The sequence below is a fragment of the Coregonus lavaretus genome (assembly GCF_964263955.1).
Source record: "Coregonus lavaretus genome assembly, chromosome: 18".
Classification (NCBI taxonomy): domain Eukaryota; kingdom Metazoa; phylum Chordata; class Actinopteri; order Salmoniformes; family Salmonidae; genus Coregonus; species Coregonus lavaretus.
Window position 1 is genome coordinate 39116888 of NC_140005.1, and position 72089 is coordinate 39188976.

A 72089-nucleotide genomic window follows, 5' to 3' on the forward strand; every position below is an offset into this window, starting at 1 on the left:
ATAGGGGCTGCAGGAACTTTTCCATCCATCATTCTTTAGTGGGTTGGATGTGGTGAATGAACGGTTGAATGCTTCCACATATGGGTGTTTTTCCATTCATCAGTGTGTGTGTGTGTGTGTGTGTGTGGTTGGGGTGTGCGTGCATGCGTACATCCATGTGTATATTGGATGGAGTCCATTCATATTATTGCTCCACAGTGATGAGCAAATTGGTAGACAGCAGATCAACTCATCTGTTTATCTCCTACACACACCCGTCAGTCCCACCCCGTGACAATTACATCAGGTGGACTGAATGCTCTGTGTTCCATAAGCATTGCACTTTATTCACACACCCACAGACAGACAGACAGACAGACAGACAGAAAACAGCTCTCTGTTGCCTTAGGAATGACCTGAGTAGTCATAGCTAGTGGTCAGAACAGAAGTGAAGGAATGTTGCTAGATTCCTCAGAATAGACCTTATTCATGTGTCGGCCATGATCGTTCTAGTGTAGGAATACCACTGCGTGAATAAGGTCTATTAAACCAACAGCTTTACCTATGTTACCCTCTGACACTAACTCAACCTAAGACACAGCAGCACCATTATTGTCTGGCTCAGGGTAGTGAAGAGGGACGTCCCTTCTCGGTTTCCTGATCCCCATGTCTTGTTATTGGAAGTAAAGTACAGTAATTAGTGTTGGCCCAGAGCGTTCCACCCATCCTCTACAGAGCCAGCTGGAATGCTGTAAGATTCACTGACTGACTGCACTGACTGACTGACTGAGACCCTGACTGACTGACTGACTGATTGACTGCACTGAGACCCTGACTGACTGTTGGACTGAGACTCTGACTGACTGGGTTAGGTTAGTGTCAGGTGTTGTGTAATCAGGTCTTATTATTCGTCCTCTCATGTTTTTTCTTCCATAATTGAAAAAAATGAGAAAGCAGTTGCCGGAATGGATCCATACGCACACTAAATCACTGACATGACAAATAATACCCAATGATATATAGGCCTACTGTGCATAAACTCAGTAATACACTGTAGTCAAATGCAATTCTACAAATATGTAGAGACCTTTAGAATAACTTACAGTAATTCCAAAAGTGAAGCAAGAGCTCCCATGATGGATCTGTCATTTATTGCTAAAACATTTGCTTTAAATCTTTTCTTGAGTAAGACTTTAGCAGGACCCTCATGTCCATTCATATCCACAGATGGTACTAATAAAGTTATGCTCCGGTGTGTTTTCTTTTTCTCTAGTTTATTTATGACTAAACTTTATGAGAACGGTTTTGTACGTTGTGCACTTCCTATCCTTATGCTTGGAGTTGGCCACTTGTTTGGCATGGAGTGTGTGTGTGTGCGTGCATGTGTGTACGCCAATGTGCGCTCGTGCACTTATGTGTGTGCATATGTGCGTTTAGTGTGCATGTGTTCAGTATCATGAACTGAGCAGCATTTGGCTCCCATCAGACACAGTAGATGCTTATTTGTACCTCTCTCCCATTACATCATGGGATAGGTCTCAGCAGACACTGCCCTCCAAGCTTGAACATCTCTTCTCATAAAAAACACATGACTATGGCTTCCCTCCCTGTTTAACGACCATCGCCATGATGGCTGTTTGTTGCAAATCGTTCCTCACAGTTCAGCCCGGATATAAAGACTCTCTTTATCAGGTTGTTATGATGTCAAAAGGAGGGGAAAGAGGGAGGGAATGGAGTGCAAATTCCACTGGGAGTCTCCTCTCTCTCTCCTCAGACGGTCAGCCAAGCACCACACCCTCCTAATGTTGTTGTGACTAACGTGTTATCTGTAGGTGTAAGGTAGCGAAATCCACACTGTGCCGGTCCTAGACTAGACCTGTAACGTTACACCGTGGAGCTCACAGTTCCTCAGGGGTACCATGTACTGTAATGCAGCCCCAGTATGACCCTGCAAGTCACATACAGTATCCATACCCTCTGCAGACTACAATGCCCCTCGCTGTGTGGAACTGTGGCACTCTGTGTGATGTGGGAGGATGCATGTCATTGTGAGTGGGCCGTGTCCATTAGCTAAACGTGTCTGTTTATCTCTTTGTCTCACAGCGGAGAGAGTGACATCACTGGGGAAGGACTGGCACAGGCCCTGTCTGAAGTGTGAGAAGTGCAACAAGACCCTGTCGGCCGGATCACACGCAGAGGTCAGCCGACACACACACACACACAAGCTCGTGCACACATCTCACACATTCCTCAAACGCCACTCACACTGAATTATTAGCTGACAAATATTTCAATGAAAATAATGATATTGGAATAAAATATATATATATATGTATTCGTTTATCACAGATCACATTTCTCATAAAGTACCGTTTAAAGAGATTCTCCGATACTTTTATATTTTTTAGCCAGTAGTTCTGAAAGAAGCGCTCACAAGCTCAGAAAATGGGTACTATGTCATATATGTGGCAATATCTGCACCATGTCATTGCCCTCTCTCATTCTGCTGTGTGTGTGTATCTTGCTAACTGTCACTCAAATTACGAGGGGCTGAAGGCTCATTGGCTAGAACTCAAATTGCTAGGGTGCTGGCCCACATGGGGGAAAATGGAGGAAAAAAACAGTTGCTTTCAAACTAGGGATTTGATTATGCATGTATGAACTACACATTGACACATCCAGCCAAAAGCGGGAGGTTTAAAAAGTATTAGTAGTCATTCCGGAGCATGTCTTTAAGCCCACATTCTGGTCCATAATCTTTCATAATAATTTTTGGCCTATCCTCTTTGACAGATTGTGTAGAAAGTCTGGATACAATCAAATGCTGGTATTTGTAATCAGCCTGGTACTAATACAGCTTGTACCCTCTCTCTCTCTCTCTCTCTCTCTCTCTCTCTCTCTCTCTCCCTCTCTCTCTCTCTCTCTCTCTCTCTCTCTCTCTCTCTCTCTCTCTCTCTCTCTCTCTCTCTCTCTCTCTCTCTCTCTCTCTCTCTCTCTCTCTCTCTCTCTCTCTCTCTCTCTCTCTCTCTCTCTCTCTCGCTGTAGCATGATGGCAAGCTTATTGTAACAACCCCCTGCTACTCTGCACTATTCGGGCCTAAAGGTGAGTTCTTCTTCACTACTATTGTAACGACCATTGGTGAAAGGTGCCTTAACAATCTATCTCAGTAAGGATATCACAATTGAGAGATATCATAATTATATTACCATAACCCATATTACCGAGGGGTTTTATATGTTTTGGGCTCAAAGAACATGTAACAAGATAACAGTTGATAGATACGTTGAGCTCAGTGACATTGGAGCCACGGGTAATGTACGTAGCCTGATAAAGCTCTTACATCCTGTATGGAAAGTCCTGGCCATTCCCCTCATTACATGAACCTGTGACTGAATGAGCTCATTCTAACCTTTACAATACCCACCTCAGTGGGTAAGGTTCAGGCTTCCACAAATAACATTGGGGTCATCATGCTAACATCTTGTCAATGTATCTTATTGGATACGGATAACCTACTAACTATCTGCTCAAACAGTCTTTCATTTTAAAAAGTAGGCTAGCTTCTCGTTACATAATGGTCCCCCTCAGTTTTTTCAGCTGTGCATTGACTGAGATATCCTGAATGAGAGAAATAGTTGGAATTGTCCGTCGGAACAGGAACAGCGGTAGTCATAGCGAAGGTCATATTACCTGGTCTTGTTGGTTCCATGTGGTGGTTCTAGAAGGGCTGCTGTGGAATGGGGTCAGAGACCACAGGAGTTTCCATTGTTGTGGTTTCGCTGTTCCGCTGCTCCCATTTCCTCCTGAAACCTAATCCCAAAATGTTTTGCTGACGTAAGGTATACAGTCTCCTGACCCAATACTCTCTGTCTCTCTCTCTCTTTTTCTCTCTCTCTCTCCCCCCAACAGGTTTTGGACGTGGAGGAGCTGAAAGCCACACATTCACCAAGTAGATCCATTCAGGTACAGGCCAGTGTACTCATTCCAATATAGACCAACCACATTGATATCACTCCCATTCAAATAGCTCTTAATATAGAAACAAAACACATACATGGAGACAATACATTCACCTTCACCACCAACCTTAGCCTTACAAATGCTACAAACATTAGAGATTGTTGTTTTATTTAACAAAATACAAATCTAAAAATTTTTCTCCTTTCTTTGCAGGTTCACCCACCACACCAAGAAGATGGCAACTCTGCATTCTACAACATCCTCCATACTATACTAAACCAAAACAAACAACCAAAGAAGTTCCTTTCTGGAACCACCATTTTGTGTTATTTTCTGTCTTTGTGTTGTCTAGAGGAATCAGCCTTAATACACAGCAGAGATGTTCTCTATTCCCACTAGTGGATCAGAGGGGTATATAATAACCTCTCTGCTCCTTTACTTGTTTTAACATTCTGATTAAACACTCTTTTTCAAAATGTATTACTCTCCTATTCATTCATTCCTCATGGCCTTGTACTTTACAAGGGTTGCGTTCCCCTGCTCCGACGTTGCATGCATCAACCAATGGTTGTGTGCCACGTCATAGACTGTGTCATCGACTGACAGATCGCTATAACATATGATGTGGTTAGCTGATACGTAAAATACCTATAAAGGCGTTGTATAATTTGGCAGGCGTCAGCAACACCTGGGCAGAGGAACACGCCCAGGGTTTCAGTGTACTTTAGTATATAACATTTCTCCAGTCTCATTTAGGCGTTTCCACATTATTACACTTGATAGTTACATACAGAGCAATAAGAATGTTTCTGTAACTACTTGCTACAAGCCAAGAAAAAAGAACACATCACATCGGCATCAGGCCAACTGTAGATAATACTCCATTATATTGTTAGTGTCCACATGCCTTGGCAGTTGGCACTATCACTAACTCAATCAGTAATCAAATTGGATTAGGATCTGGACACAGGATTATGGATGAGAGCAGGAATAGAAAGCTTTTAACATTGCAGTAAATATATGGGCAATCTACTTTGATTCACACCCTTATGGTCAGGATGGAATCTTGAAACTGCCATCCTCTCTGTAGTCGGCCGTGGCTTCGCCTCCTCACACATAAACTATCCTTAACATTTTGCTAATGACAGTAAAAGAGATAAACATGATTTGTTTATGACATTGTGTTACAAATAGATAAAAGTCCTTATCTATGTACAGGCAATTATCGTTAACCGTGATTAAGAACACCCCTATCCACTTCCGTGATACAAACATTATGACATCGTCCTTCTGAATAAGTCCCTATCCACTCCCATGACACAAACAATATGACATTATCCTTCTGAATAAGTCCCTATCACTTCCATGATACAAACAATATGACATTATCCTTCTGAATAAGTCCCTATCCACTTCCATTGGCCAGGCCCATCCACTCATAGAGACATGATTCATGGGACACAGCCCTCTGCTCCTTCTCACACCAACCCTGTCCACTAAACAGCTGGACCAAAGTCCTGAAGGGAGGGAGGATAGGGGAGAGAGAGAGAGGGAGGGAGAGAGGGAGAAAGAGAGGCCTGGCTGGACCAGAGTCCTAAAGGGAGGGGAAGGGTGGGTCTGGGATTTATCCCAATCTATCCCATGGCCAGAAGGGAAGGCCAGATCCTTTCTCGTGGCCTTTGTGGCTTCCGCTGCCACACCCTGTTCCGAGGGCACGCCCTCATCTCCACAGTTACTGCCAGCCGCCCGTCCGCCCTCCATCACCCAACTGGCCGGGTGCCACCTCACTAACCTCCCTCCCTCCCCTCCGCTGTGGACCGACTGACCCACTGCTGTTACCACAGTAACAGACACAAACAAGACCCAACAGACAACCGGCCGGCACTGAACTCTCTCTCTCTCTCTCTCTCTCTCTCTCTCTCTCTCTCTCTCTCTCTCTCTCTCTCTCTCTCTCTCTCTCTCTCTCTCTCTCTCTCTCGCTCCTCTCTCTCTCCCTCTCTCCCTAGCTCTCACCCTCTCCTCTTTGAACAAAGACCTTCATTGTCACACAGACCTCCACTAAGCCATACCACAGACAGCTAGGCATGCCCAACTGGTCACAGAGAGGAGGGGGGAAGGAGGGGGGAGGAGGGAGAAGGAGGGGTGATCAGTAACAACATCTGTGAAATGGTGCATTTCTCTCCCAGCCCTTCTCTTATCCCTAATCTTCCCCTAACTGGCAACCACAATGCAAAGAGAAGCAGAATATACAAATTCCATGCACACGCACACTCAGATAAAATAAACAAATTTACTTCAGTTGTGGTTGGAATATTTCTAACACACTTCTCTTAGTGCCAGCCACGTCAAAACAACTCGTAAAGTTCCACAGAATGACAAAATACTTTTGGAAGGATGGGGAGAACATCTGTCTGTGAGGGGGCTGGAAATATATAAACATAAAAAATAAACGGGAATGCGGGTCAGTATGCTGTTTGTTTTTTTACAGGGTCTGTACATTTCAAAGCAGAAGTTTGTGTTCTCTCTCTGTCTCTCTCAATAAGATTTTAATGCAGGAAGGACAGACTCTAACTGCCACCATGGTAGTCATGGGGACACTTCTCATTTTTTATACTTTGGAAGCGAAACCTGTAGTGTGCTTGTAGTCTAAAGTCAGAGACTGTGTCTCAAATGGCACCCTATACCCTACTTACATTTTAGTCATTTAGCAGACACTCTCATCCAGAGCGACTTACAGTTAGTGAATACATATTTTTTTATACTGGCCCCCCGTGGGAATCGAACCCACAACCTTGGCGTTGCAAACGCCATGCTCTATCAACTGAGCTACATCCCTGCCGGCCATTCCCTCCCCTACCCTGGGCCAATTGTGCGCCGCCCATGAGTCTCCCAGTCACGGCCGGCTGTGACAGAGCCTGGATTCGAACCAGGATCTCTAGTGGCACAGTTAGCACTGCGATGCAGTGCCTTAGACCACTGCGCCACTCAGGAGTACTTTTGGGCACTACTTTTGACGAGAGCCTTATGGGCCCAGGTCAGAAAAATAGGGTGCCATTTAGTTTTTGTAGTCTGGAGATTAGATCATGTGATAAGTCTGGCCTGTGCACAACAACTCAGGAGGCAAGTCAGAGTAATAACCCAACGAGAAACTGCTGTCTCAGCATGAATCAGTAGTTGTCTAATAGCAAAGGTGTGATACATGATGGAAAGAAAGTAATAAAACCTTTAATGGGGAAAGACAATGATGTGGTGTCTTGACACTTACCCTACTCACATTCAAATCTTACACAAGAGGTCCGGACTACTGATGGTTTTCTGTTCTACCTGATAATTAATTGTACCCACCTGGTGTCCCAGGTCTAAATCAGTCCCTAATTAGAGGGGAAGAATGGAAAAATCAGTGAACTAGCTTCGTGATCCAGATTTGAATTTGAGTGCTGTAGCACTTATACTGGATAATATGAAGAAATGCATAGTGCAGAGTGGAGATCTCATATGAGGCGTTTCTATTGTCTGTAGAATGAGGTATGGGACAACATATATCTGTTTGGGTCACTTGATAAGAAGCCTACTGCTTTAGGACTCTCATGCTATGGCATTGTACTAGTGAGAGGGCATCAGGCCCAGAACTGTTGAATAAGAAAGAGCTTGAGGCCCCTCAACTCCACAACTCAGCAAGATTACAACAGCAGGCAGACTGAGGCTCAGAGGCTTCAACTTTACTGTTTTATGGCAGGATATTTCTCAAGTTCCCCTCAGTAAAACACAATACTATTGGAGAGAAAGGACATTTATTTCCTTTCCTCCAGTGTCACACAGAATTAAGACGGTATCAGACGCACTCAGAGTCACTGAGTCATGGAATTCATATAAAGGAAGTGGACCCAGCCAATTCTAAAAGCTCTGTAACACACACATGCATGCACACCTGACGCACGTACACACGCACAAACACACCTTTACCAGCACGTTTCAACTCAACATCGGTTTGTAAGCGTCTCTCTATAAGATTTTTTATTTAAAAGTACCCCTTAAAATTTTTATTTGAGTTGTTAATGTGGTTCATATGTTGCTCAGAGTTTCCAGGCATCTGGTAACTGAAGTGCTACTGTGATTTCACGGTATGAAGTAGATACAAAGCAACCATACGCTTTTCACTTTCTTAAGCCAACTCCCGAAGTAGAGAAATAAAGACTCATTACAGTACTGACTTTTTCCACTTCACAGACAGATATATTTGCGCTTTGGGTACCATAATTGAGTCATTATATATAATTTTGTCCGTTGTGCAAGGATTTGCTGGGAGAACAGAAATATATACTGTATGATCATTTTCCCTATGTACAGTATGAAATTGCAGTGACAGCTTATGGAACAGATGCATTGAATGACTGCAATACCAGGTGCTAGCAGCCACCATGTCACTTGGACATTCGACTTAAAATTGCAATAATGGTCCATTTCTAAAACTCTACTGTAGGAGGAATAGTAATTCTCTCTCCATCTGGACTAAACTTTGTGTATGCTCTTGCGTGAGAGTGTTAAATCCCATGTTTCTCACTGAAGAACAGAACACTGACTACACCACCTCCACAACCCGTTCGAAGCACATGTTACACAATAAAGAATTGAGTGTGAAATTCCAGAACGTGCCAAATATGGACACTTGTCTTAAGGAATGGCAACTCAGGGAGTGTTTCTTAAAAAACCATGAAGCATGAACCAGTCCCCTCTTTAATGTATCAATTGTGTCTAGAGGCTGACTGTCTTCAACGGATATCCATAATAATTCACTGTGGATTCTCCAGGCCCGGGTTGGATGGATGAGTGTGTGTGTGTGTGTGTGTGTGTGTGTGTGTGTGTGTGTGTGTGTGTGTGTGTATGCTCCAGGCTAGCATTGCAGGGATGGATGAGAGCAACGACGGTTACAGTCAAATCTGGACCTGGTTTCCGTAATTGAATATGCATGGCAGTTTCAGATATTTCCACCCCTCTCATCCCTCCTTTCCTGCCTTCCTCCCTTCCCTCTCTTGCTTCCTTCCTATCCCTCCCTCCAGTGACAGGCCTGGGGTCTGTTGGATGCATCTGGAAGGAGTACAACACACTTCAGCAGATGTGTATAAATAGGGCCTGTTGCAATTGCTCATAAGGATGAAGTATAAAGGGGAGGTCTCAGCTGCCATAAGCACTCTGTCAGGCAGCCAGCAGCACCCCTTAACTTCTCCACACTGAGGGATTCATCAGATGGTCCAAGGAGGAAGGCTCTGGCCCCAGCATGCAGCAGTATGATGATGAGCCTGTTTGGCTGTAAGACTTCCTGTCCTCACCAGACTAAAGCCTGGCTATACAAGCTACACTCCAGACCTGGGGTCAAATAGGATTGCTTTCTTTCGAATGCTTTAGCTGCAGTTGATTTAGATTTTGCCTGACACAAGAGATCCAACAGATGAATCCCAAGGTGCAACCCCTGTCCATTTACCACTCAGGCAGGCTCAATCAAACACTCAAAGTATTTGAAAGAGAACAAATACCATTTGAACCCAGGCCTGCTACATTCTTGTTCCTATCCTCCAGTCAGGCTCCTGTGGGTTTTAATGAGGACCACCGTATTAGTGAGCAATTAAACCCTGGACTAGCAAATTAACATCATAATATTTAAACACATTCACATCCGTCTCTACTGTGTAATGAATGGCATTATGCTGTAAAGTAGGAATGTAACTACTTGTTCTGAACCAGATGCCCAAACCTCACATACTGTACAGCTTAGTGCATATGAACAGACACCTGGACCTCCCCTGCCCTGAGGGGAGCTGGGGGGAGTGCCCTGCCCTCACACAAGGAGCTAGGTCCGGGCCTGGGAACATCTTGAGGGACTGGTAGCTGAGGTACTGTGTGTGTGTTTAAATAAAAGCCATTATGACTGTAAATCATCAGAACCAGCCCACACATACTAAAGAAGTCAGTAAACCTTACACACAATAGTAGGCCACACACAGCAAACAGAATAATTATACACACCATTACACAGGAGGTTGGTGGCACCTTAGTTGAGGAGGACGGGCTTGTGGTAAGGGCTGGAGCGGAAGCACTGGAATGGTATCAAATACAGTACCAGTCAAAAGTTTGGACACACCTACTCATTGAAGGGTTTTTCTTTATTTTTACTATTTTTTACATTGTAGAATAATAGTGAAGACATCAAAACTATGAAATAACACATATGGAATCATGAAACCAAAACAAAAAAACAAAAAAGTGTTAAACAAATCAAAATATATTTTATATTTGAGATTCTTCAAATAGCCACCCTTTGCCTTAATGACAGCTTTGCACATGAAGGTTTGATCTCAGCACAGACTACAGGGTGGGGTTGGGCGAAGGTTATCATAAGCTACATGGTTTGTTCTGTTGTTTTGATTGTGTGTGTGTGTGTGTACCTTGTCTCCATACACAGTGTGGGCAGGGCATAAGCTACTATTAATAAGTAATCATACTAATCCCTGGTTGTTTCCATTCATACCCAGTTGTGTGTTTATGTGTGAAGGTGTGCACACGCACGCATGTCTCTGATTGTGTGTTCCTTTAAGTATTTGACTCTGCCCAGCCCAGCATGTAGTAGTTTACTTTAAAACGAATGACAGATGATGTCATGACACAGCGTAGCAAACCGCCGTAGCATTTGTTTATTGTAAAGAGAGACCACCTTGGTAATATATGAAGACATAACGCCTGCAGTTTGCAAAAAGGCACGTGAAAGATTGTGGTCTGACGATACAAAAATTGAACTCTTTGGCCTGAATGTCTGGAGAAAACCAGGCACAGCTCATAACCCATCTAACACCATCCCTACTGTGAAGCATGGTGGTGGCAGCATCATGCTATGGGGATGCTTTTTACCGGCAGGGACTGGGAGACTGGTAAGGATAGAGGGAGCAATGAATGGAGCCAAATACATGCAAATTCCTGAAGAGAACCTGCTTCAGAGCGCAAACAACCTTAGACTGGGGTGAAAATGTACATTTCAACAGGACAATGACCCCAATCATACAGCCAAAACAATGCTGGAATTGCTACAGAACAAGAATGTGAAATTCCTTGAGTGGCCTTTACAAAGTATTGACTCAGCAGTGTGAATACTTACGTAAATGACCTATTTGTGAATTTCATTTTCAAAACATTTCTAAAAACCTGTTTTCACTTTGTCATTATGAGGTATTGTGTGTAGATGGGTGAAAAAAATACATATTTAATTCATTTTGAATTGAGGCTGTAACAACAAAATGTGGCATAAATCAATGGGTATGAATACATTCTGAAGGCACTGTAAATGTAAAGATGTACAGTACATTTATATGCTCTGGGATAAACCACACACACACACACAAACCACAGGAGATCAGATTAAAAAGACGGAAGCAGCAGGACTGAAGTGCAGCAATTTTATTTATCTACAAACAGTGACTCCTGAAGTGTTTTAAAGCCCTACTAAACAAAACAGTTCATAACAGTTCATAACAGATTATAATCAAATCATCACAATAACAGTTATATTATATATATAATACTAAAGCACATTCTAACAGAATTCTTTGTCTGCAGTGTTTCAGTTACTCTGTGTGCATCTGAAATGGCATCCTATTCCCTATATAGTGCACTACTTTTCACCTGAGCCCTGTTCAAAAGTAGGGCACTATACAGGGAACAGGGTGCCATTTCAGATGCACCTGCATTTCTATAGGCTACCTCCTACTAAGGTATAATACTTCAGTTAGCTCATAGTAATCTCAGGGTTTTCAACTACAGTAACATTCTGACCATATTGAATTGTACAGTTTACGGATGGTCACTCTATATCCTATAAGTTTAGCCTCACTTTTGTCATCACTTACAGTTGAAGTCGGAAGTTTACATACACCTTAGCCAAATACATTTAAACTCAGTTTTTCACAATTCCTGACATTTAATCGTAGTGAAAATTCCTTGTCTTAGGTCAGTTAGAATCACCACTTTATTTTAAGAATGTGAAATGTCAGAATAATAGTAGAGAGAATGATTTATTTCAGCTTTTATTTCTTTCATCACATTCCCAGTGGGTCAGAAGTTTACATACACTCAATTAGTATTTGGTAGCATTGCCTTTAAATTGTTTAACTTGGGTCAAACGTTTCGGGTAGCCTTCCACAAGGTTCCCACAATAAGTTAGGTGAATTTTGGCCCATTCCTCCTGACAGAGCTGGTGTAACTGAATCAGGTTTGTAGGCCTCCTTGATTGAGGTCAGGGCTTTGTGATGGCCACTCCAATACCTTGACTTTGTTTTCCTTAAGCATTTTGACACAACTTTGGAAGTATACTTGGGGTCATTGTCCATTTGGAAGACCCATTTGCGACCAAGCTTTAACTTCCTGACTGATGTCTTGAGATGTTGCTTCAATATATCCACATAATTTTCCTTACTCATGATGCCATCTATTTTGTGAAGTGCACCAGTCCCTCCTGCAGCAAAGCACCCCCACAGCATGATGCTGCCACCCTCGTGCTTCACGGTTGGGATGGTGTTCTTTGGCTTGCAAGCCCCCCCTTTTTCCTCCAAACATAACGATGGTCATTATGGCCAAACAGTTATATTTTTGTTTTCGTCAGACCAGAGGACATTTCTCCAAAAAGTCCAATCTTTGTCCCCATGTGCAGTTGCAAACCATAGGCTGGCTTTTTTATGGCGGTTTTGGAGCAGTGGCTTCTTCCTTGCTGAGCGGCCTTTCAGGTTATGTCGATATAGGACTCGTTTTACTGTGGATATAGATACTTTTGTACCTGTTTCCTCCAGCATCTTCACAAGGTCCTTTGCTGCTGTTCTGGGATTGATTTGCACTTTTCGCACCAACACGTTCATCTCTAGGAGACAGAACGCGTCTCCTTCCTGAGCGGTATGATGGCTGCGTGGTCCCATGGTGTTTATACTTGCGTACTATTGTTTGTACAGATGAACATGGTACCTTCAGGCGTTTGGAAATTGCTCCCAAGGATGAACCAGACTTGTGGAGGTCTACCATTTTTCGTCTTGGCTGATTTCTTTTGATTTTCCCATGATGTCAAGCAAATAGGCACTGAGTTTGAAGGTAGGCCTTGAAATACATCCACAGGTACACCTCCAATTGACTCAAATTATGTCAATTAGCCTATCAGAAGCTTCTAAAGCCATGACATAATTTTCTGGAATTTTCCAAGCTAAAGGCACAGTCAACTTAGTGTATGTAAACTTCTGACCCACTGGAATTGTGATACAGTAAATTATAAGTGAAATAATCTGTCTGTAAACAATTGTTGGAAAAATTACTTGTGTCATGTGTAACAGTGTTGCTTCCGTCCCTCTCCTCGCCCCTACCTGGGCTTGAACCAGGGACCCTCTGCACACATCGACAACAGTCACCCTCGAAGCACCGTTACCCGTCGCTCCACAAAAGCCGCTGCCCTTGCAGAGCAAGGGAAACAACTACTTCAAGGTCTCAGAGCGAGTGACGTCACCGTTTGAAATGCCACTAGCACACACCGCTAACTAGCTAGCCATTTCACACCGGTTACACATGCACAAAGCAGATGTCCTAACCAACTTGCCAAAACTATAGTTTGTTAACAAGATATTTGTGGAGTGGTTGAAAAACGAGTTTGAATGACTCCAACCTAAGTGTATGTAAACTTCCGACTTCAACTGTATGTTGCCCCGTCTTCTTTTCCTTCCTTCATTCATTTGTCCCATAGCCGTAGTACAATGCAATTTTACTGGTATAGTCTTCTTATTCTTAACAAATCAATAAACACATCCTGTTTATTTCAAAACCAATTTAAAATGATTTCCATGTCCAGAACCCCATACAGTACTGTACATAAACAATCTACTTTCCCATGCCAACCCAGTAACAGGACCCTCAAAATAGCCTGGTTCCAGATGTGTATGTGCTATGTGGATACTATGGTATCCACTGTCGTGCAATGACCATAGGAAAAACAGTACAAACAGATTGTGAACCTGGCTACCCTCAAAGACCCTCAACCCTAAAATACCATCTTTTAAAATGATCCAGACTCTTTCTGGAACTTAAACCCCAGAGACTTTTTCATCCATTTGATCAGGAATGTAGTCGGGCGGCCAAAACTGTATAAATCTGGTTCTTTACCCATACACCTGCAGCCAGACTACTCCATCTCTCCCAGGTACCCCTGCATGCCTATCAGCATGTTACCATGACAACACAGCACCTTCCTTTAAACACCATGTATCACTACTCTGAGGAAATAGATTTGTTATGTTACAGACAGGGATTATTTTACCTTTTTCACCTGGTCTCGTCTCTAAACAACCCCTCGAAGGATATTTTCTGAACTGTCGCGTTAATAAAATAAAATAGGGGTAATAAAATTAAATAGGGAAATAAAATATTTTTATTGCAGTACTTAAAGTAACATTTTATATGGGGTTATAATGTGCTTATATTATATCCACGCTTGTAAATATACATAAACATGACATAAACTAATCATGAACTCATAAAAGGTGAAGAATTGGCCTCCTGGCCCTTGTGTTTTCGTGGGGAGAGAGAGAATGGTAGCCACATACAGCAATGTGGTGCTTTTTTACTAAGGACCCACTCAGGGTTAAATTGTGTTCCATAAATAACATAAAAACGTTGAAGCGTAAATAAAATATAATAAGTGTTTGTGAAGCGTCAATCTTATCCTGGTGTCATCTACACTATATATACAAAAGTATGTGGACACCCCTTCAAATTAGTGCATTTGGCTATTTTAGCCACAACCGTTGCTGACAGGTGTATAAAATAGAGCACACAGCCATGCAATCTCAATAGACAAATATTGGCAGTAGAATGACCTTACTGAAGACCTCAGTGACTTTCATCGTGAAACTGTCATAGGATGCCACCTTTCCAAAAAGTCAAATCGTCAAATTTCTGCCCTGCTAGAGCTGCCCAGGTCAACTGTAAGTGCTGGTATTGTGGAGTGATAACGTCTAGGAGCAACAACAGTTCAGCTGCGAAGCAGTAGGCCACACAAGCTCACAGAACGGGACCGCTGAAAGCTGAAGCGCGTAAAAGTCATCTGTCCTCACTGGCAATACTCACTACGAGTTCCAAACTGCCTCTGGAAGCAAAGTCAGCACAAGAACTGTTCGTCGGGAGCTTCATGAAATGGATTCCATCGCCGAGCAGCTGCACATAAGCTTAATATCACCATGTGCAATGCCAAGCGTCGGCTGGAGTGGTGTAAAGCTCGCCGCCATTGGACTCTGGAGCAGTGGAAATGCGTTTTCTGGAGTGATTAATCACGCTTCACCATCTTGCAGTCCGACGGACGAATCAGGGTTTGGCGGATGCCAGGAGAACGCTACCTGTCCCAATGCATAGTGCCAACTGTAAAGTTTGGTGGAAGAGGAATAATGGTCTAGGGCTGTTTTTCATGGTTCGGGCTAGGCCCCTTAGTTCCAGTGAAGGGAAATCTTAACGCTACAGCATACAATGACACTCTGGACAATTCTGTGCTTCTAAATCTGTGGCAACAGTTTGGGGAAGGCTCTTTCCTGTTTCAGCATGACAATGATAACGTCTAGCGAGGTCCATTCAGAAATGGTTTGTCGAGATCGGTGTAGAAGAACTTGACTGGCCTGCACAGAGCCCTGACCTCAACCCCATCTAACACCTTTGGGATGAATTGGAACGCTGACTGCGAGCCAGGCGCAATCGCCCAAAATCAGTGCCCAACCTCACTAACGCTCTTGTGGCTGAATGGAAGCAAGTCCCTGCAGCAATGTTCCAACATCTAGTGGAAAGCCTTCCCAGAAGAGTGGAGGCTGTTATAGCAGCAAAGGGGGACCAACTCCATATGAATGCCTATGATTTTGGAATGAGATGTTCGACGAGCAGGTGTCCACATACTTTTGGTCTTGTAGTGTATATTAGAGGGCTGCAGTGCTAGGAGGCTGAGGTGGGCGTGGCCAGGTGGTGCAATATTTGGGGTCAGGGGTTAAATGGGAGGAGCTATAGGGGCTGGAAGAGAGGCCTTGGGTCTCTCAGGGCTGCTTATAGAAGGAGCTATAGGGGCTAAAGCCTAGTGATAATAATACTGTATTGAATTGTGGTAGTAGTGTTGGAGAGCTCAGGTTGAGGCTGGGGACGGGACAGACCGCAGTAGCTCAGGGCTGGGCCTCTGTGCTGACCTCCTTCTCATAGATGTAGCTGCCCACACCACCAGTGTTCACTCCTGGAGACACAAGAACACCACAGACAAACAGACATCTAAGTCAGTATCAAATGCTGAAAATGTGTTACAGTAGAACTAATGACTTATTTTCTGTTGGTGGTTTTGCATCACTTTTATGTAGGAAGAGCAATATGAGTAGTTTCTTTTAACAGCTATAACTCACAGCACAGGCTATTGTTAAGGTATAGCTAATACCTATGTTGGGCAACAGCACCACCTAGTGGTTGAGTAAAGAAGTCAAGCACCAAGCACCTACCTTTGGGTCCAAAGAGACAAGCATAGCATGGCTTGTGGCAGTATGGCTGGCCATTATGCTGTTATAACACAAAAGACACTGTATGAAAATGTGTAACCATACCATGTATTCATTGAGAACATCCTAATTATGATGCATTTATGCCATTCAGGTGCATTCAAGAAGACCGGCTTGAGCAAGGTGCTGTGTAGATTCCCTAATCTTGATAACATAATGAGTAGTTATTTAGGATGCAAGATGATTTGTAGATCAGTGATTCTGTGTTGTGCCTTGCTCAGACGGATTCCCTTGAACATTGATTGTGTTTTTGCAGCTGGACTCTTCCTGTTTAAATGTCCTGCCTCTTTCCCCTCCACTCCTCATCCCTTCTTTCTCCCTCCCCTCATCTCTCCTACCTCTGCGTGGCTGCCGGCGGCCAGGGTCTTGCTGCACCTCTCACAGCGGAGACAGGGCCGATGCCAGTCCTTCCCCAGGGACGTCACCTTCTCAGCTGTCACACACAGTAGAGTAAATTATAAATGAATGACCTCAGCAGCAGGTGCCTCGGAAATGTTAAAATGGAGCACACATCACCATGGCAACTGCACGACAGGTCAGGTTCTAATCTAACACCTAACTTCAAAGTTAATTCTGAGCCTGGTAGTGTGCGATGGCTACTTACCAAAGTAGACCTTCTTGTTGCACCTGGGACACAGGTTGGCCTCACCAGAGAAGGTGGTGATGCTGGAAGCTGTAAAGAAACAGAAGAGTCAGAAAGAGAGTTCACCAGCAGATCACACACACACACACACACACACACACACACACACACACACACACACACACACACACACACACACACACACACACACACACACACAGTAGTATGGCCTCTGGCCTGCAACTGTGGGAGAACGCAGTGTGAACAGCTTGAGAAAGTCCCCTGTGACCATCCCTGGTGTGAGCCTGGCTTGTATAGTAGGTGTTACGGATACAGGTATCCTGTGTGTGTATTTGTGTTTTTCCTCTCCTTCTGCCCTAATCACAGGTGTCCCTTGTGTTCCTGATTGGAGGTCGTTGGTGTGTCCCACCTGTCAGTCATCAGTTAATCTGTTGATTGCTGAGGTGGACCAATCAGTGGACACTCCTCCTGATTACACCACCTGTTTGTGCTTTTCATTAGCCAATCACAGCACACCTCCCCTGTTTTAAAAACCCAGTTAGACAGGTTTTTTGTTGTTGTTGTGTGCTTGCTTACACATTAGGCTACACAGACTGAAACCGTTTTGATAGACAGACTACCTTTGTTCCGTAGTAGTCCTTGGGTCCAGCTCCTTTCCGTTTACCGTGAGTTTAAAATAAACATTTTGTGTTTGACGGTAGGATTGGTCGTCCGGTTAGAATCCTTAGATACTGGTGCGGCGCAGTCGTTCATACTATCTGATGCGTTGCCCTTGTCCGATTAATACATAATGTGATTCCGGTGTGTTAGTCCAGGGAATTGAAATGGGATTCGTGCCATTGCACTTTGTGAACGTACACTCTGAGTTAGTCAGTGGAGTGTTCAGAGTTGGCGTACGTCCTATGTTGCCAGTAAAAGGTGTGACATTTATAATGGGCAACGGTATTGCCGGAGGAAAGGTGATGCCCGTATTGGAGGTATTGGATAAATGTGACCAGTCTCTCTCCGAGGAGCTGGCACAGAGTTATCCACGTGTTCCCCGCTTGTGCTGTCACATGTGCTCAAGCACGACAAATGGGTGACGTGATCTATTTGTCGAACACTATTCTGTTCAGCGTGTGACCCAGCGGATAGCTTGTGTGCTACATCTGGTAAGCTGGTGCGGTCTGACCAACAGCCCAGGGAAGGGAAGAAGTATGTGGAACTTGTTGCTGACGCAATACAGTTACCAGTCACTCGTGAGCAGCTGATTGATAACCAAAAGGTTGACATTAGCCTGACTAAATGTTTCTCTAGTGTTGTCTCAGTAGAGGCGCTAAAGAAGAAAAACATGGCGTACTTCATTGATGGTAATCTCCTTACGTGTAAATGGACATCCCATGTTGTATCTTACGGAGATTGGAATGCTGTTTACCAAATAGTGATTCCTACAGCCTTTTGACAAAATGTGTTATCCCTCGCTCATTATCACCAGTGGTCCGGACATCTGGGAGTCACCAAGACTTATGATCGGGTTCTGCGCCATTTCTTTTGGCCCGGTTTAAAACAAGATGTGTCTCAGTTCTGTCGGACATGCCACACCTGTCAAGTAACTGGGAAACCGAACCAGGTTATTCCTCCCACTCCTCTTTGTCCCATACCTGTCATAGGTGAACCATTCCAACATGTGATGGTTAATTGTGTTGGACCATTACCGAAGACAGAATCTGGTAACCAGTTTCTGTTGACGGTTATGTGTATGGCCACCAGATACCCAGAGGCCATTCCTCTGCGTAGGATTACTGCTCCGGTGGTGAGTAAAGCCTTGATTAAATTCTTAACTTTTGGGTTACCTAAGGTGGTACAAACTGATCACGGTACGAATTTCCTTTCTAAGCTTTTCAAACAGGTGTTAAAATCCTTGTCAATTACGCACCGTGTGTCAAGCGCATATCACCCAGCGACTCAGGGTGCGCTTGAACGTTGGCATCAGACACTGAAGTCTAAGCTTCGTAAATATTGTTTGGAATCTGCGCATGATTGGGATGAGGGAGTTCCTCTAGTTTTGTTTGCTGTCAGTGAGACGGTACAGGAATCCCTAGGGTTCAGCCCAGCTGAACTGGTGAGAGGACTTAAAGTCCTTAAGGGTCAGTTTTTATCGCAAGAGTTGTGTGCGAAAGACCATGTGTTGGACTACGTTAGTCGCTTTCGTGAGCGCCTACATTGTGCCTGTGCTCTGGCAAAGGAAGCGCTGTCTTCCTCACAGAGACGTATGAAACGGCACTATGACAAAGCGGCTGTTTTTTGTTCGCTGCAGCCGGGTGACCAATTTCTTGTATTGTTGCCTGTACCAGGAGCGTCACTGTCGGCATGTTTCTCTGGTCCTTATGTAATCGAAAAGAAACGAAGTGAAACTGATTACGTGATCCATACTAACTATTCAACCATTGAACAAGAAGCTCTAGCTTTGTTGTTAACTCTGCAGTACTTCAACATTTTTTTATTTTAGTCATTCAGCAGACGCTCTTATCCAGAGCGACTTACAATTAGTGAGTGCATAAATTGTTCATACTGGCCCCCCGTGGGAAGTCTGTTGGTTCCAGTGCACTACCAGTGATAGTGTATACTGACCATAACCCTTTAGTTTTTCTCCACCGTATGTACAACCAGAACCAACGACTTATGCATTGGGCACTTATTGTGCAAAATTTAAATTTGGAGATCCGCCACAAAGGGTTTGGCTAATGTGATGGCAGATGCTTTGTCTCGTGTTTAGAGACGTATGATTAATTTTCTATCCCGTGAGGATGCCATTGCTCTTTGACTTTGTTTTGTATTCTTTATAGTACTTGAATCGCAAACCATTGTATGTTTGCTCTTTTAAGGGTGGAAGCGTTACGGATACAGGCATCCTGTATGTGTTTTTCCTCTCCTTCTGCCCTAATCACAGGTGTCCCTTGTGTTCCTGATTTGGAGGTCGTTGGTGTGTCCCACCTGTCAGTCATCAGTTCATCTGCTGATTGCTGAGGTGGACCAATCAGTGGCCAATCAGGGTTTTCATTACCCAATCACATCACACATCCCCTGGTTTAAAAACCCAGTCAGTTGTGTTTCTCATTGGAGACTGTTTTTTTTGCTTTCTTACACATTAGGCTACACAAACTTCTTGTCACAGACCTTTTTGATAGACAGACTACCTTTGTTCCTTCATACACCACATAGTCATAGCCCATACATCTCACTTTGTCCTGTTCCATGTGAGTATGTATTACTGGGGTGTCTTGTTTGCTGTTTAGTCCCTATTTTACCTATGTTTGTGCCTAGGAAAAGGGGATTTTTAGGAAGTCGCCCTTGGGCATACACTACCTGTAGGAAAACGTTCTCTAAAAACACTAGTTAGACCTGAGCGGACCACCCACTGTATTTTTGTATAGTTAGTAGTAAGCTAAGTGGTTCTTGAGGCAGGCAGGATCAGTTTAGGGTTTTTTGAATGTATTTCATTCCTTGGATCCAGCTCAGACCCTTTCCCCAAACCGTTTACCGTGAGTTTAAAATAACCAATCCTACTGTCAAACACAACGTTTGTCTGTGTATTTTGTTCTCACTGTTCCTTTCCACTATTCTAATTCGCATGATTTATGTTACGGGTCTCTTTACCATCGACCCTAGACTTTCAAACGCCACGGGGTTCGTAACAGTAGGTCTCTTATCACTGAGTCAGCAGGAAGACCATGTGGGTCTGCTACTCCTTTCTATCAAACTCAGATCCTTTGGCAGCTACGTTCACTATTTCACAACTTTTCCCATGTCATCACGTAATATATGTGGACACATTCAACATGTACACATGCATGCGCGAAAGACCGTGCACACACAATAGCATGTACCTTTGACAGGTGCCCTGGGAGCAAACACTTTCTTCTCCTCAGCAGGCTTAGGGGGGGCGTTCACGTCAGTAGGGGCTAGGTTATTGCTGACGGGGGCTTCGTACACATAGGACCCTGCTCCGCCAATGTTCACACCTACATAGGGCAGAGAGAGGTTAGAGTTTAGATTCAGACCAGAACTATATATACAGTACAAGTCACGTTTGGACACACCTGCTCATTCAAGGGCTTTTCTTTATTTTGACTATTTTCTACATTGTAGAATAATAGAAGACAAACTATAAAATAACACATATGGAATCATATAGTAACCAAAAGTGTTAAACAAATCAAAATATATTTGAGATTCTTCAAATAGCCACCCTTTGCCTTGATGACAGCTTTGCACACTCTTGGCATTCTATCAACCAGCTTCACCTGGAATGCTTTTCCAACAGTCTTGAAGGAGTTCCCACATATGCTGAGCACTTGTTGGCTGATTTTCCTTCACTCTGCCATCCGACTCATCCCAAACAATCTCAATTGGGTTGAGGTCGGGGAATTGTGGAGGCCAGGTCATCTGATGCAGCACTCCATCACTCTCCTCCTTGGTAAAATAGCCCTTACACAGCCTGGAGGTGTGTTGGGTCATTATCCTGTTGAAAAACAAATGATAGTCCCACTAAGCCCAAACCAGATGGGATGGTGTATCACTGCAGAATGCTGTGGTAGCCATGCTGGTTAAGTGTGCCTTGAATTCTGAATAAATCAGTGTCACCCACAAAGCACCCCCACACCATAATACCTCCTCCATGCTTTACGGCGGGAACTACACATGCGGAGATCATTCGTTCACCCACACTGCGTCTCACAAAGACACAGCGGTTGGAACTAAAAATCTCCAGACCAAAGGACAATTTTCCACCGGTCTAATGTCCATTGCTCGTGTTTCTTGGCCCAAGCAAGTCTCTTCTTCTTATTGGTGTCCTTTAGTAGTGGTTTCTTTGCAGCAATTTGACCATGAAGGCCTGATATACGAAGTCTCCTCTGAACAGTTGATGTTTAGGTGTCTGTTACTTGAACTCTGTGAAGCATTTATTTGGGCTGCAATTTCTGAGGCTGGTAACTAATGAACTTATCCTCTGCAGCAGAGGTAACTCTGGGTCTTCCATTCCTGTGGCGGTCCTCATGAGAGCCAGTTTCATCATAGCCCTTGATGGTTTTTGCGACTGCACTTGAAGAAACTTTCAAAGTTCTTGAAATGTTCCATATAGACTGACCATGTCTTAAAGTAATGATGGACTGTTTCTCTTTGCTAATTTGAGCTGTCTTTTACCAAATAGGGCTATGTTCTGTATACCCCCCTACCTTGTCACAACACAACTGATTGGCTCAAACGCATTAAAAAGGAAAGACATTCCACAAATTAACTTTTAAGAAGGCACACCTGTTAATTGAAATGCATTCCAGGTGACTACCTCATGAAGCTGGTTGAGAGAATGCCAAGAACGTGCAAAGCTGTCATCAAGGCAAAGGGTGGTTACTTTGAAGAATCTCAAATATAAAATATATTTAGATTTGTTTAACACTTTTGGTTACTACATGATTCCATATGTGTTATTTCATAGTTTTGATGTCTTCACTATTATTATACAATGTAGAAAATAGTAAAAACAAAGAGAACCCTTGAATGAGTAGGTGTGTCCAAACTTCTGACTGGTTCTCTATATCTCTCTCTATATATAAATAAACAAACAGAAAACCAGCAGGCTCCGGACCTTGTAGGGTAGGATTTCAATACCCCTAACCATAACTCTATTCACTACTTTTAACAACTTCCACTGAAAATTTTACAAAAACACATTCCCTTGAAGAACAGTGCAGATGCAAAGTTTGTGCCGTCATTCTGTTACCAAACTTTGCATCTGCACTTTTCTTCAAGTATATGTGTTTTTGTAAAGTTTTCAGTGGAAAATGTTAAACGTTGTCCTTGTGCATAGAGTTGTATGGTTTGTTTAACGTTGCAATCATTGGTTTTTGTTTGGCATTCATTTTAAAGTGAAAAATCTGAGACATCATTCTGTTACCATGGAATTGCCCCCATGATCTAATGTATGCCTAATGACAATAGTAAGATGTACTTCACCTTTTGGTCCAAAGAGGGCAGCATAGCATGGTTTGTGGCAGAAGGGCTTCCCATCGTGCTGTAGACAGGGAATAAAGAGAAGAAGAATGACTGACATTGAGTAAATAACATGTATAAGCCCAAAGCTCACAAGACTGACAACCATAGCTTGGCAATTTCCGTCTTCTAGCCAGACTCATGCATCTTTGTGGAAAAAAAGGTTATTGGATTGTGTACGCGTGTGTGTAGGAGAGAGAGAAAAAAACACCACAGCCTCCTGAGAAAGAGAAAGGGAGATATAAAGTGAGTCTGGCTTGATCTCTATTTTCCATAGGACCCTGTCAGTTGTGTCACAATGCTCCAGCCCAGGTATCAGTTGTGGTTGAAAACAGGAGACCAGTACTGTTGATTAATCAAACACCTCACATCAGGGTCCTTTTCAGTAGGTGGAAATCATTTCGAAATTTACTGAACATGACCCAGTATTAGGGTTGCAAAATGCTGGTAACTTTCCCCAAATTCCCAGGTTTTCCAGAAATCCTGGTTGGAGGATTCCGGATTCCCTGTTTATTCCCTCATGATTCCAGGAGATCCAACCGGATCTCTACCAGATTTTTGCAACCCTATTCAGGAGAGTTGTGAGCGTGTATGGGCCTTGTAGGATGACCGAGGTCAGTCTAATGCTTAGAGATGGGTCTGTCAGGACCCTATGTCCCTCCTAATGCATGCTGGGATGATGGTGGTCATGTAACAGCATGGACAGGCAGACAGGCAGCAGAGGGATCAGGGCCTGGGTCAGATAACAGACTGTCGTAGAGAAGAGGAGACGTCCAAGTAAGTTGAATCTTCTTCAAAATAGTAACAGTGGTCATGTAGCCTAAGTCAGCCAGGCGGATCAGGGTCTAGGCGAGTGGCGCAGTGGTGTAAGGCACTGCATCAGTGCTAGCTGTGCCACTAGAGATCCTGGTTCGAATCCAGACTCTGTCGTAGCCGGCCGCGACCGGGAGACCCATGGGGCGGCGCACAATTAGCCAGCGTCGTCCAGGGTAGGGGGGAGGGAATGGCCGGCTGGGATGTAGCTCAGTTGGTAGAGCATGGCGTTTGCAACGCCAGGGTTGTGGGTTCGATTCCCACAGGGGGCCTGTATGAAAATGTATAAACTCACTTAACTGTAAGTCGCTCTGGATAAGAGCGTCTGCTAAATGACGTAAATGTAAATGTAGGCCAGAGAGAAGACATCCAATCCAGAGCTCTTTCCTAATTCATCTTTCCTCCATTCCTCGATTTCTCTCCTTGCCGCCTTGACAAAATGGATTGGAGAAAAAGGTCCAAGGGGAGGGACCTTGGACATTCTCCTCCAATACAGTGGGGAGGAGAGAGGATGAATTGAGATACAGGCAGGGGGGGATGAAGGAGGCCATGGTACCATCGCCACAGCACAGGGCCACGTGCCAATGCCGACTGTGGGAACAAACTGCTTTACCCACACAATCCCTCCACACACACACGTGGCATCTTATTCCCCTCAGAAACCCACAGAGCAACTCTTCTCAACTATTTATAATGTATTATCCATGACAGGAAGTAAATGTAGCGCTGTAACAGGAGCTAAGAAACAGACAGACAGATCCGTAGGGGTTGTAACATCTATGGTACTATGGGGCCTATACAGTAAAGGTTCTGGTAATATTAGGCTCTCTCTGACTACTAGGCACTGATGGGTTTGTCAGGAGGGAAGGGCCAGCACACAGGGCTTCATTGTGTCCACTAGACTGCTCTGGTCCCCTCACAGCTCTGGTTGTATTTCACTACAGCAGGACCAGTAGGACCTGAAAGATGGATTACCCAGCCCAGTGTGTGTGGTTATATTTCACAGCAGTAGGACCAGGAGTACCCTAAAGATGGATTAACTATCTCAGTCCAGAGCCCAGAGCCTAGCCTACTCACTTCCCAGACACAAATCGAGGATACAATCTCATTTCCAGTTTTCCTACTTCCCACATCCATTTCTGCCTCATGCACCAATTCATGTTGTTACTTCTATGACCAGAGAAAGTGAAATATTCCTTGATATGAAAAAAGACAAGCCGCTTATAATAACAGCGCAAACTTATCAAAACGATACTAATTCATTGCAACTGCAGTGGTGGTTGTAGCGTGAGTGGAAGTAGGGAGAACACACAATGTATGGCTTATAAAAGTGTTGAACAAAGTATTGACAGTGCTGAATAACTACTTAAACATGAACTTGCTCACAAAAACAGCAGCTCTTTGCTGAATTCGTTGAGTCTCTTTAGTCATGGTTTTGAAATCTCACATTATCAACTTTGCTGTGCGTTCAAGGCTTATTTTTTACAGTCTATGGCGTGAGGAAACTGTGCAGACACGGTGATCTGAGCTATCTGATTGGCCAGCGGTAGGCCTATAGGTGCACCTGTTTTGCTCTCTGGGCCTGCCGGGCAGGCGGAGTTCTGCCTTCAGACACATGAAATGGTTCAAAATGGGAACACTGCCTTGTCGGTGCTAGGGCTGCTGAATAAATAAAAATAGGAACGCAAGGCTTTATCTTTTTTTTTTTTTTGGTAATCAACTAGGAATGCCTTGGAAATCGACGGGTTGGTGACCACTGCAATACACTTTTACAACATTAATTTCATTTTAATAATGTTGAAGTACTAACAATGGAATGTTCCTCAATAAAAGTGAAGAAGATGGGACTTTACACGGGTGTCCCAACTCTGTGGTCACTAAAGATCCCATGGGGGGGTGTTGCTTATATTTGTCCGGTTTTCACTGCATGTGTATATCAAACTGTATTCCTATCATGTAATACTGTGTATAAAAGTACCATGTATGTGAAGTGTATGAATCATGTACATGTAACAAAATCTGTAGAAAAAGTAAAACAAAGTTACTTTTGTCCTCCGAAGAGCGCCAATAAAATAAATACAAATAAAGAGTATGTAAGTGGGGTTAGGGTGGTGAGTTTCCCCTTACACTGTAAAGAGCTTTGGGTGTATAGATAAATTCCATGTAAGTTCAATCTATTATTATTATTAGTCTTCAGTTGCCTAGGTAACACCCCCCTCCCTGCAGCAGCACACATAGAAATATAATGAATAGAACAGGCTTGGAACCTCTAACCTTGGCAATTTGACTGGTAAACTCATGGGTACACTTGCAATGGCTGCCTGATGCAATAATTTCCATGGTAATGTAGATTGTTTATTCAGATATTGTTAACTGATGTGGCTCATGCAATGTAATGTATTTTTTGTAATGTCAGTTGAGTTGAATGAACAAACCACAGCACATGTTGATGGGTACACTTCCTGCTTTGCTCCTATTAGTACACTCACAATGGCCGCCACTCCACCCATTATGCCATCGTTGACTTGAATGGGGACACCCGTTCTATTCATTCTATTTCTATGGCAGCACATGCAGTCTGGAGTGGAGGAAATGTGCTTCTTTTTTGGGGGGCTATCGGAGCGGTTATTACGGTGACCGCAATCATTTGGCTGGCCAATTACCGTCATCCAAAATCCATGACCGTCACAGCCCTAGTCTTTCCCCGACCCCCGAATCCGATCTCATAAAGCCCCCTTGCTCGTGAGACACACACACACCACCACCGCTCATCCTGCTCCCTTGGCCTTTGCGTGGTAAGACGCAGGCCCATTATCAACTGTATACCTGTATCAGGCCCCATGGTGAGGGGGATTAGTACAGACATGATCTTGGAGTGTTCTTTGTGTGTAGTAACAGAGTTATGACCTCCTCCTTGGATAGAGCCAGGATGAAAGCTTGGCCTGTGTTTGTGTGCATAATGTGTACTATGGAGGCTTGCTAAAGGCTTCCGCATGCTTTGGTTGGCTGGCGGCTAGCCGAACAATTTTACATCTAACTAAGTTGTTTGGTCTAATGAATATGAATTCGGAGGACAGAAGTTATTAAATATTAAAGCATTAGACCTATCACTAAAAGCTTTAGTCATACAAAAGTTATACTTAAATCCGAACTGGTTCTCTAGCAAATTAGTAAGATTGTCTTACCCAATGTTCAAGAATGGCCTTTTTCCCTTTATTCAGATTACAACCTCTCACTTTCAGTTATTTGAAAAGGAAATCATCTCCCAAATATCACTATTTCTAAAACAAGCCATAGAAAGTTGGTTTCAATTTCAATTTAAGCCTCCAGAAACGACAGAACAAATAATGCAACAAATATTGTGGTTAAACTCAAATATACTAATTGATAAAAAAACATACTTTTTTGAAAGAATGTTTAAAAAAGGTATAATCTTCGTAAATGATTTCATAGGTAGGACTGGTGGAGTTATGTTGCACATGCAGCTAACAAAAACATATGGAAATGTTTGCTCTACCCAAAATTACAACCAAATAATTGCAGCATTACCGCAAAAATGAAAAGTGGAAGGGGGAAAAAGTAAGGAACTTGTCTGTCGGCTCTGCATTAAAGAACATAATTGGTTAAAGAAAATTGTGATAAATAAAAAAGTATACCAGTTTCATTTAAGGACCAAAAGATTGACAGCCGTCCCATATAGATTGCAAAATAGTTGGGAAGAGATATTTGACGTACCGACCCCATGGCATAGTGTTTATGAACTGATACATAAAACGACGGCAGATTCAAAACTTAGAATTTTTCAATTTAAATTATTATACAAAATTCTTGCTACCAATATGTTATTTATATGGGGGATACAATCTTCCCAGCTCTGCAGATTTTGCTGCGAAGAGACAGAATCACTAGATCATTTGTTTTGGTACTGTCCATTTGTAGCTTGTTTTTGGACACAGGTCCAGGAATGGCTAAAGGATTGCAATATTTACCTGGAGCTAACCCTGCAGATAGCATTACTGGGTGATCTGAAAAGTCATAGTCAATCGATCAATAATATAATACTTTTAGCAAAATTGTTTATTTTCAATTTACAATCTGTAGAAACAATGAGAATAGAAGGGTTCAGAACTTTTGTAAAACATCACAGTACAGTTGAAAAATATATGGCAAATAGAAATCCAATATGAATGGTGCTAAGAGATAGATGGGAGGTGTTGAATGGAGTTGAAGGATGGGACTAATAACCACAACAAGATAACTAATGTAAACTGTATGCAAAGAGGCACTGAGTTTGAAGGTAGGCCTTGAAATACATCCACAGGTATACCTCCAATTGACCTAAATGATGTCAATTAGCCTATCAGAAGCTTCTAAAGCCATGACATCATTTTCTTTAATTTTCCAAGCTGTTTAAAGGCACAGTCAACTTAGTGTACGTAAACTTCTGACCCACTGGAATTGTGATACAGTGAAATAATCTGTCTGTAAACAATTGTTGGAAAAATTACTTGTCATGCACAAAGTAGATGTCCTAACCAACTTGCCAAAACTATAGTTTGTAAACAAGAAATGTGTGGCGTGGTTGAAAAATGAGTTTTAATGACTCCAACCTAAGTGTATGTAAACTTCCGACTTCAACTGTATATATATATATAAAATGGGATGTATAGACATTATGGACAGTAAATGGGTAGAATGGATAGAACAGGACAGTGAACTGTTGTATCTACAAGACCCTGATCACTCTCCTTGCTGTCGCCATAAACATGACGTCAGTCTCTACAGCAGAAAAGTTCAATTTGTAAGTCGCTCTGGATAAGTGCGTCTGCTAAATGACGAAAATGTAAATGTAATAAACAGCTGAAAAAACCTTGCCGAAGACCAAAACGAACCAAAACGTTACAAAATGTCGTCATAATGAATGCACAAACTGTTCCAAACTGTTCCGGATGGGAAGTATTCGGACGCCTTAAGGCTCTGCCATCTGCCATCCATGGAGCCCCAGGGGGCAGAGGTGCCATCTCCCCCCTCGCTACCCCCCTGTCCTCCTGCTTATAGAGACCCTGACCTCTGCTGTACTGGGCATGGGATCACCTCACAGCATATATCACACTGACTACATTCCTTGTCTTGTCTTAAAGTACACTACTAACCCTCTCTGAACCATCCCTTCAGTTTCCATGATGATGGGGTACAGACTTTTCTGACCACGGCCAGGCTCTCACCATGGTAATGTAGCCTAGCCTAAGGCCGCTGGTCGGATTTGGGATGTGCTGTCAATGGAGAGGACGGACTAGCGTACATGTAATTGTGTGATCTGCTGTGTGTCCATGGAGAGGAGGGTGGACAACAACAACCCAGGCCAGTACTGACAACATCTACTAGTAGCCTGGCCCCAGACCTGTTTGTGCTATATTGGAGTTAGTTAAAGCCTGGTCCCAGATTTGTTTGTGCTGTATTGGGAGTTGGTTATAGCCTGGTCCCAGATCTGTTTACAGTATACAGTACAACTAGATCTGGGACCAGGCTTATCTACTACTGGGGTCTGGAGGGAAATTGTGGAGAGGACATGGAGAAACAACATTTATATGATGTAATCATAATAGAGAGATTAAACAACCCAGGCTAGGACTGCATCTAGTATCTACTGATGACTGGCTAGGGTCTGGTCTGGGGGGAAATAGCTTTTGTGTCATAAAAAAGCTGCAGAATTCACATCCTTCTTTCCTTCCTGTTTTGTTCTGATCCAGATCTAGGGACAGGGCTGTTTCACACTGATGTAACCGATATCAGGAAGGACATGGGAGGATATTCAGTCTTCATGTACAGATAAGGTGGAAATAGAATGGCTGACTGCTAGGTCATGATAAAGCCTGCAAAATGTCCACCTCTCCTTCCTTCCTGTTCTGATCCAGGCACAGGGACCAGTGCTGATTCATACTGATGTAAGAGTGTGTGGAGGAGATATGAGAGAGGACTGGAGGGGATATACTGTATTCATTATAAAACACAGACATGGTGGAAATAGAAAATAGAATGGCTGACTCACTGACTTAAATAGAACAGTTTTATAATATATTGTACTGGTATTTCTATGGGCTGCTGGCTAGATCATAAAGTTACAGCTAACCTTCAGCAAGGACACAGGCAGCACATCTACAGTGTACAGCTGTAGGCTAAGCTCTAGGCCTATAGAACGGTGATGATAATGTTTCAGTGTCGTTTTGAGAGCTGCTGATCCATCTGGATGTAATGTGTGTGAGCGTGAGTGTGTGTGTTAATTAGTCAATATAAAACTGAGGCCTGCATTGGGTTTTCCGATTCGGTTATACCCCGTGGACCTATAAGGACTGGTCCTATGCGTGTGAGCCTACAGACCCATAGATATTGACATCATTGATTATCACTCACCTCAGCATGTCCCCCTGCATTCAGGGTTTTGTTACAGCGGCCACACTTCAGACAGAACTTATGCCAGTCCTTCCCCAGAGATGACACCTTCTCAGCTAGAGAAAGAGAGAGAGGAGAGAGAAAGAGAGAAAATGAGAGAGAGAGAGAGCGAGAGAGAGAGAAAGAGAGAGGATGTTATTAGTGTAAACACACTTTAAATAATGAGGCATTTAATTAAAATCAATGACTACACTTCCTTATCTCTCAGAAGGCTGTTACTTTCATTTCCTTAGAGACAACACTAGAGGGAGAATGGAGGTCATTTCTTTACAGTATAATGATTTTCTGCTCGCTCCACTGATTCCTCTTTTGACTCCTCAGAGAAGGGTCATTAGGATACTGTCTGAGAGTGCTAGTGCACTATACAGGATGCTGCTGTAATAATGTCATCATCATACAGACAGACAGCAGATGCATGAGGCCCAGGACAGCAGGGTGTCAACAGCTAACCCAGATCCCTTAATATCCCTCCTCTCCTCCCCCTTCCTCTCTCTCTATACCCCTCCCTCATCCCCCTCTCCGACTCCCTCCAACCCCACTCCTCCTCATCGACCCCGTTTCCGTCCCCTTTCACCAGTCTCAGTCTCTCCCAGACCAAACCAGACACTTCCCCAGACATGAGTGGTCCTAATTATAGCCAAGTTTCCAATTATACCCCCCTCCCTCACCCTCCCTCCAGACAATGGTCCAGAAGAGGCCTGCAGGACCAGCTAACTCCACTACAGGAAACACCTTCTCTAATCATGGCAGGCCACAATCAGCCGGACGTCAGGCCAGACCAGTCGCCGCTTCCTACAGCACACCTCCACCCCCCCCCCCCCCCCCCCCCCCTCTCCACCCCCCCCCCCCCCCCCCCCTCTCCACCTGGAGTGAGCAGGATTGTTTAAGAAGGATTGTTTCAGACCCCCCTCTGCTCAGCGACTGACTCCCCACCAGGCAGTTAATTTCCTCTCCAAGACAGTTTCACTTCTCACTGTCAACTGCACTAAAACAAAAGGAGGATGTAGACAGTAACTAGTTGGACCTCCCACAAACACAACATAGCACAGCCTAACCTGAACATATCTCCAGTGATAATATTGACAGGGGTCAGGGGAAATTCCATCAAATCACAGATTAGCCTCTAAATCAATGCTTTCTAACCAAACAGTGACAGTGTCCTAAGAGAATGTATGAGTGGGATAGGAGGGACATCAAGCAGCTGTAATGCCAGCCGGCCACTCCTCTGTCATTGTGTGTGTGTGTGTGTGTGTGTGTGTGTGTGTGTGTGTGTGTGTGTGTGTGTGTGTGTGTGTGTGTGTGTGTGTGTGTGTGTGTGCAGAGGGACAGAAGGCTATGCCAGCCAGCCCTCTGTCATTGTATGAGGGTTAGGTGATAAACTGCACAAATAAAACAGCTCTTCAGTTTAAATGGATGTTGTTATTGTAAGAGGAGAGAGGTTGTTAAAAGGGGTGTCTGGGTTATGAGTGTGTGAGTTATAGTGTGTGTGTGTGTTGCAGTGTAGGAGGATGGTCCAGCTGTCTATCCCCTGGCTATCCTCCAGCCAACCACTCCCCCTATACGGTACCACACACAACATTATCCAGCCTGGGTGACTGGAGGCACGAACACACACACACACACACACACACACACACACACACACACACACACACACACACACACACGTGTGACCCTTTCCCATTATGGCTAGAGAACATACAATATTGGCACCCTTGCACATTTCTTAAATAATTTCCTATTTCTTCTCAAATAAGTTGTTATTTTTAAACGTTGGGTTAACATACTGTTATTGGATTTTCAACATTGCAAAAATGTATTGGCACCCCGGAGCTAGTACTTGGTTGCATACCCTTTGGCCAAGATAACTGGCAACAAATGCTTCTTGGAGCCACCAATGAGCTTGAATGTTGCCCACTTTTCAGCATCAAACTGCTCTAATTCATCAATGTTTGAGGGTTACACTCCACTAATTGCAGTTTTGGTGCTTTGTAGCTCAGTTGGTAGAGCATGGCGCGTGTAACGCCACAGTAGTGGGTTCGATTCCCGGGACCACCCATACGTAAAATGTATGCACGCATGACTAAGTCGCTTTGGATAAAGCGTCCGCTAAATGGCATTATTTCTTATTATTATTCTGATCTCGCCATAGGTTTTGAATGTAATTTAGATCTGCACTCTTCGCTGGCCGCTCCAGAACTATCCAGTGTTTCTTCTTGAACCATTCCAGGGTGCTTTTGATGTGTTTGGGATTGTTGTCCTGCTGGAAGACCCACAACCTTCGACAGAGACAGTTTTTGGACACTGGGTTGAACATTGCACTCCATCACACCTTGATAATCAGCTGATTTCATGATGTCTTGCACACATTCAAGGCCCCAAGTATCAGAGGCAAAAACTGTCATATCTTATGTTTCACCCAGTCGTGGCTGAACGAAGACATGAATAACATACAGCTGGTGGGTTATACACTGCATCGGCAGGATAGAAAAGCAGCCTCTGGTAAGACAAGGGGTGGCGGTCTGTGTATATTTGTAAACAACAGCTGGTGCACGATATCTAAGGAAGTCTCTAGGTTTTGCTCGCCTGAGGTAGAGTATCTCATGATAAGCTGTAGACCACACTATCTACCAAGAGAGTTTTCATTTATATTCTTCGTAGCTGTCTATTTACCACCACAAACCAATGCTGGCACTAAGACCGCACACAATTAACTGTATACGGCCATAAGCAAACAGGAAAACGCTCATCCAGAGGCGGCGCTCCTAGTGGCCGGGGACTTTAATGCAGGGAAACTTAAATCTGTTTTACCTCATTTCTACCAGCATGTTAAATGTGCAACCAGAGGGAAAGAAATTCTAGACCACCTTTACTCCACACACAGAGACGCGTACAAAGCTCTCCCTCACCCTCCATTTGGCAAATCTGACCATAATTCTATCCTCCTGATTCCTGCTTACAAGCAAAAACTAAAGCAGGAATCACCAGTGATTCGGTCAATAAAAAAGTGGTCAGATGAAGCAGATGCTAAGCTACTGGACTGTTTTGCTAGCACAGACTGGAATATGTTCCGGGATTCTTCCGATGGCATTGAGGAGTACACCACATCAGTCACTGATTCATCAATAAGTGCATCGATGAGGTCGCCCCCACAGTGACCGTACGTACATACCCCAACCAGAAGCCATGGATTACAGGCAACAACCGCACTGAGCTAAAGGGTAGAGCTCCCGCTTTCAAGGAGTGGGACTCTAACCCGGAAGCTTATAAGAAATCCCGCTATGCTCTCCGACGAACCATCAAACAGGCAAAGCATCAATACAGGACTAAGATCGAATCATACTACACCGGCTCTGACGCTCGTCGGATGTGGCAGGGCTTGAAAACTATTACAGACTACAAAAGGTAAGCACAGCCACGAGCTGCCCAGTGACACAAGCCTACCAGACGAGCTAAATTACTTATATTCTCGCTTCGAGGCAAGTAACACTGAAACATGCATGAGATCATCAGCTGTTCCGGACGACTGTGTGATCACGCTCTCCGTAGCCGATGTGAGTAAGACCTTTAAACAGGTCAACATTCACAAGGCCAGATTGACAGATTACTAGGACGTGTACTTCGAGCATGCGCTGACCAACTGGCAAGTGTCTTCACTGACATTTTTAACCTCTCCCTGTCTGAGTCTGTAATACCAACATGTTTCAAGCAGACCACCATAGTCCCTGTTTCCAAGAACACTAAGGTAACCTGCCTAAATGACTACCGACCCGTAGCACTCACGTCTGTTGCCATGAAGTGCTTTGAAAGGCTGGTCATGGTTCACATCAACACCATTATCCCAGGAACCCTAGACCCACTCCAATTTGCATACCACTCCAACAGATCCACAGAAGATGCAATCTCTATTGCACTCCACACTGCCCTTTCACACTGGACAAGAGGAACACATTTCACATTTACATTTTAGTCATTTAGCAGACGCTCTTATCCAGAGCGACTTACAGTTAGTGAGTGCATACATTTTTTATACTGGTCCCCCGTGGGAATCAAACCCACAACCCTGGCGTTGCAAGCGCCATGCTCTACCAACTGAGCTACAGGAGGCCCTATGTGAGAATGCTATTCACTGACTACAGCTCAGCGTTCAACACCATAGTGCCCTCAATGCTCATCACTAAGCTAAGGACCCTGGGACTTCAGATTCCTTGATGTCCACAACACCAACAAACTAACATGGTCCAAGCACACCAAGACAGTCATGAAGAGGGCACGACAAAACCTATTCCCCCTAAGGAGACTGAAAAGATTTGGCATGGGTCCTCAGATCCTCAAAAAGTTATACAGCTGCACCATCGAGAGCATCCTGACTGGTTGCATCACTGCCTGGTATGGCAACTGCTCGGCCTCCGACCTCAAGGCGCTACAGAGGGTAGTGCGTACGTCCTAGTACATCACTGGGGCCAAGCTTCCTGCCATCCATGACCTCTATACCAGGCGGTGTCAGAGGAAGGCCCTAAAAATCGTCAAAGACTCCAGCCACCCTAGTCATAGACTGTTCTCTCTGCTACCACACGGCAAATGCCACCCCCCCCCAACACATTCATATTTCTTATAAAAAGAAGAAGTGATACAGTCAGTTTCTCCTCAACTCATAGCCAAGAGAGACTGGCATGCATAGTATTGATATTAGCCCTCTGATTACAATGAAGAGCAAGACGTGCCGCTCTGTTCTGGGCCAACTGCAGCTTAACTAGGTCTTTCCTTCCAGCACTCGACCACACGACTGGACAATAATCAAGATAAGACATAACTGGAGCCTGCAGGACTTGCTTTTTGGAGTGTGGTGTCAAAAAAGCACAGCATCTCTTTATTACGGACAGACCTCTCCCCATCGTTACAACCATTTAATCTATATGTTTTGACCATGACAGTTTACAATCTAAGGTAACAACAAGTAATTTAGTCTCCTCAACTTGTTCAACAGCCACACCATTCATTACCAGATTCAGCTGAGGTGTAGAACTTAGGGAATGATTTGTACCAAATACAATGCTCAGTTTTAGAAATGTTCTGGACCAGTTTATTTCTGGCCACCCATTCCAAAACAGACTGCAACTCTTTGTTAAGGGTTTCAGTGACATCATTAGCTGTGGTTGCTGATGCATATATGGTTGAATCATCAGCATATATGGACACACATGCTTTGTTTAATGCCAGTGGCAGGTCATTGGTAAAAAATAGAAAAGAGTAGAGGGCCTACACTACACTTTACATGTTTGACATTAGAGAAGCTTCCATTAAAGAAAACCCTCTGAGTTCTATTAAATAGATAGCTCTGAATCCACGATATGGCAGAGGTTGAAAAGCCATAACACACAAGTTCTCTCAACAACAGGTTATGGTCAATAATGTCAAAGGCTGCACTGAAATCTAACCGCTCCCACTTTCTTATTATACATTTCTTTCAACCAATATCATTGAAGAACATTGAAGAATTAGAGCAGTTTGCTGCTGAAAAGTGGGCAAAATTGATGGCTACAAGAAGAGTTTGTCTAAAGTTCTCTTGGCCAAAGGCTGTTCAACCAAGTACTAGCTCCGGGGTGCCAATAATTTTGTCCATACCATTTGTCTTTATCTTCTAAACAAATTGTTTAAACGTAAGTTAACAAAAATAAAATTGGTTAAGGTGTGGGGACTAAATGTTTTTTTCAATTTGAACTTATTTGAGAAGAAATAGGGAATTATTTAAGAAAAGTGCAAGGGTGCCAATATATCAGCCCTATAAAAATCTGTTTAATTTTTTGCCTGATTTCGTATAGATTTTCGCAAGGTGGATTTTATAGGGCCCTACAATATATTTGGACGCAACTGTAACTCTGAATAATAACACTCAGTATCGGCTGCTAGAGGTTGACACGGGAACAGGACTCCCGCATGTCTTGCTGGAATGAGATTCAAGTTCTATAGTCAAGTTCTGGACAGGACAGGATAGACAGTCTACAGGAACGGGCAGTACAGGAATCGTTATAAGCTTTTTTTGAGGGGGAGGTATAAATATGTAATGTGTGGAACATTTCATGCAAATAAAACTGTGTAGGCCTAATTTACACTGCTCAAAAAACACTTAAACAACACATCCTAGATCTGAATGAATGAAATAATCTTTTTAAATACTTTTTTCTTTACATAGTTGAATGTGCTGACAACAAAATCACACAAAAATTATCAATGGAAATCAAATTTATCAACCCATGGAGGTCTGGATTTGGAGTCACCCTCAAAATTAAAGTGGAAAACCACACTACAGGCTGATCCAACTTTGATGTAATGTCCTTAAAACAAGTCAAAATGAGGCTCAGTAGTGTGTGTGTGGCCTCCACCTGCCTGTATGACCTCCCTACAACGCCTGGGCATGCTCCTGATGAGGTGGCGGATGGTCTCCTGAGGGATCTCCTCCCAGACCTGGACTAAAGCATCCGCCAACTCCTGGACAGTCTGTGGTGCAACGTGGCGTTGGTGGATGGAGCGAGACATGATGTCCCAGATGTGCTCAATTGGATTCAGGTCTGGGGAACGGGCGGGCCAGTCCATAGCATTAATGCCTTCCTCTTGCAGGAACTGCTGACACACTCCAGCCACATGAGGTCTAGCATTGTCTTGCATTAGGAGGAACCCAGGGCCAACCGCACCAGCATATGGTCTCACAAGGGGTCTGAGGATCTCATCTCGGTACCTTATGGCAGTCAGGCTACCTCTGGCGAGCACATGGAGGGCTGTGCGGCCCCCCAAAGAAATGCCACCCCACACCATGACTGACCCACCGCCAAACCGGTCATGCTGGAGGATAAATAAATAAAAAATAAAAATGTTGCAGGCAGCAGAACGTTCTCCACGGTGTCTCCAGACTCTGTCACGTCTGTCACATGTGCTCAGTGTGAACCTGCTTTCATCTGTGAAGAGCACAGGGCGCCAGTGGCGAATTTGCCAATCTTGGTGTTCTCTGGCAAATGCCAAACGTCCTGCACGGTGTTGGGCTGTAAGCACAACCCCCACCTGTGGACGTCGGGCCCTCATACCACCCTCATGGAGTCTGTTTCTGACCGTTTGAGCAGACACATGCACATTTGTGGCCTGCTGGAGGTCAATTTGCAGGGCTCTGGCAGTGCTCCTCCTGCTCCTCCTTGCACAAAGGCGGAGGTAGCAGTCCTGCTGCTGGGTTGTTGCCATCCTACGGCCTCCTCCACGTCTCCTGATGTACTGGCCTGTCTCCTGGTAGCACCTCCATGCTCTGGACACTATGCTGACAGACACAGCAAACCTTCTTGCCACAGCTCGCATTGATGTGCCATCCTGGATGAGCTGCACTACCTGAGCCACTTGTGTGGGTTGTAGACTCCGTCTCATGCTACCACTAGAGTGAAAGCACCGCCAGCATTCAAAAGTGACCAAAACATCAGCCAGGAAGCATAGGAACTGAGAAGTGGTTTGTGGTCACCACTTGCAGAACCACTTCTTTATTGGGGGTGTCTTGCAAATTGCCTATAATTTCCACCTGTTGTCTATTCCATTTGCACAACAGCATGTGAAATTTATTGTCAATCAGTGTTGCTTCCTAAGTGGACAGTTTGATTTCACAGAAGTGTGATTGACTTGGAGTTACATTGTGTTGTTTAAGTGTTCCCTTTATATTTTTGAGAAAAAGCAGCAATAGTACTGTTTGTCCATCTTAAATTGCCATAGCCAGTATACACTTCCTCAAAATAGTCAGAATTAATCTAAGAAAAAATTAATGACAGATTTCTTGAGTTGACATTTTTGCCGAGGAGATCTTAGTCACACAATTTTCCATCTAACTAAAATGTTTGGTGCAGTATTACAAAAAATTTGCATGAAAATGAGTCATCTACCGTTGAGTGACAACAAACACTTCATTGAAGAATCCCTACTGTTAACCAATGACCGACGAAGGGGCGTAGACTTCGGCTCTGAACTTCGGCTTGCCTCAAGACATTTTTTTGTGTGCATGAACAGCCAAAAAAAACCTTGCCAAAGACCAAAATGAACAAAAACGTCACAGAATGTCATAATATATGCACAAACTGTTCCAAAATGTTTCCTTACCGGAGAAAGTTATTTCTGATTTCTGTGCGTAAAAATGAGCACGGGACGAGAGTGATTTTTATCGGGATGGGACAGGAAAGTTCCAGGGTTCTAGAATTGTTGCGGGATCAGGATATTTAGGAAAAAAATTTGACAGGACAAGACGGGAAGAATGAATTTTCACTCCAGTGTCAACCTGAATATGATCCTAAGTAGCAGCACATCACATCATTTTGAACAAACAAAACATGTAATTGAATCATAGACTTTCTGATAACCCTCCTCTGTACTGCTAGCAGTATAGCACTTACCCCATCTTGACCCACTAATGAAAGGTCATCCCCATCACCCACTGTCTCGTTATGGTAATGAGCAGAGGCTGAAGAAACACACTAGTGTAAACAAACACACTGCAGCTCAGACGAAAATCCTCCTGATGTGGTAGTTAACAAGGTCAACACTGGTGAGGATGTGTCAAGTCCTAAAGGACAGCTAGCCTGTTAAAAAACAACAGTAACATTTTATATTTAGGTATAGACAGCGGGCACTGTGAGTTCTGATGACAGCTGAACAAAACATATTGTGCTTATACTGCTTAGGAGCAGCCAGAGGTCAGAAAGCGATAGATATGCCTGATACTGTACCTGTCCTGTCCTGTCCTGTCCTGTCCAGTATAAGCTGCTTAGCTGTGTTTTGTGCTCCTGTGGTGAGCTAAGCTCTCCCCTTCAGTCTTTTGGCTCCTTTGATCTCCTCTGTATAGTAAATATGGTCTTATCTTTTATCTGGCTGAAATATGTGAAATAAATTATGACGCTACACCTTATGCTCTGTTGGCAACCTGGTTTAACCCTAGAATGGAGGTGTGTTTGCGTTAACCCCTCCTTGGCAACCTGGTTTAACCCTAGAATGGAGGTGTGTTTTTGTTAACCCCTCCTTGGCAACTTGGTTTAACCCTAGGATGGAGGTGTGTTTTTGTTAACCCCTCCTTGGCAACTTGGTTTAACCCTAGGATGGAGTGTGTTTTTGTATTAGCCCCTCCTTGGCAACTTGGTTTAACCCTAGGATGGAGGTGTTTTTGTATTAACCCCTCCTTGGCAACTTGGTTTAACCCTAGGATGGAGGTGTTTTTGTATTAACCCCTCCTTGGCAACTTGGTTTAACCCTAGGATGGAGGTGTTTTTGTGTTAACCCCTCCTTGGCAACCTGGTTTAACCCTAGGATGGAGGTGTTTTTGTATTAACCCCTCCTTGGCAACTTGGTTTAACCCTAGGATGGAGGTGTTTTTGTATTAACCCCTCCTTGGCAACTTGGTTTAACCCTAGGATGGAGGTGTTTTTGTATTAACCCCTCCTTGGCAACCTGGTTTAACCCTAGGATGGAGGTGTGGTTGTGTTAACCCCTCCTTGGCAACTTGGTTTAACCCTAGGATGGAGGTGTGGTTGTGTTAACCCCTCCTTGGCAACTTGGTTTAACCCTAGGATGGAGGTGTGGTTGTGTTAACCCCTCCTTGGCAACCTGGTTTAACCCTAGGATGGAGGTGTGGTTGTGTTAACACCTCCTTGGCAACCTGGTTTAACCCTAGGATGGAGGTGTGGTTGTGTTAACCCCTCCTTGGCAACTTGGTTTAACCCTAGGATGGAGGTGTGGTTGTGTTAACCTCTCCTATGTTACCCCATCCCCATCCTTTTGACTCAGGACGACTACATCTCGATGATACATTTTTATAGCAAAGCAAACCTACAGTTGACATTGTTCTGATTTGGGTTTCACATTGTGGGTAAAACATGACCATAAGGGGCTGTTAGGTACATGTGAGGCCACTGCAACTGTTCACAGAACTGTTCTATCATAGACACACGTCATTCAAACGGTACAAAACCTTCTCTCCCAGGGAACATGGGAGTCATAAGGATGGATCTAATAGAATCAGCGCTGAGGAAAATGTGTCAGTTGTATATCAAATAGATAGCACTTTCTTTAAACATGCCAAGCCCAATATGAGATTACCCATGTGATAGGCTATATCTCCGAGGGTACGTGCTGTTTCTACGCTGCTAGCAGTGATAAAGGGTTATCGGAAAGTAATCTCTATGATTCGGTTACATGTTTTGTTTGTTCAAAATGATATGATGTGCTGCTACTGAGGATCATATTCCGCAGGGAAGCCATTAGGCCTACTGTGAGTGTTATTCTATGGACAGTTAAGTTCTCTAGCCATAGTGGGGTCCCTGTCTGTCTGTCTGTCTCTGTGTGTCTGTCTGTCTCTCTCTCTGTGTGTGTGTGTGTGGGTGTGTGTGTGTGCGCAAGCCAGGGGCTAATGGTGTGTGAAAACAGGGAGTGTAATTACGCCAAACATTAGCGGTGTGGGGAAATTATAAGAGGGAACTAGTAATTTAACAAGGAGGTCTACCGGTGGAAGGGTTCTAATGAGAAGTGTTCCAAACGGCTTAATTACAGCAGCTTAATTATCAACAACGAGCCAGGGTAGGGGAGGGAATGGCTGGCAGGGATGTAGCTCAGTTGGTAGAGCATGGTGTTTGCAACGCCAGGGTTGTGGGTTCGATTCCCACGGGGGGCCAGTATGAAAAATAAAAAATAATGTATGCACTCACTAAGTGTAAGTCGCTCTGGATAAGAGCGTCTGCTAAATGACTAAAATGTAAAAAAAATATGAACTACCAGCATGCAACAGTACTGCCACAGGAACAGGAAGGAATGTCCAGTGGGACAGTGTTGCTACCTCGTATATAGACCTCTTATCACACTATAACTGGATTAAAATTGTACTGAAATCCACTCAACAGGAAGACAACATATGACTTCTGCCCTCTCATATCTGATAGCGTTTACCTCACACAACTATTACCATGTTAACAACTGGTTAGATAGAAGCAATCTATGAAGGATTGTATGAGTGGATGTGTATGTGTTTTAATTTAGATGTCATGTATGTAGGCCTACAGTAGCTGCCTATTATTGATCAAGCCTAACATAGGGCATTTTACATTTTTTCCCAAATTCCATTTTTTCCAGGTTTCCAGTAAAACAATTATTTAAATTTAGTTGATTTCCTACTAAGTTCAATACATTTTTGAATATTGTTGAATTCCGTTTTAATGTCTGGATTCCGTGATTTCGTTTGCGTTCTCCACAACATTCCTGTGACAAGATATTAACCTCTATAACATGGACTTCAAAATACAGTCAGATTTGGGGTAAAATCCATTTCAATTCAGGAAGTAAACTGACATTTCTATTTCAATTCAAATTTTCCACATTAAAAAGCAATTGAAATGGAATTGACCCCAACCCTGAATACAGTATATAAATTGTGTGTTTTTCATTGAATGTAAAATATTTCAAAATTACGGTTGGTTGGACTAATTTCTACATCAGCCGTCATGTGGACCCATCTGTTCTTCAGCCCCTCAACACTAAGCCCCCCCTCTCCTCCTTTTCCCTTTCCTGTCCCATACCCCCATCCATCCCTTCCTCTCCCCTATCCACTCCAGCTGAGTACACGCAGGCGTTTGTAGTGTACTCCATTGTTACTATTGCAGTGCTCCGCTGAAAACGGCATGTCTCATTAACCGGCATGTCTCATTAACCGGCATGTCTCATTAACCGGCATGTCTCACCTGACTCCTGAGGGCCCTATAGGGGCAGTGGTAGGGGGGCAGGGGTGGAAAACAGAGAGAGAGAGCGTTTGTTTGTGTGTGAGACAGAGACAAAGGGCACAAACATACAGCAAAACACACAACCATCCTCCCACCTCCTCCCCTCTCCAGCAGCAGACAGGAAGAAACAACATTCAGCCTGTGTCCTCCCTCTGCATCCGCTCTCCATTCTGCTCTTTTTCAATGAAATACACACAATGCCCTCAAGGCCAAATGGCCTTTGCTGTGGTTAAGACAATGGCTATTCAACATTCACACAGTCCCATGGCAAAGGTTAGCATTCTACATCTACATCCACCGACATCATTCATCATTCATCTGACCCTGGCTTTGAATGTGGTTTGATTTAGTGAGGTACCAGTTACATTCAACACTAGGGTAAAAGTCACTCTCAGACACTCTTGGTTTCTTGTTGCACATACATTGCAACTGATTTTCAGCATCAAGCTCTCTAAAATCTGAATTCCAAATCAACCCTAGGACCACAGCCATTACGGTGAAACTGTAGCTGTCTATCTTTATTTAATGCTTTCTGATTGGCTGGGTGGACATGTTGTATATACAGCATATTGCTTCCACCCCTTTAATCTTCTCAGATCTACAGAAGTGGTTAAGAGAGTAGGGGGTTGACTTGGCATTCAGCATTAGATGTGTCCCTCTGTAGGGTGTGACAGATGCAGCCTCTGGGACACATGTTTGGGACTAGCCCAACTTCCCTTCAATCCCCTGGCTCTGGAGGTCGTCTGTCGCCTCAGTCAAGGCAAGGTTTCCGCTCTCTCTCTCTCCTGCTCTCTCTCTCCATCCGTCTCTATCCTTGTCAGCGTCCCTCCCTGAATTTAACAACCTTGTGAATTGGGCTTGCTGACGTAAATGTTCTCTCCAGGCTACAGCCTGGAGCAAAGTGGAGCAGTTAAATAACTGGCATCCTGTCTGTCTGTATTAGCGTTGTCACGATACCAACATTTTACTAACGATACGATACCAGGCAAAGTATCACAATACCGAGTAGTATCGCAATACCACGATGGAAAAAATCTGTGGTCAAGCGTCCTGTTTGCCCCGTCCCCCGGACGCTTGTTCCCATTTTCTAAACGTTCTGCACATGTGCTACGCAAAAACCTGTCACTGAAATTCACACTTCTACTAAATACAATGCATTGAATTAAACTTCACACTGTTCAGTGTATAATAGAATACTGCATAGAATGGCTGATTTGCTCATATTTGCAAAAGCCTACCCGTGATTTGGCTGGAGGAATGGGAGGAAGGACTATACATGCATAATGATCTGCATGTCATTATGGGGAAAACACTGCATGAAACCTTCTTTACTCTTCAGTTAACAGACACACACACTCTCCGTCCCTTCCTCACACACTCTCTCTCTCCCTCTCTCTCATAATAACCACCCCCACCCCAGTCACTCTCGATCTCTCTCTCTCCCACAAACACACACCGCTCCCAACGTTTCAAACGTTAGGCACCAAACAACATTTAAGGCGCACCAGAAAGAAATTGATTTGTGATGTAGTTTAGGCACTGTGATATTACCGTGGTACTGGTATACTGTGCAACAGTAGTCTGTACTGGAGAGAGCAGAGGAAAGCACCATTTTCATAGCCTCTCTGACTTGCCTTGTTCACCTTTCGGGGCGGCCGGTAGCCTGGCGGGTAGGGTTAAATGCAGAAGACACATTTCAGTTGAATGCATTCATTGTACAACTGACTAGGTATCCCCTTCCTCTCTCTCTCACCTCCTTGACCCCTGCCTCTCACCCTCAGCTCCAACTCTGCAACCACTATTGTGTCCTGAACTGGAGAGTCTAGGCTACATATAGACTAACATAGCTCGCTTTCAGAGAAGTACTGGGCTGGCATGCTACTGGGTACAGGACTGTGTGACTTCCTGCTAATGATTACTAATGACATAACATGTGTCCCAAATGGCACCCTGTTTCCTACATAGTGCACTACTTTTGATCAGGGCCCATAGGGCTCTGGATAAAAGTAGTGCGCTATTTAGGGAATAGGGTTCCATTTGGGATGCAGTCATACATTCTGAGATTAAACCTATTGTACTGAATGTGGGTTACTTTGCACCTGTGGTCTTGTTGCTGTTTAATTGTGGAACCAAATGCTATTTGAAATTCACATCACCTTCACAGAGTCACAGAGCGAGCACAGTCAGTGCTTTAAATAAAAGGGGCGCTCAGATGCGTTGAGTTCACGACACAATGTTAGTAGTGTTCAGCTGAATTGGCTAAATTGGCGTAAATTAATGATTTTCTGTAGCTAGACCAAAACCAAATTAGGCCTAACTGATGACTGAATGTGATGTAAATGTTGAGCGGCTTCACTGCAGGTAGATTGTATGTGTTAATATTAAATATAATTAACATAAATAAAAATAAGGCCTAAACGTCAGATCTATTTAAGGATCATATCTCTTACGTAAGAAACCATAGTTCAGCAACCACCTGCAGGTCAGTTCATCTCTCAGAGCAGAGTTTAGTATCAGTGTGCACTGTGAAGGTATCCATTCTATCTTTTTGTTTTCTACTATGGATGTTCGTATCCCAAACTGATTTCCCTTTGGAGATTAATAGAGTACAATCTCATCTCTTCTCCCTATAATCTTGCTGTTTGAATCCCATGCACCCATCTGTGACTCACGCATTTTATTATTAAGAACTGAGAAAGGCACAGACCCACTGTTTAAAGGGCACAGCATAGTCTGTCCCAAATGGCACCCTATACCCTATATAGTGCACTACTTCCCTATGGGACGCAATAGTGTCATCTCTGTTAGGGGATCAAACTGTGACTGGAAGAGGCAGACAGATGGACAACAGGGCCCCTCATTGACCAGCTATAGTTTCACAGTGGCTCCTAGGATTATTATGCAACCCAAAGCCACAGAGCAGGGAGCATGAGGCACCGACTCAAGAAATGACATTACAAAACGCAGCCTAGGTCTAATGGGGTGCATTCACACAGCCCCAGGGGCAGCCAAGTGGAAAACAGCGTACTCCACCATGAACAGGGAGAAAGAGAAGATTGTGTGTGTGTGTGTGTGTGTGTCTGTCTGTTAGTATGTCTATGTGTGTGTAGCCGACTATGTGGGAAATAGGGTGTTCTTCTCTTCTGCCCTGCGAGAGCCTGTCTAAGAGGAGGACTAAGGTATTCTAGCATCCTGAAAGGACAAATGAGTGTAGCAACTATACACAGAAAGAGCCTTGTGTGAATAGAGGTGTTGTTACTCATTATAATGCATGAGGCACTTTGAGAGTTTCGCTTTAAATAAAGACCAAGGCATGTCACCCCATTCCCCCCATACTCCCCCCCCCCCCCCCCTCACTTAGATTCTGGAGAGGAATTTAAGGCATGGGTCGAGCGAGAGAGAGAGAGAGAGAGAGAGAGAGAGAGAGAGAGAGAGAGAGAGAGAGAGAGAGAGAGAGAGAGAGAGAGAGAGAGAGAGAGAGAGAGAGAGAGAGAGAGAGAGAGAGAGAGAGAGAGAGAGAGAGAGAGAGAGAGAGAGAGAGAGAGAGAGAGAGAGAGAGAGAGAGAGAGAGAGAGAGAGAGAGAGAGAGAGAGAGAGAGAGAGAGAGAATAAAAGAGTCTCATGGCAGCACAGCATCATTCACTTCCTAGTTTTTCACTTATCATGCTGTGCACAAGTGATGCTGCCTGCCATTATATTGGTCCACTTAGCCTATTCAGGTCCACGTTTGGTTTACTGAGGCGTGCCACCACGCACACACAATTCCCTGTGGGTCTCTGTCCTGGTCATGTCAATCAATAGTCTCTGTGTATTTTCAATACAGTTTCACATCGGTAGAGCTGTAGCAGTTGTAACTTGGAACACTAGAACTCTCTTCTGACAGATGTGCACCATGCACTCTGAGAGTTAAGAGTTCATGTCAACAAGTGAAGAAGAAGTCATCCTGACCTAGGCTAACCCAAGGGACATTCTGCATTCTTTCTCTGCCAACACTTGGGCTAAGGTTTTATTTAGGATTTATTTGGATTTCATGAAGTTAGCCTAAATTCGTGAGAATCCTAAATATAGGCTAAACATCACCCTACTTTATATTCTTGATTCTTTAATCTGGTACAGATTCTCTACAGGGGATAGAAACACTATGAATAAGTAGAGACACAAGCTAAGCAGAGATAAACAAAAAACACAAAAAATTGAAATAAGATAATTGTAAAGGCTTTAAAACGCCACTAATACAGTCACATTTGTATTAAGTTAGTGGCGACTAAATGTCACCATCTGCTAACAGCAGCCCAATAAAGAACAAATGGAAAATAATAAAACACTTCCTTTCGAAACAAAGTTTCCATTCCAGACAAGTGTTTAAAATTACAGTCTCTAGTATCAAGAAAGAGAGATAATTTTAAAAAGAATTGGAGAGAGAGAGAGATAAAGAGGGATAAAACATCCGCTGTTCCAATATTGGGCAATGCCAGCTGCTGGAGAACGAGGTTGGGTGCAGGCAAGGCGGGTACTTATCTACAGATGGCAACGGCAAATAATACTGGCAAACATAGCTCAAGCATTTCTACATTGAATTCTAAAATTATCTTTTTCCAAATGCATTTTATCTTATCTTTTTCCAAATGCATTTTATCTTTTGCTTTGGAGTAGCCATTCTCCATAGTGGACACAAGGTGCATAGTAGGCCTAATCGAAAAGGCGCATGTCAACCACCATGCTGCTTGAATCAACCTCCTGGGCTAGTCACTGTTCACAGTAACCCCAGCGTCAACTCTAAACTGTTACAATAGTTAGTTAGTCATTCACTCACCCACTCTCCCATTCTGACGCAAACACAAACCACTGAGGCTAGTCACTTACAGCTACTGTATCCCCAGAATCAACTGTTGTGTTCACATATCCCCAGCATCAACTGTTTTAGTAATTTAGCAGACACTCTTATCCAGAGCGACTTACAGTTAGTGAGTGCATACATTATTATTAAAAAATTTTTTTTTTTCATACTGGCCCCCCGTGGGAATCGAACCCACAACCCTGGCGTTGCAAACGCCATGCTCTACCAACTGAGCTACATCCCTGCCGGCCATTCCCTCCCATACCCTGGACGACGATTGTGCGCCGCCCCATGGGTCTCCCGGTCGCGGCCGGCTACGACAGAGCCTGGATTCTAACCAGGATCTCTAGTGGCACAGCTACCACTGCGCCACTCGGGAGACTGTTCACATATCCCCAGCATCAACTGTTCACATATCCCCAGCATCAACTGTTCACATAGCCCCAGGATCATCTGTTCACATAGCCCCAGCATCAACTGTTCACATAGCCCCAGCATCAACTGTTCACATATCCCCAGCACCAACTGTTCACATAGCCCCAGCATCAACTGTTCACATATCCCCAGCACCAACTGTTCACATAGCCCCAGGATCATCTGTTCACATATCCCCAGCACCAACTGTTCACATAGCCCCAGCATCAACTGTTCACATATCCCCAGCACCAACTGTTCACATAGCCCCAGGATCAACTGTTCACATAGCCCCAGCATCAACTGTTCACATATCCCCAGCACCAACTGTTCACATAGCCCCAGCATCAACTGTTCACATAGCCCCAGCATCAACTGTTCACATAGCCCCAGCACCAACTGTTCACATAGCCCCAGCATCAACTGTTCACATAGCCCCAGGATCAACTGTTCACATAGCCCCAGCATCAACTGTTCACATAGCCCCAGCATCAACTGTTCACATATCCCCAGCACCAACTGTTCACATAGCCCCAGCATCAACTGTTCACATAGCCCCAGCATCAACTGTTCACATAGCCCCAGCACCAACTGTTCACATAGCCCCAGCATCAACTGTTCACATAGCCCCAGCATCAACTGTTCACATAGCCCCAGCACCAACCCCATACTGCACTTCAGATAAACCTGCGTGCTCCAGGCAGGAGGCAGCACTCCACCCAACTGTGATGTGAACACTACAACCCACCACACGCAGTCCCAGTAAAAATAACTTCAATAGTTTCCCTTCCTCTGTGTGCGCACGTCGTGTGTGTGTGTCTGTCTGTGTGTTTCCCTCCCTGTGTCTGTGTTTCCCTCCCTGTGTCTGTGTGTTACCTCTCTGTGTGTTACATAGACATTTATAAATGAATGAGGAGCAATGAAATTACTCACCAACGAACTGCTAAGATTATTAAATTGGCAGTATTATACAGTATAATGGTATTATTTGGTGCTCATCTCAAATCTTATTTGCCTGCTGTACAGATGTAGGATCTTAATTTGATCACACTTTTGCAGAATAACTTTCCTGCAACGCACATTTTAATAGCCTAGTGTTGAATAAAAAGTGTTGACAGTGTTGAGTAAGAACTTAAACATGAACTCACTCATAAAAACAGCAGCTCTTTGCTGTGTTCGTTGACAGACTCTCTATAGTCATGGTTTTAAGCCTGGCACGTTACTGCAGACACGGTAATCTGAGCCATCCGATTATTACCGTATAACCGTGTCACCAACGGTTTTGGATGAAGACTGTCATGAAAATAAAATAATTTTTTTAAACATTGTTTTTTGTTGTTGTTGTGTGGAACGTACAGCTGACTGAAGACCGGAAGGCCGGGCATTCGTGCTGTTGAGTCCATTTCTGCTGTAACATGGACAAGCAAGGTGTTTTAGCAAACCAGTCTTTGTTTGCCTAGGCAACGCCTCCCTGCAGCAGCAACACATATTTTGTCTATAAAATTGTTTTGGTTTTGTTATTCGAACAGTTATTACGATGACCACGGTTATTTGGTAGACCAATAACCGTCATCCAATATGCCATGACCGTCACAGCCCTATTGGTCCACAGGATGAGCAGCAGCTGCCATGTGCACTGCCTGTTTTGCTGTTATTATATAACAGGCGCTTCCACTTAATTGATTTGGAACCCATGACCACTTGCACTGTGTTAGATGGCGTGTGTGTCTGTTTCTGTCTGTGTGTGATGTAGTTAGAGATAGGATGAGAACTACCCAGGAAAAACTGTTTTTTCCATGCTGACAGCAAAACACAAGCACACACACACGCACACACACACACAACGATCAGGTGATTGATTTAATCATGACAAACGTATCTATGACACGTGTGTGTGTGTGTGTGTGTATGTGTGTAAATCACAGTTCTACACTGCCAAAGTAGGTGTTTGGTATCTTTGTTTGTGGTCCGGACTGGGCATATGGTTGACAGAACAGCAGGTTTGGGACATCTGACACAGCTTGACCAGAAAATTAGGCTACACTGCCTCCCTTCATATTGAGCATTTTCAGCATATGGCATTATCACACACTTGGCACTGACTGAGTGAGCAAGGACACTGACTGAGCAGCAACCCACAGAGGTATATATCCCAAGCACAACAAATGTACTACAGCTATGTCATAGTTCAGTGTCAACTGAGAGATTAAAAAATATTTTAGGAATTTTTAATAATTTTAATGCATACATACATGGCAAATGTCCCATATTTTGGCAAGGATGTTATTGTGAGATTGAATGGATGTTTTTCAGGCACTAGCTAGTCTAATCCTCTATTATCGTTCCAGTATTTACACTGCAGAGGATCGGTCCACTAAACTGTTGTTCTAAACGTGGGTAACCCTTAGGATTGTTAGGAACGTGCTAGACCTGAACACTAAAGGACCTCGTAGGATTTAGAAAATAATCTATTTGAGTACATTTACAAATCCAAAGTAATTGAACTTGATAAATTAGCTAGCTATTATTATTTTTTTAACTACAAAGCAGACTTACTACTGCTTAGAAAAGCTGGTCCTCCTTGAAAATTAATGACAGTAGCTAGCTATTGTAAACAATGCCAAACTGTGCCAACTTGTAGGCCTACCCACAAATTTCGTGATTTTAGGTTTGGACATTTTCTACATAATAACGTGGCTAGCCTAGCTGTAGCAGGTTGCACTCTTTGCATCCTTTCCCACGGGTGTCATTTTGCTAATAAATCTCAACTAACCATGTGCACAAACTAGATTAGAGTCAGGAAATCAAGTTACTTACCAAAATACACCGTCTTGTCACACTTGGGACACTGTGAAGCCATGTTGCGATGGTTTTATCGAGCAAAGATCAAAGAAAGTGGTGCGTTTACAAAGTGCAGTGTGTGTCCACGTTCTCTTTCTATCTCATTCAAGCGCAAAGAGCTCCCTTCACTGAAGCTCGAGCATCTCATCACTGCGCCTCATTTGCATAAACCCCGCCTCTCGCAACTCACTTCTTTGGTCCAGCGCGCCGTCAGTCACAGATCGGGCGGGAGTCGGTAGAGCCTCGGGCACAGTGATGTCTACGGAGTCGGACCGGAGCGCTCCGCCACTGACTCGATACCCACTTTCTCCTTTCCTTTTCCCTTTTTTCAACTCGGCGAGTAGGCAGTGTTTGTTTGAACCACAATGCGCTCTTTCACTGAAGATGAATAGGAATTTCTACGGGCATGCATGATGATGGCAGACGTTGACATTTGAAATCAGTGATCTGGCTGAGTGAATGGCCATGGTCAGAGAGAGAGATGGGGGCTAATATAATATAATCATTTATTTAATGACCAGTGCCTTGACATTTGACTGTTCAATGTAAAATCCACACTGAAAAGCATGTTATAGAGAGAGGAGGAAAAAACACAAACACACACACACACACATTGTACACATGGGTCATGTTATCTTTATTGACATGGTAGTCTCTGTACATTACAAGAGCTCTTTAACCTCAGTTCAGCAGCTGTTGTACTCTCATGCGTTTCCCTCCTCTCCCTACATAACATGTTTGTCTTTATCTTCACAGGAGGAAATGTATGTTTCTTTCCAGACTACATGACTGTTAGTTAGGTCTCCCATTCACACATTGGTGCTGTCCAGAGTCCAGCCCCCTGGGCGGGTGACATTCTGCAGGTCCCAGGCCAGGAACGGACGCACACACACATTCTCCAGAAACTATTTCCCAGAGCCCTGTGAGTTTCCCAGATGATTAGTACCACTAGTTAATCTAATCTCTGAGCTCACTATTTTTAAAAGCCTCCTTGTTCCAACCGTCGGGCTGTCTGGCTGCTGAGTGTCTGTCTCACTGGTTGGCTGTCGCTGGTGACTGTGTGTGTCACAGAAGACATGACTTCATTACTAGTCAGTCACCTCCATCACTTTTCTGTGGTTGCAGCCAGGTGTGTGTTCAGCTCATTCAGCTGAAGGGCAGAATATTGCTCGGTGCAGGACGATCGGCAGAAAGGAGAGAAGGGGGTTGGAGAAAGAGTGAAGGGAAATTGAGGGGAAGGGGACTCAATAACTAGAGATCTGAAAGAGATGCCTCCCAGCCTGTGATAGGGAAAGAGTACTGACTGAGCATGAGTGTCAGGCAGGAAATAGGGAAAGAGAGCAAGAGAGATCAAGAGAAAAGGGGGGGGGAAAGGTATGGTGTAAATGGAATGGATGAGGGGATGAAGGGAATGGATGAGGGGATGGATGGAGGCCGGAATAAATGGGGAAAAGGACAGTGTAAAGGGGATGGATGAAGGGAATGCTACAGAGCCTCTGTGTTCTGAGGCACTGAGCCATGGGGAGGCCTAATTATATACAGTCTATGGGCCCAGACCGGGCCTGGGCCTGGTCTGGAGGGGACTGAAGTGGCTGGACAGATCCAGGTCAACAGGCATCAGAAAATCTCTCTGATCTGCTGCTTGCTTCAGAGTTCAGACCTCACCACTAGCCTGGTCGCAGATCTGTTTGTACTGTAAGTTATAACCAATGACCTAGGAGTTGGCTATACGACACAAACAGATCTGGGACCAGGCTTCTAAACCACTGCCACTTAAGTGAACCAGTCAGTCCAGAGGGAGAAAACAGGGGTGTGAACCAGGAACCAGGGATATGTGCGTGTTGCTTCCTGAAGCACACACACACACACACCTGCTCCAGAGACTCCTCACACTCACACCATCAGACCAACCAACCAGTCCAGAGGGATAGCCTATAGGCAGGGGTGTAAACCAGGGGCAGGGCAGGTGTGGGAACAGGACCAGGGATGTGTGTTAATGTTCCTGTTCCTTCTTGCAGCACACATACACCTTCTCCAGAGAATCCTTCTCACACACCAATCATACCGCTAATCCATAGAGCCCAAGGGAGGGTGCCAAAACCCCTTGGCCCCAGTGACGCTTCCAGACTTTCAGTTTTTGGGCTACACAGTACATTTTGCAGTGTTAAATCAACACTTAAAGAGTACATTTTAACACTATCTCAGACAACATGTGGTCCCACTCTACAGAGTGCTCTGATTATAGTGTTACATTCGTAGTGTAAGAAATCAACACCGCATTAAACTTGCCAGTGTTACTCAAATTGAACACTATGGGGTAAGTAATACTCACAGTGTAATTTCTATTCAACACTAGTGTTAATATAGAGTCAACTCCTATTAGTGGTATGCAAAAACACTGTTACAGTAAGTTATTATGGGTGTTGTTTTAACACTATATGGTGTAAAGCCTAATTTGCATATGGTGCCTTTTCTTTTTGAGTGAATTGAAGTTACCACCCATGACTGTATTTGTTAGTGACAGAGTCATGGTTGTTGAATTCTTTCCTTTTAAAAGCCTGTGGCTTTCACCAAATGAGTACCTAGGTAAAGGTTATAATTAAAACTGTAACTTCATGACAATACAGTATATCATAAGGCCTTACTATGATGGCCTAGTTTTACACTGACACAGTTGTGTTAGGAAAATGCTGCTTTATAAATTACAGGCCACATCAGGCCTGCAAGTCACATTATGCTGGCTGGCAAAGTGATATCTAATTCCTTCTGGAATTCAGACAGAGTTAATAAATCCAACAGTTTGACTTTTTATTCAACCACAACTTGCACTCTGATAAAGGAGACTACCTGAACAATTTAAACCGGAACAACCATTTCAGTAACGCATGCAATAAATGTAACTAACTGATTGGATTTGTTTAGAAAAACATACGTTATTTATCTGGAAAAATGTATGTTATCTATCCTTGTGTAGCATAAGATTAATCAATCTATCAATGTACATGCAAAAACACAGATGTAAAAAAAATCTACCTGCATAGCATGCTGGGAAATATGATAATGATGGGTGTGGTTTTGTTGGGACTGTTTTACTCTCCACAGTGTAAAACAATAACTTTGATTATTAACACCAACACTGGGGTTCTTTTACACCACTGGGTGTTAATGTAACTCTAAATTCTCTGTTGGAACATTGTTGGAACATTCTCTGTTGGACAGGAGTCAACCAGTAGGCCTAAGCAGACAGGGAGAGTGGCAACAGACAGACAGACACTGCTATGTCTAGTCTATGACTACTATTCTCGAATATTAAGTCTTATCAATGATTGAATGTTCTGTGTGAGAGTAAGTGGGCATGTATTTGTTTTAATGGATAAGAACAGGGGGAGGGGGAGTTAGCTTTATCTAACCTCTTCTCTCTGTATCTCGTCATCTGAAGGACTCTTCCAAGTAGTAGAAAAACAGTTAGACAAAGCCCAAGCTCCTACCCCAGTCTCAGCCTCAGCCTCAGGCTCAGCCCCAAACTCATACCCCAGCCTCAGCCCCAGCCTCCCCTCCCCTCTACCCAGGCTCAGACTACCCTCTTGCCTGGGCTGCCTATATGCCGTGTCTCAGATTGCACGGAATGTCATTTTCACTGATGTGGGGATATTGTTTCACTCAGCGATGCACATCCTTATGGCTCTCTCCAGGGAGTTTCCCCTAGCTCTCACTCCCAGTGCCCTAACCCTCTAACCCCAACCCCTCTCTAATCTAAAACATCTATTTATAGACAAAGTATTTAACAAATCTGTTATTTCATTTTCAGCTCTGTGTTTGTTTACAAAGGGGAGAAGAACATTGCGTTGGGTTGTTTGGATGTTTGTTTCCAGGGTGGCTTCTCCAGGGGTGTGGCATACATGAACATTCATATAGTGGAGGGAAGGAAGGAATAGTGGGTTGAAACAGTAGTAGGAGTAGACGCTTTTGAGGTTTGACATTTCTATTTCCACCGTATAGTTCTGTATGATCCCTACCCTCCTTCATCTCCCACAGTATATACTAGTACATACTATTACATAATAACATACTATTACCCTTACAGGAATGGCCAGCTCGGAGATTCAGCATTTGAGGATTATACAGTATGAAAGCATTACACTGTAAATACACGCAGGAAAAAGCATGTCTTAGACACACTGTGTCTTTGTGTGTTTGAAATCAACTATAAAAACTGCTGATGTTTGTATTAATGACTGGAATGAAAGACTATCTGTCTTAAGTGTCTTTGCTGTCTTTTGTGTAACTGATTGGTAATTGATTGGTGATCCATCGCTGTAATGGGGTTTGGCTGAGCCAGCAGAATTGTCAGTTGTGATTCTGCTGTGTGTGCCCTTCTTTTATGTGATGTCTTCTTTTATACTGCTCCCTTCAGCAGAGGGCTCCCTCACCACTGCCAACCTATCAGACAGCTCATTCATCATCATGTCCTCCTGTCCTCCTCCTAGTTTGCATGTGGGAAGCTATTATTATGCTTATGTAACGGTGGACCTAAAGACTTGTGTTAGCTCCCCAAACAAATGCCTAGACTTGAGCTCAGCTGGCTAACACATTTCATCCACCCCTAGTTTGTATGTGGGAAGCCTTTAATTAAAGACGCACTCTCGAACATTTGTACAATTTCAGCCACTAGTTTTGAAAATGGTGCTCACGAGCCAGTGTACTACTTCATCCAATTGTGTACTACGTGATCTATTTCGTGTGATATGTTACGAATTTAGAAATGTGTATGATATCATAACATTTTAGCAATGTATGTGATATGTTATGAATGCAATTTGTGCAATATGATGCCAGTAGTGTGGCCAGAAATTAGTTGTTGGGTGGGCCTGCAGAAATGTGGATGGGCCCAGAAAAACTGCTAATTTCCTGCAATTCTACAGATTTTGCCATGGGACAACGATAAAAAGGTGCAGTTTTATATCTAATCTCCTGCTATTCTACACATTTTGCCAGGAGGCTGAGATATATATATATATAAAAAAAATGTGTAGCTAATTCAAGCTAAAATATAGGTGTGTTGATTGTGATAAAGGCACTGGATTATAATTTATGAGCTGTCTTGTTTGCTAAATGAACAAATGAAGTAGGCAGTGGCATGGTGCATATAGCCACAGAATCACAGTGACATATGCCTCAATGCGGTCATATTTGTGGCTTATTGGGGGTGTGGCTTTCAGTTAGTTATTTTTGGCCACCCATCCCATTAGAGTGAATGTCATTCCAGTTCATCTGAATGTCATTCCAGTGCACTGCTTGCTATGAATTCTATCTGATGGTGTTTGCATGTTTAGGTAAAAAGACAAATAATGTCTATTTGGAACACTGACAAGTAGAGAGCATAAAAAAAAATATATTTGTTGTTGTTGTTATTGCTCAATCTGATTGGGTGGGCCTGGCTCCCCAGTGGGTGGGACCCGGCCCACTAAGGCCCAAGTGGCTGTATGATATGAATTTGTTGTGCTTAAGATCCCAGAGTGCATCTGTAACATGCTAATGTAACAGGGGTGGTTCGGGTGAACTACGCTGGCGTGTTGATGAGTAACTGACCTTGTCTGAGACTTCAAGACTTGTGTTAGCGAGCTAACACATGCTTGTAGGGGGAAGAAGACCCGGATTTTAACCCCAGTCCGTCTCACTTATACAAATCATTATTGAACGATGTAGCCTAAGGGCTTATCACATAAAGAGCATCCTCAATTCGAGGTGCTGCAGATTCAGAGAACTACAGCGATATACAGTAGTGGTCTGTCTCAATCCAAAAGGATACTACCTTTTGAGGCAGGAAGGCAGCAGGCAGCTGCCTTTTGAGGCAGGAAGGCAGCAGGCAGCTGCCTTTTGAGACAGACCCCTGCTGTATATCTCTGCAGTTCACTGAATCTGCAGCAACTCGTATTGAGGACAATCTTTATACAAAAAGCTCTTTCATCGTTCAAGAATGATTGTGTAAATCAGACCAACGGTGGATTCAAAAAGGATGAAAAAGGATGAAAAAAGGTTTTGACCGAAACCGATCTCAGTCTTTGCTCTGTTTGACATGGCTGTGTGTGTGAGAGAGAAAGAGAGAGAGAGAGAGCGAGAGAGGAGAGAAGGAGAGAAGGAGAGAGGGAGAGAGAAAATAGTTCAGTGTCTTCTGTTTGACATATTCTGTCTGCTACCTTTTTCTGCTGGGAACGATATCTGCTCTGCTTCAACGAGGAGGTCTCGCCCACATGGCCCTTCCTTGGCAAGCCACACTTTTTCTAATAAAAAGGATAAAAACCCAATGGAAAGTTTCCCGAAAGCCAGCCTTTAACAAAGACTAGTCTGTGTTTCTACATCATAGCAAGGCAAGGGGCCCTTTTCATTTTCAAACAGAGCCTAGTTAGTACACCGTTTGGGTCCCAACCAAGATGACGAGCTACATTCAGCAGCATTTTATTTTCACAGTTTTGTTCCACTTGACGCAAGCAAGGAAACTTAGTTAGCGCACACAGTGTTCTGCTCTGTGTTGCATAAATAAACCCTTTCAACATGGGGCGGTAGACGGAATGGGAAAACAAAGCTTTCTTGTCTCTCTGAGGTACACACAGGTCCCATCCTGTTGTGAGTTAGAGCCTGGAAGGGCCCTTTACAAGAGGACATCCCTTGAGTTTTCCTGCGGTTTCCTATTGGAGAACAGGGCTTGAGGTGTGGATGTCTGTGGCAGACAGCCCTCATGCAGCCTCAGCCTCGCCATCTAGTACACCTGATCCTCTTGACTCCCCACCATTTACATTTTAGTTATCAGACACTCTTATCCAACGACATACAATCAGTGCACTTAACTAAAGTAGGTAAAACAACCACATGTAAGTTACCATCATCCCCTTTCTTTCTCCATTTACAGAACTCAGCATTTTCACATTGCATCTGTAGGCAGTCTGTAGGCAGTCTGGGCACACAGTACAGTACACTCTGTGACACTAACTATACCATTTAGCAATGCATCAGAACTAGGAGGAGGCCAGCTAAAGCAAATGGTTGGCAAATATTGAAATGTGTGTGGGTGTGCACTGTGCAACCAGATGACATAGAAGTAGCAGCTTACTGCCAGACTTCGAAGTATCATAGCTTTGGAAGGCTGGTGGTGTGGTGATAGCCAATAAAAAGACAGACGTGGAATTCGGAATAAGATCAATTCTATATCGGAGTCTCTAAAGCCAGTTGCCATTCCATATTCCATTGATATCTTTGCCATTGCACTGATGCCATTTTCATGGTCTCAGCTTTGTGGTTTTCAGCATACACCACACATACCATCATCCCTCCACCAACTGGCAGGGTTTCTCTGTGAAGATTGAACAGCACTTGGAGGACATTTGTAACAGCTATCTCTCCAACTGAACGTATCCAGGTCTTGGTTGGCTCCTGCCTGGTATTCTTGGCACATGTTGTTCCTCCTGTGCTGTGGAGGGTGAGTGGATTCCCCTGCAGGGAGGGGCAGATGGAGACAGTGGTCCTTGGCTTCTTCAACTGTCTGATCAGGAGAAGAAAATGGAGGTGTATTAGACAAACTCTCATAAAAGAGGCATTAGACTACAACCCACAAAGGAAAGAGGAAGCAGGGAAGGCCAAAAGGCAAAAAGCCCTCAATTAGAAAAAGAGTGAGGTGGAGAGCCCTGGTGGATGCCCTGACTCAAACTGACGTGTATCCTAGTCCTAGCTGCTCTTGTCTGGTAGCCTTTGCACATGTCTTTCCTCCTGTGAAGACTCAAGGCTGGAGGGTGGAGGGGCACTGAGCAGTTAGTGGATTCCCCTACAGGGATGGGGCAGATGGAGACGGTGGTCCTTGGCTACTGGGGCAGCTGAAGGAAGGAGGGTGGCAGCAGCTTCCTTCTGTCAAATATTTCACTATCTAGATCCTTCTTTCAGTCTGCCAGTCCCCACCTAATCTTGAGCGCCAGACTTTACAGCTATGCAATATTCAGAGACAGTCGTCCGGTTCCACAAGACCAGTCCCCACCCAGTCTGTGCATTTTATGTTGGTCTATACCAGGGCTGTTCAATTCCGGTCCTGTAGGGCCACAACACCTGGTGTCCCAGGTCTGAATCAGTCCCTGATTAGAAGGAGAGGATGAAAACATTAAGTGTTTTGGCCCTCCAGGTCCGACATTGAACAGCCGTCTATGGTCATATCAATATTAATGTGCAAGTTGGTTAATCCCTATATATCTTTTCTTGAACCTGATGAAAGTGTTTTTTATTTTTTAATACAAAATAAATAAATAAAAACATTGTAAGATTTTATTGTATCTTTTATAAACAATACAAAACATACATATACAAATGACAACATCATACAAACATCAACTACATCACACCTGCCCAGACCCACTAGCACACACCCCCATCTCCAGCGCCCTCATCACTTTCCGCCACATGGCCTCAAACTGCACCATTTTGTTTTTCTCCATAATTTTGAGATAATAAAGCATTTGACGCTTCCATTGCGTTAACGACGGAGGATTGGTTGATTACCAATTTTGAAGTCTACATTTAAAAAAAATGATTGACGAGAAAAGTATCTTCCAAGCCATCGGGTATCTCAGTGCACCCTCATATGCCATGTCTTTAAAAATGCAGACAGATGGATTAAAAGTACATTTACATTGTAATACTTCTGACAGTCAACTTTCTAACGCCCTTAACTTTTGGACTTTATAACATTCCCAGAAGGCATGGATTATTGAGTCATTATTAGTTTTACACTTCAGACATGACTCTTCCAATGTGCTGTAGAATTTGTGAATTTTGTCTCTTGTATAATACATTCTATACATTAATTTATACTGGATTTAGCGTGCATTTTTGTTAACTGTAATCTCGTTAGTTATGTTCCAACATTAGTTCTATCTAAGTATTGGTTCCAATGGTTTATATTTCTTTCTAAAAGATTGTCAGGTGGATAGGCTCTCTGCAAGGTTTTGTATATCTTACCTATCATATGAATATAATTTTCTTACTCAAATAGGTTTCCCTCAAGATTGCTCTGATGTCCAAAAGATTTTAAATCGAAATGTTGTGATATAGAACTTTTAAGTTGCATGTATTTGAAAATATCTACATTGGTCAATCCAAAATTGCTTTTAAAAGCTGTAATGGGAATACACGTATTTCCTTTTACCAAGTCATTTATGGTTTCCATGCCTTTAATTTTCCATGTGGACCAATTTATCAGTGAATTCTGAAAAGCTATCCAAGGTTTGTTCCACAAGGATGTGTTTTTAAGTAGTGATATTGGTTCTTATAGAATACATTTAATTTTCTTCCACATTGTTATAATGTTCTGAACTATGAAGTTATTAATGTTCTTAGCTTTATCCTTTGAAATTAGACACGTAAAAATATTCTGGGGATGAGCATGCGCATCTTCAATATGCACCCATTGTTCCTCTTTAGTGCATTTAACTAAGTTGATACATTTCCAAGTCTGGAAGGTTAAAACCACCCTCAGATATAAAACTTTCCTTTTTCTTCTATGAATTTGATTTGCCCATATAAAGTCTGTTATGACCGAGTATACTTTTTTAAAGAATGTCTTCGGTGGGATAATTGGTATTACCGAAAAAATATATAAAAACGTTGGGAGCCATGCCATTCTGAATGGTTTATTCTACCTGCAAGATTTATGGGAAGATTGTTCAATTTAATTAGATCTGCTTTCATATTGTTGAGTAATGGAATAAAGTTATCTTTAAATATTTGTTGTTTGTTGTCACTTATTAAGCATTCTAAGTATTTAATATTTTTTGTGGTCCACTTAAAGGATTGCTGTAGATTGTGAGTTATAATTTTTATTTTCCCTATTGCCATTATTGATTTTATAGATTTTTTACGTTAATTTTACATCCTGAGATTTTAGAGTATTATGAAAATAATTTTAGCAAAGGGGGTATTGAGTTTTCAATATTGGTCAGGAAATCTGCAAATAGGTTTGGTTTATACTAATGTTTACCAATACTGATACCTGTTACGTTTAGGTCCTGTAAAATTATTTCTGCAAGCTGTTCAATTGCCAGTGCAAACAGGAGAGGGGAGAGGAGACATTCCAGTCTTGTGCCCTTTTCTAAAGCAATTTAATCAGATAATGTATTATTTGTGTGTATTTTTGCTTTAGGACATTGACAGTGCATTCGGAAAGTATTCAGAACCCTTCACTTTTTCCACATTTTGTTACGTTACAGCCTTAGTCTAAAATATATTAAATTAATAGTTTTCCTCATCAATCTACACACAATATCCCATAATGACGAAGTGAAAACAGGTTTTTAGATTTTTTTGCAAATTATGTAAAAATAAAAAACAGGAATACCTTATTTACATAAGTATTCAGACCCTTTGCTATGAGACTCGAAATTGAGCTCAGGTGCATCCTGTTTCCATTGATCATCCTTGAGATGTTTCTACAGCTTGATTGGAGTCCACCCGTGGTAACCTCAATTGATTGGACATGATTTGGATAGGCACACACCTGTCTATATAAGGTCCCACAGTTGACAGTGCATGTCAGAGCAAAAGCCAAGCCTTGAGGTCCGTAGAGCTCCGAGACAGGATTGTGTCGAGGCACAGATCTGGGGAAGGGTACTGTCACGAGAATTTTGTTATCTCAATGGTTGAAGTCAACTACTTCTTAAATCTTTGAATAATTCCCAGAGGTTGTAAATCTCTAGTTTAAATAATGAATTAAACAAAGACCCCTTTCTGCAATGGTCAGCCTTTATTCATGAGAGCTCTCTGCCACAAAATGGACTTTAGGCGGGCTGTATTTTTCCACTGTGCACATCTTGTAAGCTCACACCTGGGTTTAGCTCATGTGGTTATCCTCTGCTCTCCTGACCATCAGGTCACACATACATATACACACACACACACATGTTCCTATCATAGTCTACTCCTTGCTCGGGCAGGCTGCATTTTCTCTCTATTCCCATACATAGTTATCGCTGTTCTCACAATATTCTTCACTCCCCTTCCCTGTGTGGGGACATCTGTTTTTGAAACTGGTCTCCTGTTATTGGTTTCAACGTTTTGCACTTCTGCGTGCCTAATTACAAGACACAATACTCTGTTGCTGGTCAAATATGCATCTTATATTTGATTAACTCTCTAAGCTCTAGTCTACTAATAGTCATACATTATTAGTTTAACGGAGGACATTTTAGTCATATCTTAATCACACATTTCTTTATCAGGTACCAAAACATTTCTGCAGCATCATTCTTAAATGGAAGAAGTTTGGAACCACCAAGACTCTTCATATTGCTGGCCGCCCTACCAAACTGAGCAATCGGGGGAGAAGGGCCTTGATCAGGGAGTTGACCAAGAACCCGATGGTCACTCTGACAGAGCTCCAGAGTTCCTCTGTGGAGATGGGAGAACCTTCCAGAAGGACAACCATCTCTGTAGCACTCCACCAATTAGGCCTATATGGTAGAGTGGCCAGACGGAAGCCACTCCTCAGTAAAAGGCACATGACAGCCCGCTTGGAGTTTGCCAAAAGGCACCTAAAGGACTCTCAGACCATGAGAAACAAGATTCTCTGGTCTGATGAAACCAGAGGTTACGTATGTAACCATGGTTATGTGAGCTATATGGATCACTCCAATATATTGGTATCACTCCGCAGCGGAGGGATACATCCGAGGTGAGGATTTACAGATTTACTCCCGTGTACACCTATGTCACGGCTGGGGTCCGCCGCTATATATAGACCCCATGGCCGCGACACACGTTCTCTACATCATTTCTAAGGCGCCTCTAGCACCGTGGAGGATTGGAGTGATCCATATAGCTCACATAACCGTGGTTACATACGTAACCTTCGTTATGTTTCACTATATTGGATCACTCCAATATATTGGTATACCCGTACCAGATTTAGTCGGTGCTAGAGGGACCTGGCCAGCCAGCGGCGAAGTCCCAGCGCGGAACCGAGACGCAGGGGCCGTCAATGTGGAAGGGGGGGTCCTGGCACAGTCCGCGGATGGGGAAGCGACGCCCAGGACCGCTGAATCAACCGCAGAGGGAGGTGCCACATTTACCCGATAGTACCTAGCAAAGATGCAAGAGGAAGCCCAGCCCCCAGGACTCTCTCACCATAGCAGACAAAGAGCTGGTTTGTTGTTCTCACTAACCGTGTCCGCTCCACATAGGCAGTCAGTGCCCGCACAGGGCACAGCATGCTGGAGGGAGGCCCAGATTCCCCCGCCACTGCCGGGGGGTCGTAAGCAGACAGGATAAAAGGGATGTTCACATGCCTGTCTGACAGAACCTTCGGGAGGAATTGAAGGGTTGGGGCGGAGAGATACAGTTGAAGTCGGAAGTTTACATACACTTAGGTTGGAGTAACTAAAACTCATTTTTCAACCACTCCACAAATTTCTTGTTAACAAACTATAGTTTTGGCAAGTTGGTTAGGAAACAAGTAATTTTTCCAACAATTGTTTACAGATTGTTTACAGACACTAAGTTGACAGTGCCTTTAAACAGCTTGGAAAATTCCAGAAAATGATGTCATTGCTTTAGAAGCTTCTGATAGGCTAATTGACATCATTTGAGTCAATTGGAGGTGTACCTGTGGATGTATTTCAAGGCCTACCTTCAAACTCAGTGCCTCTTTGCTTGACATCATCGGAAAATCAAAAGAAATCAGCCAAGACCTCAGAAAATTGTAGACCTCCACAAGTCTGGTTCATCCATGGGAGCAATTTCCAAACGCCTGAAGGTACCACGTTCATCTGTAGAAACAATAGTACGCAAGTATAAACACCATGGGACCACGCAGCCGCCAGGAAGGAGACGCGTTCTCTCCTAAAGATGAACATACTTTGGTGCGAAAAGAGCAAATCAATCCCAGAACAACAGCAAAGGACCTTGTGAAGATGCTGGAGTAAACAGGTACAAAAGTATCTATATCCACAGTAAAACGAGTCCTATCTCGACATAACCTGAAAGGCCACTCAGCAAGGAAGAAGCCACTGCTCCAAAACCGCCATAAAAAAGCCAGACTATGGTTTGCAACTGCACATGGGGACAAAGATCGTACTTTTCGGAGAAATGTCCTCTGGTCTGATGAAACAAAAATAGAACTGTTTGGCCATAATGACCATTGCTATGTTTGGAGGAAAAAGGGGGTTGCTTGCAAGCTGAAGAACACCATCCCAACCGTGAAGCACGGGGGTGGCAGCATCATGCTGTGGGGGTGCTTTGCTGCAGGAGGGACTGGTGCACTTCACAAAATATTTATCACATATAATTATGTGGATATATTGAAGCAACATATCAAGACATCAGTCAGGAAGTTAATGCTTGGTCGCAAAATGGGTCTTCCAAATGGACAATGACCCCAAGCATACTGTGGCAAAATGGCTTAAGGACAACAAAGTCAAGGTATTGGAGTGGCCATCAAAAATCCCTGACCTCAATCCTATAGAAAATATGTGGGCAGAACTGAAAAGGCGTGTGTGAGCAAGGAGGCCTACAAACCTGACTCAGTTACAACAGCTCTGTCAGGAGGAATGGGCCAAAATTCACCCAACTTATTGTGGGAACCTTGTGGCTACCCGAAATGTTTGACCCAAGTTAAACAATTTAAAGGCAATGCTACCAAATACTAATTGAGTGTATGTAAACTTCTGACCCATTGGGAATGTGATGAAAGAAATAAAAGCTGAAATAAACCATTCTCTCTACTATTATTCTGACATTTCACATTCTTAAAATAAAGTGGTGATCCTAACTGACCGAAGAAAGGGATTTTTTACTAGGATTAAATGTCAGGAATTGTGAAAAACTGAGTTTAAATATATTTGGCTAAGGTGTATGTAAACTTCCGACTTCAACTGTATACTCCTCCCACCGGGGTCCATCCGGTAGCACTCAGAACTTACAGAAAAACATGGAGCTCACACACCCTCTTCATGGAAGTAATCGCTACCAAGAAAACCACCTTCATAGAGAGGTGTTTCAGGGAGGCAGACTCCAACGGTTTCTTAAGGCGGCTTTGCCAAAGCTGCCAAGACCACATCCAGATCCCAGCTCACCATTGAGCGGGTCCTAGCTGGACTAAGGCGACGAACCCCCTTCATAAACCTGGAGACCAAGGGATGGCACCCTACTGGCCTGTCCATCCACCCCACATGGCAAGCAGATATAGTGGCCAAATACCCTCTCAGTGTAGAGGCTGCCAAGCCCTCATCCAAGCGAGACTGCAGGTATTGGAGGACATACTGCACCCCGCATGACTCGGGCACAACCTCGATACCAGTGCACAAAGAGCAGAACAACCGCCAGAGCAACTGATATGCTGTGGTTGTAGCCGGTGCCCTTGTGCTCTGCATGGTGTTCATTACGCCCTCCTGTAGTCCTAACATGGACCATTGGTGCCGTTCAGCGGCCAAGCCCACAGACTAAGGCAGTGCAATCTCGGATGCCTCAGAGTTCCCCCGGCCTGAGACAGCAGGTCAGGTCTCAGGGGCAGTTGACAAGGTGTCTCAGACAACAGGGACAGGAGAAGGCTGAACCAGGGTCGTCTGGGCCAGTATGGGGCCACAAGCAGCAGACGATGTTCCACCATCCTGGTCCTGTCCAGCACAGCCTGGATCAGGGGAAAAGGGGGGAATGCGTAAAGCTCCAGCCCTGGCCAATTGTGAGCCAGAGCATCCAAGCCCAGAGGCCCTGGTGGTTCCGACATGGAGTACCACAGGGGGCAGTGTGCATTGCCCAGGGAGGCAAACAGGTCCACCTTCGTCCTCCCGAACTTGTCCCACAATGCTGCACCACCTGGGAATGTAGGCTCCAGTCCCAAGGTGGTGGCCCCCCCCGGAGAGCATATATATATATATATTTTTTAAAATCTTTATTTTAACAGGGAAAAACAGACTGAGACCTGGATCTCTTTTACGGCTGTGCCCTGTGTAAACATGTTGACATGCACAGTTTTAGACATACAGACAAGAACATTTCAAACATACAAAACAAAAAACACAATTCAACAGAAACAATCACAGACAACATCATATTGATCCTCCATAACATTTTTAAAATGGGCAAGGGACACCAGAGTGTCTAACTTAAGTTGGATCTGCAGTTTGTTCCATAAATAAGGTGCAAAGGAACTGAAGGCAGTCCTACCCAACTCTGTGGAGACCACAGAAGTCTCTAATGTAATCCACATCTGTGATCTGTTTTTAAAAGTAGTATATCTAGTGGAAATTAATGATGATATATATGGAGGTAGTTTTAAAAGAAGTGCTTTATAAATAAACAAGAGAGCATGTTGCTCTCGCCTCACAGATAGAGAGGCCTTACCCACATGTTGATATAGGATACATTACGTCAACATTTGATTGTGAAATTTCAATAAAGTCCAACTTTTGGATCTGGCTTCTAGCATTCAAATGAATTATTCCAATGCCATTGCTACGGGAATTCATATCAGATGGAGTATCCAAGGTAGCACCTGAAGCTGCACTGAATGAGCAATAAACCATTTTTGGGCTATTGACAGAGCTCAATTTTACGGGGACAAGATTACTACTAACAATACCTCTCTGCATGTAAGTAGTATTCGCAATACAGTGATTGGACAATAATCTAGGAATTGCAGAAAGGTTGTTAGCTGAAGTTTGTTCCATATTTGCAATTGAGGGACTAATTAATGAAACTGGGAGAGGAGCATTGAACATAGTCTGATAGGGGAGCGTACAATGCCAAAAGTCAACCCCCGAAAAGACACAACGTCAGGTATCAAAGGCTCTACATGAGGCAAGAGTAAGAGACATGTTGGTGGAGATGATGCTGGAGCCATACCTGTTAAGATGTAAATTGTCCCGAAGAAATAGACCTGGTCGGTCTGTAAAAGCTGCAAAGTTATCCACAAAAGGAATTCCCATCGTGCAGCAGTATCCCTTAAGCCAGGTGTGTAATTGGCGTATACAACTAAAAACCATATCCGTGTAGCGTGGGGATGGAAAAGGACCGGAAACAACACACTGCTTCCCAGATTCCAGCAGCGTATTTATCAATGTTTTAAAATCGTCTCTCAATTTATCTGGCTGCTGGAGTTTAATGTAATTTGACCCAACGACAGTTGAAGCGGCGGAGTGCTTGCTAATAAGTAGCGGTAGCATGGAATTTAGGTCAGGGATCCTAGCGCCAGGGTAGCAGAAACATTTCGGACCATGGATGAACCCACCACAAGAACGGAAGGACTACAGATGGGTTTATTGGGTAAATGACGGGGCCTCTCTCGGGTGATCTGCCTCCTAGCAGGTTGAGGGGGGCTAGCAGCTGAGACTGACGACCTAGCGGTAGGCAAGGAGCGCAGATGAGTGTGCTTGGGCACTTCCACCTGAGAGTGAGACGGCAGCAGTAGAGATGTAGCGGAGGGTCCCAGTACAGTATGATTGGAATGCACTTCCAGGTCTTCCAGGACCTTGAATCTCCTCCCCAATTGTAGCACTTCCGAAACATTTGATGGATTCTGTTTCCTGGAGTGCTTTACTCCCCGGACAGCAATCGAGGCATCCTGAGGCGAAGCAGAAGGGGTGGAACAGACCGGTTTAGCTCCTAGCCTGGGCCATGGCTCATTTAAGGGAACCGAATGGAGTTTCTCCGTTACAGGCTCCCCAGAAGTGGAGGTGCCGAGCCAGGGGCAGGTGACGTCGTCGATTTTGGAGGTGGTTTGTGCAACCATGGACCCAGGAGTTCCTCGTCCTCCTTGATCTGGCGCAAGACAGATACTCTCCCCTCCAGCTCAGCGACTCTCTGGCTCAGGTACTGGCAGGTGGTACATCCAGGGGTGAGCGAAGCCATGAATGACATCCAACTTTCAGCTTGCTCCTCTCTGTAGGTCGTCTCGTCGTTGTTGGTAACCAGGAATCTGGGACACAAACTTGCGGTCCCAGCCGTAAAGGCTGACTGCGTCGCGGAATCAGTAGCAATGCAAACTTTAGCTATGATTTTAAAAAACGATTTCATAAAAACAACAAACGGAGTGTAGGCAGTACACGGTTCTGTTGCGCGCTCTGATGACGTCTGTTGCGCTGCCACATTCAGGATGCCAGGTACGTGCGCTGCGCGTAGAGATGCTAGATGTCCCTGAGCCCAGAGAAGGAGCTCCCGTGCCATAAGATGGAGACGGTGGGACCTCAGTCCACCCTGATGGTTGATGTAAGCCACCACTGTGGTGTTGTCCATTCTCACCAGGACATGTCTTCCCTTCAGATGTGGAAGGAAAGACCGCAGGGCCAGCAGGACAGCTCGGAGCTCTAGTGTATTGATGTGCCTGCTACCCCAGCCAACAGCCGCTGGCCGACCTGCCCTTGGTCACATCCCCCCAGCCGATCTGGGAAGAGTCTGTGCTGACCAGCTCCCGGCAGCACATCCTCAGCATCTCCACCCCACCTGAGAGAAAGGAGTGACAGCGCCACCTCAACAATGCCCTGAGGCACTGTGCGGTCACCCGCAGCTGGCAGTGACGGTGGCGCTTCGGGTGCAGCCGGTGGGAGTTGAACCACCCTTGAAGAGGCCGGAGATGGAGCAGGCCCAGGGGAATCAGCAACGAGGCCGCCGTCAGCAAGCTCAACAGGCATTGGCAGGTCAGGGCGGATACCACCCGCCCCTGCCGAAAGTGGTCGAGGCAAGATAATATCGCCTGAACCCTTCTGGTGGGCAGGCGTGCTCTCATGAGGACTGAGTCCAGTTCCATGCCAATGAAGGCCACCCTCTGGGTGGGCGTCATACAACTCTTCTTGTTGTTTACAGTAATGCCCAGCCCGCCAATGTGGGTCTGGAGCATGTCTCTGTCTGATAGGACCTGGATCCTGGTCGGGGCACAAATCAGCAAATCGTCCAGGTAATTGAGGATCAACAATCCTCGGGACGTGAGAGGGGCTAGGACAGCGTCCATGCACTTCGTGAATGTGCGGGGTGCCAAGGAGAGGCCGAAGGGAAGAATCATGAATTCGTAAGCCGTCCCTTCGAAAGCAAATTGGAGGTACTGCCAATGAGCTGGGTGGACAGGAACATGGAAGGACGCATCCCTCAGGTCCAGCGTCACAAACCACTGGTCCCTGGACACGGCCTGCAACATGCGGGCTGGGGACAGCATGTGGAACCTCAGTACCTTCAAGTACCCGTCGAGGTTGCAGAGGTCCAGAATCGGTCGAAACCCTCCATCTCTTTTTGGGACCACAAAATAAGTGGAGTAGAACCCACCTAGCTGTTCTGATGTCTCGATCCTGCAGATGGCACCCTTGTCCAGCAGTGAGGAGTTTTCTTCTTTAGGGGTCAGCCACCGTGGTGACACGAAGGCCCCTGAAGGACAACACCCAGGGGGACTCCACACCCTCCTCCCATTTTGCCGTTAGAGACAGGGAGAAGCGGCCGAGGCCGGGGAAGGGTGTGCATGAACCGTCTCAGGGTCTCCCGGTCCCTACGAACCTTATCAGTCAGCTCCAGAATGAGAGTGGCAAATGTGCTCTGGAGAGCAGCTGGCAGACGGGATTGGGCCAGCCAGAGATGGCGCCGGGAGGTCACCGTTGGTGCGGGCCACATCCCTCTGGAGCAGGGAAAGCAGGTGAGACACCTCCATCGCTTCCCGGAGGAGCTCCTCTGTGCCCTAATGCAGCCGGGGCAACAGAGTCTGCAGGTAGGCCTACAGCAGCATGGCCGCGTTGGTAAGGCGGCCAAGAGAGCAGAGAAACCCATATGTGGCTTTCAAGTCCACATCAAAGACTCTGGGGGGTCCCTGCTTCAGTCGCGGGTTCCGCCCTATAATCTTCCGGTCCGGAAGGACCATGGCAGCTATCATGGTGTACATGGTCGGATACTCCTGGAGGCCGAGTGACTCCGCGCCCGTAACATAACTTCATGGTCCAGTCTCTGCTGTGAGTCGGAAGCGCCCCCTGGCAGAGACCCAACTCTCCTGCAAGGCCTCGTGGAATTCAGCATTGATGGGGACAGATGGAGTGAGTAGGCTCCTCATAGCCTCTCGAACCGCTGAACTGATGAAGCCCCACTACCCGGCTTCTGATGGCCTGTCAGCCTGGTAGTCCCGCTCACGGTGGTGAACAATGCCAGCATCATCCCCCAGGAACAGCCTATCACTGGCCAACAGGGAACAGCTGTAGTCGCCACCGAAGCTATCAACCTCCTGACACAGGGCATGCGCCCTCCGTTCAAGGTGGTCCCAGCGGGAGCAGCATGTTAAAGCAATTCACAACACACACATAGAACAAGCCAGTCAGCAAGTTGTGTAAGGTAAATTACAGTTTGTGCAGCAAGAGCCACCATACTAATGGATGCACACGGAGTCGTAGTGTAACGCTAACGAAACACAAGTACGACAAACCAAGGGCGGAAGATACAGATCAACCGCACGCAGCGAGTGGAGCACTCAAGAGGAGGGGCTGGCCATGTGGCCAGCTTCTCCAGGCTGCAAACAGCCAGTGAGTATACTTCCACACAAGATATTACACTTAACAGTGATTTACCAAGCGAACTTCAGAAAGTTTGTACCTCAAATCATACGGACGTCCGCCGAGAAAATGAAAAAAGAATGTGTGTCGCGGCCATGGGGTCTATATATAGGGGCGGAACCCAGCCGTGACACAGGTGTACACGGGAGTAAATCAGTAAATCCTCACCTCGGATGTATCCCTCCGCCGCGGAGTGATACCAATATATTGGAGTGATCCAATATAGTGAAACATAACAAGATTTAACTCTTTGGCCTGAATGCCAAGCGTCACGTCTGGAGGAAACCTGGCACCATCCCTACGGTGAAGCATGGTGGTGGCAGCATCATGGTGTGGGGATGTTTTTCAGCAGCAGGGACTGGGAGACTAGTCAGGATCGAGGGAACGGAGCAAAGTACAGAGATCTTGTTTTGTTGCGTATTATATTAAACTGAAACATGTTCTTGTATTTGTTTGTAAGTATCTATTTTTAATAAACCCTGTTTGATTTATCTGTATCAAGTCTGGTAAGGCTTTGCCATTCTATTGCTTATAAGCTTTGTTATTATTTTATTGTCACAATTTATTAAACTTCTATAATCAGTAAGAGACTCTCCAGATTTGCTGGGTTGATTACAACATTTCCATTGATTGGAAACAAAAGTTCTATATTAATTTCTGTTTTATTTACCTGTAAGAAAGCCTGTCCCTTTAAGAGTGACTGATGACGTCACAGCTAGCAGCACGAGCTCGCACTGTTAATTAGCCTAACTCCCAAGTTCAGCTCGCCACCTGTGGCTGTGAAGAGAATCTCTGGTTTTCTAACATTATTATTCTGTTTTATCCTTCATTGTGCTTGAATGAAAGAACTGTGAAAACTGCTAGCTAAGAAACTACATTTTGCCTGTCAGCTGACTAGCTGCAGTGGGGAGAACAAGTATTTGATACACTGCCGATTTTGCAGGTTTTCCTACTTACAAAGCATGTAGAGGTCTGTAAATTTTATCATAGCCCATCCCAGCCTTGTGCATTGATTGGAAACTGTGAGAGAAGGAATCTAAAACAAAAATCCAGAAAATTAAATTGTATGATTTTTAAGTAATTAATTTGCATTTTATTGCATGACATAAGTATTTGATCACCTACCAACCAGTAAGAATTCCGGCTCTCACAAACCTGTTAGTTTTTCTTTAAGAAGCCCTCCTGTTCTCCACTCATTACCTGTATTAACTGCACCTGTTTGAACTCGTTACCTGTATAAAATACACCTGTCCACACACTCAATCAAACAGACTCCAACCTCTCCACAATGGCCAAGACCAGAGAGCTGTGTAAGGACATCAGGGATAAAATTGTAGACCTGCACAAGGCTGGGATGGGCTACAGGACAATAGGCAAACAGCTTGGTGAGAAGGCAACAACTGTTGGCGCAATTATTAGAAAATGGAAGAAGTTCAAGATGACGGTCAATCACCCTCGGTCTGGGGCTCCATGCAAGATCTCACCTCGTGGGGCATCAATGATCATGAGGAAGGTGAGGGATCAGCCCAGAACTACACGGCAGGACCTGGTCAATGACCTGAAGAGAGCTGGGACCACAGTCTCAAAGAAAACCATTAGTAACACACTACGCAGTCATGGATTAAAATCCTGCAGCGCACGCAAGGTCCCCCTGCTCAAGCCAGTGCATGTCCAGGCCCGTCTGAAGTTTGCCAATGACCATCTGGATGATCCAGAGGAGGAATGGGAGAAGGTCATGTGGTCTGATTAGACAAAAATATAGCTTTTTGGTCTAAACTCCACTCGCCGTGTTTGGAGGAAGAAGAAGGATGAGTACAACCCCAAGAACACCATCCCAACCGTGAAGCATGGAGGTGGAAACATCATTCTTTGGGGATGCTTTTCTGCAAAGGGGACAGGATGACTGCACCATATTGAAGGGAGGATGAATGGGGCCATGTATCGCAAGATCTTGGCCAACAACCTCCTTCCCTCAGTAAGAGCATTGAAGATGGGTCGTGGCTGGGTCTTCCAGCATGACAACGACCCAAAACACACAGCCAGGGCAACTAAGGAGTGGCTCCGTAAGAAGCATCTCAAGGTCCTGGAGTGGCCTAGCCAGTCTCCAGACCTGAACCCAATAGAAAATCTTTGGAGGGAGCTGAAAGTCCGTATTGCCCAGTGACAGCCCTGAAACCTGAAGGATCTGGAGAAGGTCTGTATGGAGGAGTGGGCCAAAATCCCTGCTGCAGTGTGCAAACCTGGTCAAGACCTAA

General features: G+C 44.3%; 2 protein-coding genes across 2 annotated transcripts; one reads left to right on the top strand and one right to left on the bottom strand.

The window, feature by feature from the left end:
- Nucleotides 1–1898: 1898 nt before the first annotated feature.
- LOC311145650 (cysteine-rich protein 1-like) lies at nt 1899–4419 on the top strand (the record flags this gene model as incomplete). The annotated part of the gene is made up of 5 exons (XM_084181918.1): nt 1899–1905; nt 2083–2177; nt 3025–3082; nt 3890–3943; nt 4154–4419. 4 exons carry the CDS (start codon nt 1899–1901, stop codon nt 3931–3933), a joined length of 204 nt encoding a protein of 67 aa, XP_084038044.1. The 3' UTR covers nt 3934–3943; nt 4154–4419.
- A 9297-nt stretch (nt 4420–13716) lies between these two features.
- LOC311146100 (cysteine-rich protein 2-like) lies at nt 13717–50348 on the bottom strand. Its single transcript, XM_084182569.1, has 8 exons — nt 50270–50348; nt 30383–30477; nt 23123–23180; nt 20998–21132; nt 17132–17200; nt 16866–16960; nt 16471–16528; nt 13717–16214 (listed from the first exon to the last, which is right to left on the bottom strand). The coding sequence occupies exons 1-8, from the start codon at nt 50310–50312 to the stop codon at nt 16147–16149; spliced, it is 621 nt and encodes a 206-aa protein (XP_084038695.1). The 5' UTR covers nt 50313–50348; the 3' UTR covers nt 13717–16146.
- Between the last annotated feature and the right edge of the window lie 21741 nt (nt 50349–72089).

Coding starts and splice junctions, on each gene's coding strand:
- LOC311146100 (XM_084182569.1), bottom strand. CDS start 50,312: ATGGCTTCACAGTGTCCCAAGTGTGACAAGACGGTGTATTTTG. Junction 30,478..50,269: donor TGACAAGACGGTGTATTTTG/GTAAGTAACTTG, acceptor CTCTTTCTCTAG/CTGAGAAGGTGTCATCTCTG. Junction 16,961..17,131: donor CAACAAGAAGGTCTACTTTG/GTAAGTAGCCAT, acceptor TGTGTGTGACAG/CTGAGAAGGTGACGTCCCTG.